General features: G+C 40.6%; 1 protein-coding gene across 2 annotated transcripts; it reads right to left on the bottom strand.

Moving 5' to 3' along the window:
• Positions 1–27300: 27300 nt before the first annotated feature.
• SLAMF1 (signaling lymphocytic activation molecule family member 1) lies at positions 27301–66257 on the bottom strand. 2 transcript variants are annotated; one of them, XM_024253423.2, is made up of 8 exons: positions 65902–66075; positions 56327–56665; positions 53736–54020; positions 43225–43314; positions 42632–42714; positions 38934–39007; positions 31685–31777; positions 29966–29999 (listed from the first exon to the last, which is right to left on the bottom strand). In XM_024253423.2, the coding sequence occupies exons 1-8, from the start codon at positions 65975–65977 to the stop codon at positions 29966–29968; spliced, it is 1074 nt and encodes a 357-aa protein (XP_024109191.2). In that variant the 5' UTR covers positions 65978–66075. The 2 variants fall into 2 exon arrangements, with proteins under 2 accessions (XP_002809959.3, XP_024109191.2); XM_002809913.6 differs by lacking the exon at positions 42632–42714 and having other exon boundaries at positions 27301–29999; positions 65902–66257.
• Positions 66258–72089: the final 5832 nt, after the last annotated feature.

Here is a 72089-nt window from a genome sequence, read left to right as displayed (position 1 = left end):
ATTCTCTTTGTAGCAATTGTGAATGGGAGTTCACTCATGATTTGGCTCTCTGTTTGTCTGTTATTGGTGTACAGGAATGCCTGTCATTTTTGCACATTGATTTTGTATCCTGAGACTTTGCTGAAGTTGCTTATCAGCTTAAGGAGATTTTGGGCTGAGACAATGGGGTTTTCTAAATATACAATCATGTCATCTGCAAACAGAGACAATTTGACTTCCTCTCTTCCTATTTGAATACCCTATATTTCTTTCTCTTGCCTGATTGCCCTGGCCAGAACTTCCAACACTATGTTTAATAGGAGTGGTGAGAGAGGGCATCCTTGCCTTATGCCGGTTTTCAAAGGGAATGCTTCCAGTTTTCTCCCCATTCAGTATGATATTGGCTGTGGGTTGGCATAAAGGGCTCTTATTATTTTGAGATATGTTCCATCAATAACTAGTTTATTGAGAGTTTTTAGCATGAAAGGCTGTTGAATTTTTTCGAAGGCCTTTTCTGCATCTATTGAGACAATCGTGTGGTTTTTGTCATTGGTTCTGTTTATGTGATGGATTACGTTTATTGATTTCCATATGTTGAACCAATTACACAATTCTGACTGAAAAATTAAAATTGGGCAAACTTACCACTCAATGAGTGCCAAAGTTGTTGCTCTCAGATCAGCTGAAGGCAAGAGCAAAGCTTTCAATGGAAATTTTAAAGAAGCAGGATGATCCCACTTTGAAAATGCTTTGTAGAAGCATTTCTTCAAAGAATTATAGCAGGAGATGTAACATGGCTTTATCAGTACAATCCTGAAGAAAATGCACAATCAAAGCAATGGCCACCAAGAGGCGGAAGCTGTCCAGTCAAACTGAAAGTGAACCAGTCGAGAGTAAAGGTCATTGGAACAGTTTTTTGGGATGCTCAAGGCATTTTGTTTGTTGACTTTCTAAAGGGCCAAAGAACAATAACATTTGCTTATAATGAAAGTATTTTGAGAAAGTTTGACAAAGCTTTAGCAGAAAAATGCCCAGAAAAGCTTCACTAGAGTCTTTCTCTACAACAAATCTCCTGCTCATTTTTCAATAGGAAATCTTTAGGATCCATTTTACTGTCCTGATTTGGCTCCTTCTGACTCCTTTTGTTTCCTAATCTTTAAAAAATCTTTAAAGGACACCCATTTTTGTTCAGTTAATAATGTAAAAATACTACATTAACATAGTTAAGTATCTAGGACACTGAGTTCTTCAGGGATGTTCTAAATGGTTGGTATTATCACTTTCAAAAGTGTTTTGAACTTGATGGAGCTTCTATTGAGAAATAAAGTTTACATTTTTAGTTTTTCTTTTTAAATTTCATTTTTCATAAATGTTTGAAGTCTGAGATTGAAGAGATTGGTATTTCTGGACAGAAATAAAAACCCAGAAAGGAACCAAATGGAAGTTCTAAATTGGTTCCAGTGTTTAGGTTTGCAACAAGAAAACATATACTAGTTTTATTCTCTTTCTTTATCTTTTCCATCTGGAAACACTTAAGATTTTCCCTTTATCACAGAAATTCAAGATTTTACCAGGATGTGTCCTGGTGTGTTTGCATGGCATATTTCTGGCTGGAATCGGTTGTATTTTCAGTCTGATGGTTCAAATCTTTCTTTATCAAAGGAAATTTTTCTTCTGTTTGTTTGATTATGCCTTCCTTTTTGGCCTTTCTACTTGCTCTTCCTAAAAGTCCTCCTCAATATTTAAAGCTATCCTTTATATTGCTGAATTAATATCTCCTAATTTTCTCTTTGTCTTCTTGCTTTACATTCTGGTAGACTTCCTTATAGACACCCTATGGAATGTCTTCCAAACATTGGTTCTCAGCTATGTTTACAGCTTTCAGCCATTTGCTTGAGTTTTAAACTTTGGTAATATGCTTTCATTTCCAAGTCTTATAGTCTTCAGTTGCACCTGATTCATAATTATCTTTAATTCCGTGCTGAAAAATTCTGTATACTAGAGAAAGGGTAAATTAAAAAACAAAACATAAGAATAAAACTCTGGAAAACAACTATAACTGAAAGAAAAGAGAAGAAAGAAAGAATTGTTAAAGCAATAGGAGGAAAACAGAAGAGGTGATGTCATGAAAGCAAAACAAGGAAGGGTTTGAATAAGAGAGAAATATGAAAACATTTTTAATTCTGCAAATAATTAAAAGGGAAATGAAAGAGTACATGCAATTTTTATAGTGTCAAGCAAAGTTTAGGCTCTGAGTTAGCAATACAAAAAAATCAAATAGCATAAAAAGACTCCAAAAACATTTGCCTCTGTGACCAAAGCTTTGAGCTTTACAATAAAACTATCAGGATGAATAAGCTAACCACTCTGATTTGATCACTATAAATTATATATATCAAGACATCACTATGTAACCCACGAATATGCACAATTATTATTTGTCAATTTAAAAAATTAATTAAATCTTTAAAAAAGAAGAGACTACACACTCTCAAGTGTTAGAGTCACAAAACTTGAGTTTCAAATTCAGTTTTGCTACTTACTGAGCGGAATACTTGTATTTATGTCAGGTGGTCAAGTTGAATACTTGTCTCAATATCAGGTGGTCAAGTTGAATAACCTCTGAATTCTTTTTTTTTTCTTTTTTTGACAGAGTTTTCGCTCTTGTTGCCCAGGCTGGAGTGCAATGGCACGATCTCGGCTTGCTGCAACCTCTGCCTCCCAGGTTCAAGTGATTCTCCTGCCTCATTCACTCGAGTAGCTGGGACTACAGGTGCCCACCACCATGTCCAGCTAATTTGTGTATTTTTAGTAGAGACGGGGTTTCACCATGTTAGCCAGGATGGTCTTGAACTCCTGACCTCAGGTGACCCACCTGCCTCAGCCTCCCAAAGTGCTGGGATTACAGGCATGAGCCACCGCGCCCGGCCTGATTTCTTATCTAAAGTTTATTTAGGATAACTGAATGGGAAAACAAATTTAAACTAACTAATACAGGAATCCTCAAAGTACAGCCTTCCTGCTGCCTGTTTATGAATGTAAAATTTTGTTTGTTTGTTTGTTTTTGAGACCGAGTCTCACTCTGTAGCTCAGGCTGGAGTGCAGTGGCGTGATCTCGACTCACTGCAACCTCTGCCTCCTGAGTTCAAGCAATTCTCCTGTTTCAGCCACCCGAGTAGCTGGAATTACAGGCATGCACCACCACACCCAGCTAATTTTTGTATTTTTAGTAGAGACAGGGTTTCACCATGTTGGCCAGGCTGGTCTGGAACTCCTGACCTCAGGTGATCCGCCCACCTCGGCATCCCAAAGTGCTGGAATCACAGGCGTGAGCCACCGTGCCCAGCCTATAAATGTAAAGTTTTATTGGAACATTAAAAAAAAACAAAAAACAAAACCGAAAAAACAAAAAAACTGTCATGAGAAAAGTTAAAGAAGGAAACCACAATTTAGATGAGAACCAAAATAAAGCTATAAGATGGCACTATGATGCAAGTAAATGAAGGCTTGGGAGAAAAGGGGAAGGATCACTGCCCCCACCCCTCAACTGTGCCACCCTGATCAGGTTTCTTAACTGTTCTAAGTCTTTTCCTCATCCATAAAATAAGAATTGCCATATTAGCGTCTTGTTTGTTTTGAGTATTAAATGAGAATGTCTGAAAACACTTAGCAAAGTGCTTGGCACATTATAAGCTTTTAATAAGTGTTCATTCTTAATAGTATTATCACTAATAGATTAATTATAATACACCATTTGGACATTAATGATCTGGAAAACTATCCACCAGAGGGCAACAGATTTTAAAAGACTGGGCACAGAACAATAAGACAGACAAAATTATCATTTATTGAGTACTAGTTTTGTTTCCAAGGGCTATGTTCAACACCTCCATATGACAAACAGTGAAAGAATTGGATTCATTGGCCCGGAAAAGAGAAAACCTAGTGAGCGGGCTGTGATTAAGGCATCATGTGGATCAGTGTGATAATTACAGCCAGGTATTTGAAATGCTGGTGTTTGGTGTCAAGGGGTCTCCATGGACAGAACTAGTAAACCACAAATGTTGCTCCAGGAAAGTAGAGCATTTCAACATACAGATTTTCCCCCTAACAATTGTAGTCATCCCAGAATCAACAGTTCAAGCCAAGACTGGATGGACCTTTGACATATATGTTATTGTGGGAATTTCTCATTGTGTGGTTGAATCTTGAATGTCCAAAAGCAAACACAGCCTCGCTCTGTTGTCCAGGCTGGAGTGCACTGGCATGATCTCGGCTCACTGGAATCTCTGCCTCCCGGTTCAGGTGATTCTCCTGCCTCAGCTTCCTGAGTAGCTGGGATTACAGGTGTGCACCACCATGTCCAGCTAATTTTTGCATTGTTAGTAGAGATGTGCTTTCACCATGTTGGCCAGGCTAGTCTTGAACTCCTGATCTCAGGTGATCTGCCTGCCTTGGCTTCCCAAAGTATTGGGATTACAGGCATGAGCCACTGCGCCCAGCCAAAATTTTTTTCATTCTTATGCAGTTTTCTCAACTACCTAGTGTATGGGGTCATGAACTTAGAGGTTGTTTATCTAATAGATTGTGCTTTTCTAGTTGACTCAAAAACACTATCAGCAGCAGCATGTGAGTAACCTAACATGATAAATATCAGGAAGGGAAGGGCTAAATTTTGTGACAATTTTGGTATTCTCAACATGCAAGCTGAATTGAAGGACCTAATCACTTTCTCTGTATCAGCATAAGGAAATCTATTTTGGGGTAATGTAAAACAAAGAAGCTTGGATTTAACTGTTGGTCAGAAAGACCATGAAATGTCAGCTAAGGCTTACTAGCATTTTCTCCAATTACTTAGGGAAAACAATGAAAAGAACAGCAAGTCCCCTACACACACACACACACACACACACAAACACATATGTGCACACACATTTCTTAGGTTATTTGCTGAGAGACAATTATTAGCATCTAATCGGTATCTTCAAAGCATAGAGAAAGGTTCTGCTTTTAAATAAAAACATTTTTCCCTTCCTTCTTCCTCCTCTCGCTTCCTCTTTTTCATTCCTATTTTTTCAAAACTGATTTGAAAAGAAGATAACCAAATTAATAAGACTCATGTTAGTTTTAAAAAACATTCTTAATAATTCCAGTAATCTTGTATAGAGAGATATAGCTGAAAAACTAATATAACTATGTACCAGAATTATTCTATTTTTGTTATTCTATTTATGTTACTATTTATGCTTACAAAAAAGACAAATAAAGATCAAATAATGTGGGAATTAAGCAGAATAAGGAAGAGAACAACTAATGTGTCTACCAGAAGAATACAACTGTGGCTTTGAATGAAAAGTCAATCTTCTGGTTATTTGGACTCTATCCCTTTACCTCCATCCTGCATCATCAATTGCTGCCTTATTACTGGGCAGCAACACAAACACACATAGATATATACTTTATAACCTAGTTGCAAAAATAGTGTCTCCTGACCTCGCTTCTTCCACTATACACTGTCTCATTTTCTTTGCTCTTATTAAAAGCAAAACATATTAAAAAGTAAATATATTGTCATCTCTCCACTTCCTTACTTCACTTTATTTTATTTTTAGCCTTCTCCGATACAGCTCTTGAGTCCACTAAGGCTCCTTCTGTCAAATTTATCAGTGATCTCTATAGAACTCTATTGGTCAGTTCTTTATTCTCCTCTTTCTAGAGTAAACATAATTTTTTTTTCTTTTTTTTGAGATGGAGTCATGCTCAGTCACCCAGGATGGAGTGCAATGGTGTGATCTTGGCTCACTGCAACCTCCACCTCCCATGTTCATGTGATTCTCCTGCCTCAGCCTCCTCAGTAGCTGGGACTAAAGGCACCCGCCACCACACCTAGCTAATTTTTGTATTTTTAGTAAAGACGGGGTTTCACCATGTTGGCCAGGCTGGTCTCAAACTCCTGACCTCAGGTATCCACCTGCCTTGGCCTCCCAAAGTGCTGGGATTACAGGAGTGAGCCACTGTGCCTGGCCTGGAGTAAACATATAATTTATTATCCAAACCAGGATATATTTGGGATACAGAAGCACTAAACTAATTGTTATTTGATTTTTTTGAAATATTAATATATTGGGTGAAAAATATATTTTTATTAAATTGGTAAACTGGTAAAATAGTTTTTTTAAAGACATTTTCATAAATAAAATTATTTCTAAAAAGAAACATAAAATATATTTATGTTTATTGAGGTAAAATGAAAATTTTATTTATTACTACTTATATATTAAACTATATTTATATTATTGGTCATCTGCACATCAACAACATAAATAGAATAATTATTCCTGGTACATAGGCACACAGTTGCAGTTTTTTAGCTGTATCTGTCTCTCATACAAAGTCACTGGATTATTTTTCTAAAAATGTACTTTTTAACTAATTTTGATCTTATTACTTTAATTATCTTATCAAATTACCTGTAAGCTTCTTCAAATTTGCATTTTGTGGTTATTTAATGGCAGCCACCATTCTGTGGTGAGCTAGATTTTTCCACTTGCCTTGCAGAGCCCTTCACCCTCCTGCAGACTAAGTAGCTGGTGCCTGGTGTGTGAGGAAGCATGGTAGCTGGACCCAAGGTCACAGTTGCAGAGGCAGTGGTGCAGCCTACAGCCAGGGCTTGGGGAGAGATAACTTTGCTGGACAAATGTATTGGTGCCTTAAATGGCTCTTCTTTATAGACTCAATATTTTAAATTGAGAAACTAATTTCTCTGTAAGTGCTGGGGTACTTGGTAAGCTCTGAGTAAATTCTGCTAAATGGAAGATATTCTGCATTTTAGTCTGTTTGGGCTGCTGTAACAAAATACTATAAACCGAGTGGCTTGTAAACAACAAACATTTACTTCTCACAGTTCTAGAGGTTGGGAAGTCCAAGATAGGGGTTGGCAGATTCAGTGCCTGGTGCGAGCCTGTTTTCTCATAGAAGACACCTTCTCTCTGTGTCCTCACATGGTAGAGGACAAGAGCTGGCTTTCTGGGGTCTCTTTCACCTATTTTTTAAAGTTTCATTTTGTTTTAAATTGACAGATAATAATTATATATATTATAAAGTACAATGTGGTGTTTTAATACATATATACAATATGGAGTTATGAATTTAGGCTAATTAGCATGTCCATCACCTCAAATATTTATCATTTCTTTGTGGTGAGAACATTTGAAATCCTGTCTTAGCTATTTTGAGATAAACAATATATTATTATTATTTTATTTTTTATTTTTTATTTTTTTGAGATGGAGTCTCTCTCTGTTGCCCAGGCTGGAGTACAGTGACATGATCTTGACTCACTGCAAGCTCTGCCTCCCGGGTTCACACCATTCTCCTGCCTCAGCCTCCTGAGTAGCTGGAACTACAGTCTCCCACCACCACGCCCGGCTAGTTTTTTGTATTTTTAGTAGAGACAGGGTTTCACCGTGTTAGCCAGGGACAATATATTATTATTATAGTCACTGCGCTGTGCAATAGAACACCAGAATTTATTACTGCTAACTAAAACTTTGTTCCCATTGACCAACATCTTCCTTTTCCCCATCAACGCCCACAATCTCCAGACTCTGATAACCACTATTCTATCTACTCTCTACTTCTATGAGTTCACCTTTTTTAGGTTCCACATATAAGCGAGATCATATGGTATTTATCCCTCTGCCCCTGGCTTATATCATTTAACATAATGTCCTCTAGGTTCATGACAGAATTTTCTGCTCTTTTGGTTTTGTTTTGTTTTGTTTGTTTTTTGGGGGGTGGAATAGTATTCCATTGTGTATATGTAGCACATTTAAAAAATCTATTTGTGCACTGATGGACATGTAAGTTGTTTCCATATCTTGGCTATTGTGATCAATGCTGCAATGGATATGGGAATGCAAACATCTCTTTGATATACTGATTTCAGTTCCTTTGAGTATGTGCTCAGTAGTGAGATTGCTGAATCATGTGTTAATTTTCTATTTAGTTTTTTTGAGGAAACTTCATACTGTCTTCTGAAATGGCTGGGGAACAAATTTACAATACCACCAACAGTGTATAAGTATTCCCTTTTTCTACATCCTTGCCAACACTTATCTTTCATCTCTTTGGTAATAGCCAATCTAACAGGTATGAGGTGATTGCTCATTGTGTTTTTAACTTGCATTTCTCTTATGATGACAGATGTTGTGTGGTTTTCCATGTATCTGTTGACCATTTGTATGTCTTTTTTAAAGAAAGGTCTACTCAAGTCATTTGCTCATTTTTAATAGGCTTATTTGTTTCTTGTTATTGAGTAGTTTGAGTTCCTTATATATTTGGATTTTTAACCCCTTATCCAATGTATGTTACCAATATATTCTCCCTATCTGTGGTTTGTCTCTTCATTCTGTTAATTGTTTCCTTTGCTGTGCAGAAGCTTTTTAGTTTGATGCAATCCCATTTATCCATTTTTGCTTGTGTTGCCTATTCTTTTGGTATCATTTCTAAGATATCACTGTCCAGGCCAATATTAAGGAGCATTTTCTGTATGTTTTCTTCTATTCGTTTTAGAGTTTCAGGTCTTACATTTAAGTCTTAATCTATTTTGAGTTGATTCTTACGTAAGGGGTGAGATAGGGTTCATTTTCATTCTTCCGTAAGTAGATATTCAGTTTCCCAACACCATTTCTTGAATAGACTATCCTTTTCTCATTGTGCATTATTGGCACATTTGTCAAAAATCAATTGACCATAGATGTGTGAGCCCAGTTTATTTCTGGGCTCTCTCTCCTATTCCATTGTTTTATGTGTCTGTTTTTATGCCACTATTAAGTTGTTTTCACTGCTATAACTTTGAAATATATTTTGAAATCCTGTAGTGTAATGCTTTCAGTTTGGTTGTTCTTGATTAAGATCTATTTGGCTATTCAGGGTCTTTTGTGTTTCCATATGAATTTAGGATTGTTTTTCTATTTTTGTGAAAAATGACATTGGAATTTTGATAGGGATAGCATTGCATCTGTAGATTTGGGTCGTATAGACATTGTAACAATATTAATTCTTCCAATCCATGAACATGGGATAGCTTTCAATTTTATTTGTGTCATCTTCAATTTTTTCATCAATGTTTTATAGTTTTCAGTATACACATCCTTCACTTCCTCATTTAAATTTACTCCTAGATATTTTTTAAAGGATATTGTAAACAAAATTGTGTCCTTGTTAATTGAGAGTTTTTAGCTTGAAGGGTATTGAAATTTATCAAAGGCCTTTTCTGCATCTATTGAGATAATCATGTGGTTTTTGTTATTGGTTCTGTTTATGTGATGGGTTACGTTTATTGATTTCCATATGTTGAACGAACCTTGCATCTCAGGGATGAAGCCAACTTGATCGTGGTGGATAAGTTTTTGATGTGTTGCTGGATTCAATTTGCCAGTATTTTATTGAGGATATTGACATCGATGTTCATCAGGGATATTGGCCTGAAATTTTCTTTTTTTGTTGTGTCTCTGCCAGGTTTTGGTATCAGGATGATGCTGGCTGCATAAAATGAGTTGGGGAGGAGTCCTCTTTTTCTATTGTTTGGAATAGTTTCAGAAAGAATGGTACCAGCTCCTCTTTGTACCTCTGGTAGAATTTGGCTGTGAATCCATCTGGTCCTGGGCTTTTTTTGGTTGGAAGGCTATTAATTAGTGCCTCAATTTCAGAACTTGTTATTGCCCTATTCAGGGATTCGACTTCTTCCAGGTTTAGTCTTGGGAGGGTGCATGTGTCCAGGAATTTATCCATTTCTTCTAGATTTTCTAGTTTATTTGTGTAGAGATGTTTAGAGTATTCTCTGATGGTAGTTTGTATTTCTGTGGGATCCGTGGTGATATCCCCTTTATCATTTTTTATTGTGTCTATTTGACTCTTCTCTCTTTTCTTTTTTATTAGTCTGGCTATTGGTCTATCTATTTTGTTAATCTTTTCAAAAAAAACCAGCTCCTGGACTCACTGATTTTTTGAAGGGTTTTTTATGTCTCTATCTCCTTCAGTTCTGCCCTGATCTTAGTTATTTCCTGTCATCTGCTAGCTTTTAAATTTGTTTGCTCTTGCTTCTCTAGTTCTTTTAATTGTGATGTTAGGGTGTCGATTTTAGATCTTTCCTGCTTTCTCCTGTGGGCATTTAGTGCTATGAATTTCCCTCTAAACTCTGCTTTAGTTGTGTCCCAGAGATTCTGGTACGTTGTGTCTTTGTTCTCATTGGTTTCAAAGAACTTCTTTATTTCTGCCTTAATTTTGTTATTTACCCAGTAGCCATTCAGGAGCAGGTTGTTCAGTTTCCATGTAGTTGTGAGGTTTTGAGTTTCTTAATCCTGAGTTCTAATTTGATTGAACTGTTGTCTGAAAAACTGTTTGTTATGATTTCCATTCTTTTGCATTTGCTGAGGAGTGTTTTACTTCCAATTATGTGGTCAATTTTAGAATAAGTGGAATGTGGTGCTCAGAAGAATGTATATTCTGTTGATTTGGGGTGGAGAGTTCTGTAGACATCTATTAGGTCCACTTGGTCCAGGGCTAAGTTCAAGTCCTGAATATCCTTATTAATTTTCTGTCTCATTGAAACTAGGTATTGATGGAACATATCTCAAAATAATAAGAGCTATTTACGACAAACCCAGATCCAATATCATACTGAATGGGCAAAAGCTGGAAGCATTCCCTTTGAAAACTGGCACAAGGAAAGGATGCCCTCTCTCTCCACTCCTAGTCAACATAGTATTGGAAGTTCAGGCCAGGGCAATCAGGCAAGTGAAAGAAATAAAGGTACTGAAATAGGAAAAGAGGAAGTCAAATTGTCTCTGTTTGCAGATGACATGATTGTATACTTAGAAAACCCCATTGTCTCAGCCCAAAATCTCTTTAAGCTGATAATCAACTTCAGCAAAGTCTCAGGATACAAAGTCAACATGCAAAAATCACAAGCATTCTTATACACCAATAATAGACAAACAGACAGCCAAATCATGAGTGAATTCCCATTCACAATTGCTACAAAGAGAATAAAATACCTAGGAATATAACTTACAAGGTATGTGAAGGATCTCTTCAAGGAGAACTACAAACCACTGCTCAAGGAAATAAGAGAGGACATAAACAAATGGAAAAACATTGCATGCTCATGGATAGGAAGAATCAATATCATGAAAATGGCCTTACTCCCCAAAGTAATTTATAGATTCAATGCTATCCCCATCAAGCTACCATTGACTTTCTTCACAGAATTAGAAAAAACTATTTTAAATTTCCTATGGAACCAAAAAAGAGCCTGTATAGTCAAGACAATCCTAAGCAAAAAGAACAAAGCTGGAGGCATCACACTACCTGACCTCAAACTACACTACAATGCTACAGTAACCAAAACAACATGGTACTGGTACCAAAACAGATATATAGACCAATGGAACACAACAGAAACCTCAGAAATAACACCACACATCTACAATCATCTGATCTTTGACAAACCTGACACACACAAGCAATGGGGAAAGGATTCCCTATTTAATAAATGATGTTGGGAGAACTGGCTGGCCATATGCAGAAAACTGAAACTGGACCCCTTCCTTACACATTATACAGAAATCAACTCAAGATGGATCAAAGACTTAAACATAAGACCTAGGACCATAAAAACCCTAGAAGAAAACCTAGGCAATACCATTCAGGACATAGGCATGAGCAAAGACTTCATCACTAAAACACCAAAAGCAATGGCAACAAAAGCCAAAATTTACAAATGGGATCTAGTTAAACTAAAGAGCTTCTGCATAGCAAAAGAAACTATCATCAGAGTGAACAGGCAACCTACAGAATGGGAGAAAAGTTTTGCAATCTATCCATCTGACAAAGGGCTAATATCCAGAATCTATAAAGAACTTAAACAAATTTACCAGAAAAAAATAAACAACCCCATCAAAAAGTGGGTGAAGGATATGAAGAGACATTTCTGTTCTTTTGCATTTGCTGAGGAGTGTTTTACTTCCAATTATGTGGTCAATTTTAGAATAAGTGGAATGTGGTGCTCAGAAGAATGTATATTCTGTTGATTTGGGGTAGAGAGTTCTGTAGACATCTATTAGGTCTTCAAAGAAGACATTTATGTGGCCAAGAAACATAGGAAAAAAAGTTCATCATCACTGGTCATCAGAGAAATGCAAGTCAAAACCACAAAGAGATACCATCTCACACCAGTTAGAATGGCGATCATTAAAAAGTTAGGAAACAACAGATGCTGGAGAGGATGTGGAGAAATAGGAGTGCTTTTACACTGTTGGTGGGAGTGTAAATTAGTTCAACCATTGTAAAAGACAGTGTGGCAATTCCTCAAGCATCTAGAACTAGAAGTACCATTTGACCTAGTAATCCCATTACTGGGCATATACCCAAAGGATTATAAATCATTCCACTATGAAGACACATACACATGTATGTTTATTGCAGCACTGTTCACAATAGCAAAAACTTAGAACCAACCCAAATGCCCATCAATGACAGACTGGATTAAGAAAATGTGGCACATATACACCATGGAATACTATGCAGACATAAAAAAGGATGAGTTCATGTCCTTTGCAGGGACATGGATTAAGCTGGAAACCATCGTTCTCAGTAAACTAACATGGGAACAGAAAACCAAACACCTCATGTTCTCACTGATAAGTGGGAGTTGAACAATGAGAACACATGGACACAGGGAAGAGAACATCACACACGGGGCCTGTCAGTGAGTGGGGGACTAGGGGAGGGATCGCATTAGGAAAAATACCTAATGTAGATGATGGGTTGAGGGGTGCAGCAAACAACCATGGCATGTCCATCCCTATGTAACAAACTTGCACGTTCTGCACATATGTCCCAAAACTTAAAGTATAATAATAATAATAATAATAAAGGCCAGAAGAATTACAAAGTCCTTATTTTTAAAGGCATCAAAGAGTCTTTAAAATGGAAGTAATGGAATATCATCAACCAAAATTCCAGAGAGGTAGAACCTTTCTCAGGTGACCTGACATCATCAACCATTTTTTACCTTGAGTGGAGAGTTGGGGGGAGATTTGCTGATTCTACACATGAGCTGAATATTGAGCTTAGTCTAGGCTAAGGAGGAAAGAACAATAAAAATTTTCTTGACTGTGTTAGTGTAGAGGAAAAATTTGGAAGCTGCTATAGTCTGAATGCGTCACCCAAAATTTGTATGTTGGAAACGTAATTCCCAATGCAACAGTATAGGGAGGTGGGGCCTAATGGGAAGTGTTTAGGTCATGAGGGCTCTACATTGAAGAATGGATAACTGACATTATAAAAAGGGCTTGTGGGAATAAGTTCATTCTCTTCTGCTCTTCTGCCATGTGAAAACACTTTATGGCCCTTCTGTCTTCTGCCATCTGGGGATGCAGCAAGTAGGCCCTCAAAAGATCCCAGCATCCTGAATTTTAATTTCCCAGGCTCCAGAACTGTGAGAAAATGAATTTCTATTCTTTGTAAATTATCCAGTCTCAGGTCTTCTGTTATAGTAGCACAAATGGACTAAGAAACCTGAGATGGTCCCCAACACATGGCTGATTTTCTCACAGGACATTTACTAGTTTCTAGGAGTGCATGGGAGTCTGGTGATCTAGACAGATGTCTTCTAAAAGTAGAGTGAAATCTTTCACAGTCCTGCATACCGTGAAAGAGACCTGTCCTCGTGGTTTCTCCCTTAGTTGATTTGCCAAATTTTGAAGCTATATAGTATGGGAGGCTGAGGAGCTGGGCCAAGAAACTCTGAAAAGAAGGGCTAGCTCTCCCATTGTCTTTCAGATTGGAGGAGATGGATGCCTGACAGTATCTTAATCAAAGGCCCAGGAGGCCACCTTATATAAATTGAAATCCAGGCCAATGAAGCTGGATCCCTGACTGCCATGAGGTGATCAGTCTCTTATATCTGCCTAACAGAAAGAAGGGAAAACACTAACTGGTGGAAGAAAGTATAACTTTAAGCATCTCTGGTTCTTTTATATATAATGCACAGCATTAAATTTAAAAAATACCAGGCAGACAAAAATATGATTGATAAACAAGGGGAAAAAAGACTTTAGAAACAGACCTATAGATATTAGATTAGGATGCAAGGATGTTTGAATAGCTATAATTAATGTTTTGAAGAGAATAGTGGAAAAGATATACACAATAGGTGAAAAGATATACACAATAGGTGAAAATTCTCTGTAGAGAATTTCAACAGAGATTTTGAATTTATTGAAAAATGAGGCCAGACACAGTGGCTCACTCCTGTAATTCCAGCACTTTGGGAAGCTAAGACAGGCAGATTGCTACAGCCCAGGAGCTCAAGACCAGCCTGGGAAACATGGCAAAACCCTGTCTCTACAAAAAATACAGAAATTAGCTGGGCATTGTTACATGTGTCTGTAGTTCCAGCTACCAGGGAGACTGAGGTGGGAAGATTGCTTGAGACTGCGAGGTCAGGGCTGCAGTGAGCCATGATCATGCCACTTCACTCCAGCCTGGGCAACAAAGAGAAACCCTGTCTTAAAAAAGAAAGAAAGAAAGAAAGAAAGAAAGAAAGAAAGAAAGAAAGAAAGGAAAAGAAAAAAATGGAAAGAAAAGTGAATTGGATATTATAAGAGACAGGAAAAAAAAAAAAACCATACCGACCCTTTTGTCACCTAATACCCAACCATCCTTCTTCTCTTTGAAGAGACACCAGCTTAGGCACATATTTGAGACTGTCTCTTCCGGGTTTGCAAACCAATATCACTACTAATGTTCTCCTTCCTACTATTTAGCCATGCTGATGATCTTTTGGACAACCTAGCTCTCAGAAAGAATGTTTCTGTCAGCCCCCATAAGGTGTCAGACTTTCAGTCTCTCTCCCAGGAGCCTATCCTTCCTAGATCTAGACAGGATGGGGCAGAGAAATCCTGGCTGTTTATTTCACCAATGCAGATTTTCTCTACAGAGGCAAATCTCCTCCACAAAAAGCAGCTTTGCAGGGCTATTCCCCTCTTCTGGTCATCTGAACAGCCATCTTGAAATATGTCAAAAAGTGTATTTGGGAGTGAAATTTTTTTTTGTTTCTTTTAGTGATCACAAGTTGCATAGAAATGACAGTTATTTTGAGATATTTGAAAAATTATTATGCAGAAGAGGAATTAGGTTATTCAGAGAAAACCACTAGGAGAAAGTAGGCAAGTTCCAAGAAGAAGTATTTTAATGTACAAAAACTTGACTCTCTAGCAATGGAACCTCTCTAACAATGAAACATGAGAAACCTCTCTAACAATGGAACACGTACCTTTGTTAGCTCTCTAACAATGGAACATGAGAAACTGTTGTGAGAGAGAAGTTCAAGGAAGACATGGAGGATGTTTGGCAAGGGAGTTTGGCCAGAGGAGGTGTTGGGGTTAGAGGGAGGGAGCAACAAATTATACTTCCTCTACTCCTGATTTGGAATCAATTTTAAGATAGACAGAAGATTCATACAGATGGAGAAAAAGTGTCAGCTCTGTTATTGATAAAGCTGGTTGGCAAATGTGGCTTTAGATAAGTTAATGCATGATTCACACTCAGGACCATACTTGGCACTTAGAAAGCACTTGATAAACGTTGACTATCACTATTATTATAATCAGGAGGAGGTGGGGGATGTAGGAGAAGAAGAAGAAGGAAGAGGCCACAAGTGGGCAAACCCTCCCAACATGAGTAGAGTCTGCCATTGTGAACAGGTAGGAATAGACAAGAATATCTGCCTCCTACAGAAAGGCTGGTTCCAAGAAAGACAGCTGAGAAGGGGTTGAGTGGAGGTTGCTCAGTTATCTTCCCAAACTCACAAAATAGTTTATGCACTTCTCTCTCCTGAGGTGGAGTGTTGCAGGAAGTCAGGGATCCCAAACAGAGGGACCGGCTGAAGATTTCATGGACATTTATTAGTTCCCCAAATTAATACTTTTATAATTTCTTATGCCTGTCTTTACTGCAATCTCTGAACATAAATTGTGAAGATTTCATGGACACTTATCACTTCCCCAATCAATACTCTTGTGATTTCCTATGCCTGTCTTTACTTTAATCTCTTAATCCCATCATCTTCATAAACTGAGGATGAATGTCGCCTCAGGACCCTGTGATGATTGCGTTAACTGCACAAATTGTTTAAACAATATGAAATCTGGGCACCTTGAAAAAAGAACAGGATAACAGCAATGTTCAGGGAACAAGGGAGATAACCTTAAAGTCTGGCTGCCTATGGGCCGGGCAGAACAGAGCCATATTTCTCTTCTTTCAAAAGAAAATAGGAGAAATATCACTGAATTCTTTTTCTCAGCAAGGAACAGCCCTGAGAAAGAGAATGCATTCCTAGGAGTAGGCCTCTGAAATGGCCACTCTGGGGACGTCTGTCTTTTACAGTTGAAGATAAGGGATGAAATAAGCCCCGGTGTCCCGTAGTGCTCCCAGGCTTATTAGGATGAGGAAATTCCCGACTAATAAATTTTGGTCAGACCGGTTGTCTGCTCTCAAACCCTGTCTCCTGATAAGATGTTATCAATGACAATGCATGCCTGAAACTTCATTAGCAATTTTAATTTCACCCTGGTCCTGTGATCTCGTCCTGCCTCCATTTGCCTTGTGATATTTTATTAACTTGTGAAGCATGTGATCTCTGTCACCCACATCCTATTTGTACACTCCCTCCCCTTTTGAAAATCACTAATAAAAACTTGCTAGTTTTGTGGCTTGGGGGGCATCATGGAACCTGCTGACATGCGATGTCTCCCCCGGACACCCAGCTTTAAAATTTCTCTCTTTTATACTCTTTCCCTTTATTTCTCAGACCAGCTGACCCTTAAGGAAAATAGAAAAGAACCTACGTGAAATATCGGGGTGAATTTCCCTGATAGTGGAGTGAATGAGTAGGGGAGAGGACAGGCCAGGAATGTCACTCAAGCTGAAGTGCCTCCACTTGAAAAGGATATCTACATTGAGGTAGGGGTTAAATTATCAAAAATTCTGATTCCTACCATTTATTTAAGTGTATGAGCCTATATTTTTCCCTTTCTTCCTTCCTTCCCTCCCTCCCTCTCTCTTTCTCTCTTCCTTCCTTCCTTCCTTTCTTTTTCTTTCTTTCTTTCTTTCTTTCTTCCTTTCTTTCTTTCTCTTCTTTCCTACATTGAGGTAGGGGTTAGATTATCAAAAATTCTGATTCCTACCATTTATTTAAGTGTATGAGCCTATATTTTTCCCTTCCTTCCTTCCTTCCCTCCCTCTCTCTCTCTCTTTCTCTCTTTTTCTTTCTTTTTTTCTCTTTCTTTCTTTCTTTCTTTCTTTCTCTTCTTTCCTCAGTGTCTTACTGTGTTGCCCAACCTAAAGTGCAATGGCTATTCACAGGTGTGATCATAGAGCACAACAGCACTGCAGCCTGGAACACCTGGGCTCAGACAATCCTTCCCCCTCAGCCTCCTGAGTCACTGGATCTACAGGCATGTACCACCACACCCAGTTTATAAGACTATATTTCTTAAAATACATTCTCAGTCTTAGTTCGCTGCTGTTTCTCCATCTCCCCTTTACCACTTGATGCAGACCTTCCTGATTACTCTTTTTTCCCAGTTGACTGAAATTCTGTTCAGGATAAGAGTACCGCTTTTTAAGACTAAATAATGCTTCCTTCCTGATTCCTCCTCTCCCAAGGTTGGCAGTAAAGTGTTGCTATACTACCATATTAACACATCTTAGGGATTCCAAAGAGCCCTCAAGGGAACATCAAAAGAATTCTCAGACAAGCCTTTAACAGAACCTATGGAGAGATGGAGGAGCATGCCAATGAAAACACTAGACCTTAAAAGTTCTACTAGACCCTTCCTTGTCCTTATTATGAAGCAGCTGCAGAATCCCCTTCACTGTCACTCACACACAAATATCTGGCAAAAAATGGTAAAGACAAGAGATAAATTTGTTTATTATAGAGAAAGTTGGATAATTAAGGAAGGTCAGGAGTAGGAATTAAGAGAAGAATCAATGACTCTAACCATTCAAGGAATTTTCAGAGAGAAGAAGGATTAGACTTCATTTTACTCAGCTCCTAAGAGAAGAAAGGGACTAGTGAAGGTGATGGGTGAATGGAGGGGGCCATGATAGGAAGATGGATATTTGCTTCACTTAAAGGACTTTTTTACAAGTGGGAATGTACTCTGCCTTATTGGGAGAGTGAGTGTCTCCTCATTAATGGAAGTGAAAGCTAGGTGTCAGGGGTGTGGAAGAGAAGATCCAGGAATTTGGCCAAGAAATGACTGCATTAAGTGCTTTTAAGATATCTTCCAACCCTGGCTATTCACAATCCTATCAGTAGGAATGTTTGACCTACAACCTCAAAGATGTTTTGGAGCAAGAAGTGGCAAAATAAATAAATAAATAAATAAATAAATAGCACCACCCTCCATTTGACATAAAAATCTTTATTTAATTTTACTTCTTTCATTTTACTTTTTAGCTTTCCAAATCATCTCACACTATCCTCCCATTTTACAATCCATCATCAAATCCAGTGGCTGTTTCTAAGCTCTCTGTCTCCTTTGACAGCTGATATGGGTCATTGTTTTGCCCTTCTTGGAATCTCTTCTCCTACCATCTGTGACAGCAAGTGATCTTATTTGCATCCTTGACTGTGTTTTAAATTCTTCTGCCTTTTAATGTGGTTATAACATTATCAATGGCCTACTTTTTTCTCTTTCTCTCCCTAGTCTCAGCTTCAAAGTGTGACTACAATGGAGGTAACTCTCATATCTTGGTTCTATTTTTTTTCTGAGATACACTGTCTCATCAATGGCCACTTCATGAGAATTTCCTACTTCATTTCCATTGTCACTTCAAACTTTTTAACCTAAAATAAACTTACCCCTCTTACTTAAGAAGAGAGTTGGGTGCATCTTCTATGTGCTTACTGAAGAACCCTCACTTCCTCTGTCATTAGGGTGACTACCCATCTTAGACATTGCCCCAGTGTAATTATTTTTTAATTTCTATTATTTCAATAGTTTTTGGGGTACAGGTGGTGGTTTGTTACATGCATAAGTTCTTTAGTGGTGACTTCTGAGATTTTGGTGCACTCATCACCCGAGCAGTACACATTGTACCCAATGTGTAGTCTTTTATCTCTCACCCCCCTCCCACCATTCCCACTGAGTCTTCAAAGTCCATTGTATCATTCTTATGCCTTTGTGTCCTCACAGCTTAGCAGCCACTTATAAGTGAGAACATACGATGTTTGATTTTTCATTCCTGAGCTACTTCACTTACAATAATGGTCTTCAACTCCATCTGGGTTACTGCAAATGCCATTATTTTGTTCCTTTTTATGCCTGAGTAGTATTCCATGGTATGTATATACCACATTTTCTTTATCCACTCATTGATTGATGGGCATTTGGGTGGGTTCCATATTTTTGCAATTGTGAATTGTGCTGCTATAAACATGCATGTACAAGTGTCTTTTAATGACTTCTTTTACTCTGGGTAGATACCTAGTAGTGGGATCGCTAAATCAAATGGTAGATCTATTTTTAGTTATTTAAGGAACATCCATGCTGTTTTACATAGTGGGTGTATTAGTTTACATTCCCACCAGCAGTGTCAAAGTGTTCCCTTTTCACCACATCCACACTAACATCTATTATTTTTTATTTTTGGCCATTCTTGAAGGTGTAAGCTGGCATTGCACTGTCATTTTGATTTGCATTTCCCTGATTATTAGTGATGTTGAGCATTTTTTTCATATTTGTTGGCTATTTGTATATCTTCTTTTGAGAATTGTCTATTCATGTCCTTAGGCCACTTTTGGATGGGGTTATCTTTTTTTTTTTTTTTTTTTTGCTGATTTATTTGAGTTCCTTATAGATTCCTTGGGATGTGACATTAGTCCTTTGTCAGATGCATAGTTTTTGAAGATTTTCTCCCACTCTGTGGGTTGCCTGTTTACTCTGCTAACTATTTATTTTGCTGTGCAGAAGATTTTTAGTTTAGTTAAGTCCTATCTATTTCTTTTTGTTGCACTTCATGGTCATGAAATCTTTGCTTAAGTCAATGTGTAGAAGGGTTTTTGTGATGTTATCTTCTAGACTTTTTATGGTTTCAGTTCTTAGATTTAAGTCTTTGGTCAATCTTGAGTTGATTTTTGTATAAGGTGAGAGATGAGGATCCAGTTTCATTCTTCTACATGTGGCTTGCCAATTATCCCAGCACCATTTGTTGAATAGGGTGTCCTTTCCCCAATTTATGTTTTTGTTTGCTTTGTCAAAGATTAGTTTGTTCTAAGTATTTGGCTTTATTTCTGGGTTCTCTATTCTACTTCATTGGTCTATGTGCCCATTTTTATACCAGTACCATGCTGTTTTGATGACTATAGCCTTGTAGTATAAAGTCAGGTAATGTGATGCCTCCAGATTTTTTCTTTTTGCTTAGTCTTGCTTTGGCTATGTAGGCTGTTTTTGGGTTCCATATTAATTTTAGGATTGTTTCTCTAGTTCCATGAAGAATGATGATGGTATTTTCATGGGAATTGCATTGAATTTGCAGATTGCTTTTGGCAGTATGGTCATTTTCACAATATTGAGTCTACCCATCCGTGAGCATGGGATATATTTCCATTTGTTTGTGTCATCTATAATTTCTTTCAGCAGTGTTTTGTAGTTTTCCTTACAGAGGTCTTTCACCTCCTTATTTAGGTACATTTCTAAGTATTTTAATTTTTTTGTAGCTATTGTAAAAGGGGTAGAATTCTTGATTTGATTCTCAGCTTGGTCACCGTTGGTGTATAGCAGTGTTATTGGTTTGTGTATATTGATTTTGTGTCCTGAAACTTTACTGAATTCATTTATCACATCTAGGAGTTTTTTGGATGAGTAGGGTTTGATACCTTGTACAATTATACCATTGGTGGACAGCAACAATTTGACTTCCTTTTTACCAATTTTGATGCCCTTTCTTTCTTTCTCCTGTCTGATTGCTTTGGCTAGGAGTTCTAGTACTATGTTGAATAAAAGTGGTGAAAGTGGGCATCCTTGCCTTCTTCCAGTTCTCAGGAAGGGGGAATGCTTCCAACTTTTCCCTGTTCAGTATAATGTTGACTGTGGGTTTTTCATAGATGGCTTTTATTACCTTAACTTATGTCCCATCTATGCCAATTTTGCTGAGAGTTTTAATCATGAAAGGATGCTGGATTTTGTCAAATGCTTTTTCTGTGTCTAATGAAATGTGCATATGATTTTTGTTTTTAACTCTGTTTATGTGGTGTGTCACATTTATTGACTTGTGTATATTAAATCATCCCTACATCCCTGATATGAAACCCACTTCATCATGGTGGACTATCTTTCTGATATGCTGTTGGATTCGGTTAGCTAGTATTTTGTTGAGGATTTTTGCAAATATGTTCATCAGGGATATTAGTCTGTAGTTTTCTTTTTTTGTTATGTCCTTTCCTGGTTTTGGTATTAGGGTGATTAGGTATTAGCTTCATAGAATGATTTAGGAAGGACTCCTTCTTTCTCTGTCTTTTGGAATAGTTTCAATAAGATTGGTACCAATTCTTCTTTCAATTCCTGATAGAATTCAGCTGTGAATCCATCTGGTCCTAAACTTTCTTTTTGTTGGCAATTTTTAAATTGCCATTATTTTTATCTTGCTGTTTGTTATTGGTCTGTTCAAAGTTTCTATTTCTTTCTTTCTTTCTTTTTTTTTTTTTTTTGAGACAGAGTCTCGCTCTTTTGCCCAGGCTGGAGTGCAGTGGCACTATCTCGGCTCACTGGAAGCTATGCCTCCCCAATTCACACCATTCTCCTGCCTCAGCCTCCCAAGTAGCTGGGACTACAGGCACCTGCCACCATGCCTGGCTAATTTTTTGTATTTTTAGTAGAGACAGGGTTTTACCATCTTAGCCAGGGTGGTCTCAATCTCCTGACTTAGTGATCCGCCCGCCTCGGCCTCCTGAAGTGCTGGGATTACAGGCGTGAGCCACCGCACCTGGCCCAAAGTTTCTATTTCTTCCTGGTTTAATCTAGGAGGGCTGTATGTTTTCAGAAATTTATCCATCTCCTCTCAGTTTTCTAGTTTGTGCACATAAAGGTGTTCATAATAGCCTTGAATGATCTTTTGTATTTCTGTTGCATTGGTTGTAATATCTCCCATTTTGTTTCTAACTGAGCTTATTTGGATTTTCTCTCTTCTTTTCTTGGTTAATTCCACTAATGGTCTATCCATTTTCTTTCCCATTTCAATGGACCAGGTTTTTGTTTCATTTATCTTGGTATTGTTTTTCGTTTGTTTTAATTTCGTTTAGTTTTGCTCTCATCTTGGTTGTTTCTTTTCTTTTGCTGGGTTTGGGTTTGGTTTTTTCATGCTTCTCTAGTTCCTTGAGATGTGACCTTAGGTTGTCTATTTGTACTCCTTCAGATTTTTTGATATAGGCATTTAATGCTATGAACTTTTCTCTTTGCACTGCTTTTGCTGTATCCCAGAAGTTTTGATAGGTTGTGGCACTATTATCGTTCATTTCAAATAACTTTTAAATTTCTATCTTGATTCCATTGCTGATGCAAAGATCATTCAGGAGCAGATTATTTAATTTCCATATATTTGCATAGTTTTGAAGGTTTCTTTTGGAGTTGATTTCCAATTTTATTCCACTGTGGTCTGACAGAGTACTTGATATAACTTTGATTTTCTTAAATTTATTGAGACTTGATTTTGGGCCTGTGTTCCATGTTCTGATGAGTAGAATACATATTTCACAGTTCTTGAGTAGAATGTGCTGTAAATATTTGTTAAGTCCATTTATTCTATTCTTTATTTTCTGTCTTGATGCTTTCTAGTTCTGTCAGTGGAGTATTGAAGCCCCCCACTATTATTGTGCTCCTGTCTATCTCATTTCTTACATCTAGTAGCGATTGTTTTATAAATTTGGGAACTCCAGTGTTAGTTGCATATATATTTAGGATTGTAATATTTTCCTGCTGGACTAGTCCTTTTATTGTTATGTAATATCCCTCTTTGTCTTTGAAAACTATTGTTGCTTTAAAGTCTGTTTTGTCTGATATAAGAATAGTTACTCCTGCTCAATTTCATGTCCATTTGTACACAATATATTTTTCCATCCCCTTACCTTAAGTTTATGTTAGTCCTTATGTGTTAGGCAAGTCGTTTAAAGACAGAAGATACTTGGTTAGTGAATTCTTATTCATTCTGACATTCTGGATTTTGTAAGTGGAGCATTTAGGCCATTTACATTTAATGTTAGTATTGAGATATGAGGTACTATTCTATTCATTGTGCTAGTTGTTGCCTGAATATCTTGGTTTTTTTCCATTGTGTTATTGTTTCATAGGTCCTGTGAGATTTATGTTTTAAGAAGGTTCTATTTTGGTGTATTTTGAGGTTTTGTTTCAAGATTTAGAATTCCTTTTAGCAGTTCTTATCGTGCTGACTTTGTAGTGGCAAATTCTCTTGGTAGTGATAAATTCAGCATTTGCCTGTCTGAAAAAGACTTTATCTTCCTTTCATATATGAAGCTTAGTTTTGCCAGATACAAAATTCTTGGCTGATAATTATTCTTTTAAGGAGGCTAAAGTAAGGGTAATTACTTCATTTAAGGAGATGAAAGATAGGACCCCAATCCCTTCTAGCTTGTAGGGTTTCTGCTGAGGAATCTGCTGTTAATCTTACAGGTTTTCCTTTATAGGGTACCTGATGCTTTTGCCTCACAGCTCTTAAGATTCATTCCTTTATATAACCTGATGACTGTGTGTTGAGGTAATTATCTTTTTGCAATGAATTTCCTGGGTGTTCTTTGAGTTTCTTGTATTTGGATGTCTAGATATCTAGCAAAGTCAGGGAAGTTTTCCTCAATTATTCCCTCAAATTAGTTTTCCAAACTTTAGATTTCTCTTCTTCCTCAGGAACACAAATTATTCTTAGGTTTGCTCATTTAACATAACCCCAAATTGGCTGGAGGTTTTGTTCATTAAAAAAAATTTTTTTTCTTTGTCTGTGTTGGATTGGGTTAATTCAATAACATTGTCTTTGAGATCTGAGGTTCTTTCTTCTACTTGTTCAATTCTATTGTTAAAACTTTTCAGTGTATTTTGCATTTCTCTAAGCATGTCTTTTATTTCCAGAAGTTCTTATTGTTTTTTATTTATAGTATCTATTTCTCTACAGTATTTTTGTCCATATCTTGTATTCTTTTAAAAATTTATTCAAGTTGGTTTTCACTTTTCTCTGGTACCTACTTGAGTAGCTTAATAATCAACCTTCTGAATTCTTTTTCTGGCAATTCAGAGATTTCTTCTTGGTTTGGATCCATTACTGGTGAGCTAGTGTGATCTTTTGGTGGTGTGATATAACTTTGTTTTATTATATTGCCAGAATTGTTTTTCTGGTTCTTTCTCATTTGGGTCGTTATGTCAGAGGAAAGGTCTGGGACTCAAGGGCTGCTGTACAGATTCTTTTGTCCCACAGGGTGATCCTTTGATGTGGTGCTCTCCCCTTTCCCCTACAGATGGGGCTTCCCGAGATCTGAACTGCAGTGATTGTTATTGCTCTTCTGGGTCTAGCCACCTAGTGGACCTACCAGGCTCCAGGCTGGTACTGGGGAGTGTCTGCAAAGAGTCCTGTGTTGTGATCTATTTTCAGGTCTCTCAATTATGGATACCAGCACCTACTCCAGTGAAGGTAGCAGGGGAGTGAAGTGGATTCTGTGACAGTCCTTGGTTATAGTTTTGTTTAGTGCATGGGTTTTCTCAAATGCTGGTTATGCTAACAGTGAAGTTGTCACATGGACAGACTCAGGACCTCTGGTTAGCCAGGATGTTACAAGTGGTGGAATTAGCTGTTGTTTTCTCCTTCCTTGGAGCAGGGCTGTTTTGTTATGAGTTGCTATAATGGCTTGACTTGATTGGCCTCCAGCCAGAAGGTGGCGATTTCAAGAAAGCATCAGCTGCAGCAGTATAGGGGGAATACAAGCTTGCCCTAAGGTCACCTGGATAAGTATTTGGGTTTCTCAGGTGATGGGAAGGGCCACAGGGCTCCCACAAGATTATGTCTTTTGTCTTCAACTACCAGGGTGGGCAGAGAAAGACCATCAGGCGGGGGCAGAGTTGAGCATGTCTGAGCTCAGACTATCCTTGGGCAGGGCTTGCTGTGGCAACTGTGGGGTATGGGGGTGTGGTTCTCAGGCCAATGGAGTTATGAACCCAGGGGGATTATGGCTGCCTCTGCTGCTTTGTACAGGTAGCCAGGGAAGTGGAGGAAAGCCAGTGGTGACAGGTCTCACCCCACTCCCACACAGCCAGCAAGGGCAGTCTCACTCCTGCCATGCTCCCCCAATAGCCAAAAGAGCCAAATTTATATCCAGGCCTCTGGTATGCAGGGCTGGGATGTTGCCCTGGGATACTAGCCTCTCTGCTGAGAAGGCAAGCAGAGCTTTCAGGCCTCACCCCTCCCTGCCTGCTGTGGCTTCTGTGCTTGTATCTGCACTTTCTATTCATCTCCACAGATCCTGGCCAGGACAATTCGTACTCAGTCAAAATTATTACAAAGTTCAGCTGGAAGTTTCCTTCTCCCTGTGGCCCTTCCCCAATTCCACTGGCAGCCCTCCCCAAGGAACCCTGTGAGATAAAGTCAGAAATGACTTCCCTGGACTTCCTGGGGGACCAGGAGTACCTGCAGGGCTCTTCCCACTGCTTCTTCTACTTTTATATTTTGCTTGGCTCTTTAAATTCATTTCAGATCTAGGTAAAGTTAAATCCTTCTCCTGTTATTTGGATTTTCAGGTTTCCTCAATGAAGATGTGTGTTCAGAGGTAGACTTTCCCCCTCTCACACTTTAGGCACTCACAGTTTTTCAGCTATTTCACAGAGTTTGCAGTGGCAAGCCACTTCTTTCAAAGGGCCGGTGAATTCTTTCAGTTTTCCTGGTATGTTCCTGCAGCGGTTCTTGGAGCAAAAGTTCATGATGTGAGTCTCCACACATGTTCGTCTGAGTGAGAGTTTCAAGTTAGTCCTGCCTCCTAGCTGCCATCCCCTGCCCCAGGGTAATTATTAATAGCATCTTCTTTTATTTTCCAATGAGTCTCAGTAGATCGCATAGTGATCTACCTGTTATAATACTTCAATTGCCTGTGTTCTTTGTATCTCCTGCTGGATGACAAGCCAAACATTTAGTAGGAACTTAATAACTTTGTTGAATGAGTGAAGCATTGAGTAGAACTAGAAGTCTTCTGTGAAATAAACTTAGTACAGTTAACCTTTTAGAGCCTGTCATCAATCCACGTTGGCCTCCTTATCTCCTTTCAGCCTGTAAGAGCTGAGAAACCAGACACAGTTTCATCCAGTCTGTGACTAAGTCCACATCCTTTAGATACAAGGAAGTGGTGGGGATACTAAGGTTGGGTGGATTGTGTTGCTATATCACCCTCTTGTGGCTGGTGTGTGAAACTCATCACGAAGTCCTTTCTGTGGTATAAGTAGTTCTATAAATCTCAACCCAGATCTCATTTTGGTTTCAGGTTAGATTTGGTCATCACTATTTTTTAAAAAGTTTCCTGGGTAATTCTAATATTTAGGTAACCTTGGGTGTTATTGGCAGGTTTGGGCCATGCTTAAGTGACCAGGTGGCCACCTTTGACAGATCTACTTCTTTGTATATAGAAGTGTATTTAGTTTTCTCAGAGCTCACCAGGGGGCCAGCATATCTCTAGATCAGTGGTTCTCAACTGGGGGAGATTTTGCCAAGCAGGGGACATTTGGTAGTGTTTGGAGACACTTGATTGTTACAATCAAGGACAGGGCATGTGCTATACACCCAGTGGGCAGAGGCCAGGGATGCTGTTAAACACCCTACAGTGCACAGGACAGCCCCATGACAAAAAAAAATTATCCAGTCCCAAATGTCAGTAGTGTAGCAGTTGAGAAACCCTGCTCTAGATTTTGTCCACAAGGGAAATTTGGTGGAGTTCAGGGAAGGGAATTACTCTGGCAGTGACAAAAATTAAACAATCCTTTCAACACAGTTCTCCATGTGGAGGGTGGTTCCTGACCTTTGGTGAAGGGGATGCCACGCTAACCCTTGTCCACCTCCAGGAAAGGGACAACCTCACATCCTATCTGATCAAATCTGCCTCCTTCAGCATTTCATAACTATGGCATGGAGACATAAGGCCAGGAAACACATCATGCCATACTACTGTGTTATAAATCCTTTAGGAAACACAAGACAAAAGTGCAATTTCTTGATGGACTGGCTGTAATTTATTTATTTCCAAAAAGTAGAAACATAAACTTCAGAAGAAGAATCAATTCACAGTGGCTTCTCAGCCAGCACACACCACCCCCTGTAACAATCACATCCCCACTGTGTGAATTGAGGAAGCGTCTTGAAGAGCCTGGGACTGTGCCCAGTTGTACTTCAGAACATCAGTCCCTTCAAACTGAGAATGGGTGTGTTCCTCCTGACTTCTCTAGAATTCAGACATGCTTGGTCAAAAGAAAACAGCATTAGAGGGGAAACACGGGGAAAACTTATTGTTTTAAGTCTGAGGAAAAGGCAAGTTCCCGCTCCCCATAGTGCCATTTGGGGGAAACTAGAGAGTGGTGAATGTATCACCAGAAGGGGTTGTTTTACCACTTGTAACCATGGTCTAGGGTGAGAGGCATAATGCCAGTGCTGTTTGGTGGGTGGCCCAAAAGAACCCCTCCCCAGTGAGGTCTTGAGCCCAGGGGTTCAGGATACTTGGAAGTGATAGCCCCTTCTTCACCCTTTGTTTCTGCCCTTCCATCAGGTAGAATTCAGCTACTGGAAAAACTCAAGTGCTGGGAACTGAGCTTCTAGAACAATCTGAATTATAGTAAAGGAATGGGTGCTCATAAGCCCAGGGTTTACAAATCTTCATTAGTAGCTCCACAGTTTTGAGAGTAGACAGTGAATGAGGGTAAGGTTATACAAGGGTGTCGTAGTGGATAATTGTGAGGCTTTTTTTGTCTGCCTACCACCTGAATCCCACTTCTATTATTTGTAGAATTCCTTAACTCATAAAAAGTGAAAGTGGAAAATGCCAGATATTCAATTCCCAGCCTCCCTTGGAGATAGGACATGGACATGTGACCTAGGATTGGCCACTCAATCCCAGACTTTGAATTATAAACTACAGATGAAAGGATGAAGAAGGGACCCTGGAGAATTCATTTTCATGGCAGACAGTGCAGCAGTAACAGTAATATCAAGTTTCCAAGTCCAGCAGAGACAGTGAGGCAGTGGTAGAGTCTGTGCCTAGTGCTGGGGACAGTGGCTGTGCATGAACAGGATCGTCATCCCTGGGCTGGTTTTGTAATTTTGGCTGTGCTCCCAGCCACAGCCTAGTCTCCTCTTTTCCTGCTCACTTTCAAAGCATGGTTTTGCAGAACTTTCTAGCAGTTATTGGAACCAATCAGTATCTTTTCAATAGGTTCCTTTTCTACACAAAAAAAGCCAAAGCCAGCTTCTGTTGATTGCAACTAAGAGCTCTATTAAAGAAGCTGGTACCAGGAAACGAGATGCACTAAGCAACAGGCTTACAATGTGAATTGACCTCATAGAGGAGGTAAGATACAAGGCAATAAGGACCTGAGTTTTGAGCTGGGAAGTTGGTGCCCCTTATTATGCAATGGTATGATAGTGGCTGTTTCTTACAATACTTGCCAAGTTTATATAAGAACCAATAAGAAAAAGAAGGGCTTAAATTGAAGACAGCCTGTCTGAAAGCAGAGAATAGGAAAAAACATAGGACTTTACTTAAAAAGTCTCTTTCTGCTTGCAACTCGCAAAATAAGTTATTGAGCATTCAATGATTTGAAGCTGTTAGACCAAAATAACTTAATTTTCTACTAGAAGATAAATTTAGTGTGAGGAGAGGTATGCAGGGAGTAGAAAGTGCCTAGGAAAGACCTTGACCTGCAATACCCCTTGAAGCCCTGGATACAAGATAGGTTCAGAATCTGGTCACAGAGAGTCTTAGCTGAGGTTCCAGGTTTGTTGTTCAAGGGAATCTACAGAGAACTGGGATTTAAACATCATTTTGAGAAGTGAAAAATCACCATGGGACAAGTTCCTCTGAGTATTCCAAGCTCCTTTGTAACAGCACCATCAAACATTTGCTACTTTTTTCTTTAAAACTGTATGCCATTTGCACAGAACTGTACTTTTAAGGCTCTTACTTGGTTTCCAGTCCACTGTTCAAAACTCAGAGATCTCAAAATCATTCTTTCTGTTTATTGACTTTTTAGCTTCTGGGTTTTGCAAATAAAATAATATTCTTAGCTTCCTTTATACAATAATATCAGAGTGTTTTATGTATAATAAGAAATTCACCCTTCAGCCTCTATTCACTCTTTATCCTGAGAGAGAAACTGAGGCACAGAGGCTTGATCAGGTCTGCAGGTTATCATGATCAGCTCCCAGAACAAAGTAAAGATGGCCAAAATGTAAACTTTTCCAGACTTTGTGACTGGTGGTCCAGTGTGTGAGATAGGTACTCAGATGTCCTGGCTTTCAGTCTGATTTTTATTATCCAGTTCCAGCCAAGAGCAAGATGCCCAAAGTCTGAACTCACATTACTGTCCATTTCATCTGCTACAACACAAAGATGGAACGCTGTTATCAAGTAACGCTCTGTTCTGCGCCTGCAGCCACTGCACAGCAAGCTAAATTCTTGGGAAGCCTCACTTCCTTGTTCATTTCACAGATGTATATGGAAGAAACATCAACTGGGAGTTGATCTGAGAAGGGTACAGACGTGTAGCATGTCTGTCAGAGGAAATTTGGGGCCTGGGGCCAAAGTTCAGTGTTCATTTTGCTTTTTCCATTTTCCTTCAGAAAGTCCCTTTGTTGGGTCTCTGGTGTCAGCTCTCTGGAAGTGTCACACTAGCATAGACTGTGATGGAATTTGTTTCCTGGGGACAAAGCAGAAGTCTGTGAGTAGAGGGACTGGATACTCACTTCACAGAATGCAAATGAAAACAGCGCTGCTGAGGAAAAGGAAAGGGTCTTAGAGATCGTGGCTTGTGCAGGGTCTGTCACAGACAGGGCCTTGCTGGGACAGCACTTGGGTTCCCACACTGCTTCTCCACCTGCAACAAGGGCTGCAGCTCCCTTCCAAGCATAAGCATGCCATTATGGGGAGCGTGATCTGAGGACCAGCACTCAGTGCCCTGTCTCCGTCTTTGCCCTCTCCCCTTCCATCCCCTTGTAAGGAAAACCATTTGTTTTGCTGTTACATATGGATCACAATCTGGGAAGCCAAGAGAGTTGTAAATTATTGAGTTTTTAAAAAGTCTAGTGGGACTCAAAGGGAGAAGAGAAAAGTGGTATTGTCAGGAGAGAGGAAGGGGAGAAGAGGGTTATGTGCAAAGATCTCTCATGTCAAAGAAACAAAGAAAAGAGAATTTAAGGGGTTTGGCCATAAAATGTTAACTATAGCATACTGTTTTTGTCCTTAAGTAAACTTCATTAAAAATCTATATATTTTTTGAAGCTTTGAAGTCAGGTTTATATTTTTACTTCCCTCTTAGATATGACAGTAAACTGAGAATGGACCTCAAGTTGAAGATTGATTTCATCTTGAAATAGGGCACCTGCCCAGGCATTTCTGGGTGAGTGTGTGTGCGGTAGGAGCTTTGAAAAATAAGGTGGATGCAGGCATTTGTGTGACATTTGTGCCTCTATAATCCTGGGTTCTCTTCTGAAAGAGCCCAAATGGAGCAAAGATTTCAGCCCAGAATTTATTTCTATTCATTCAGTAAAGGAAAGATTCCTGTCAAAAGTAAACTTAGTCCCTGCTGATGTTGCAATAGGGTAGAATACGCACGTCTCATTTTGAGCTGCACTCCGTATTCTCTTCTAGGCTTAACACCTATGCAGAGCTCCACCCCTAAATATTCTGATTAAATGGGGCTGCACAGAGTCTAGGCATGAGCATTTTTACAATGGTTCCCTGGTGATTCTGTTTTGTAGCTGGAGTTGAGAACTCCTGGACTCCAGCTGCTGTTCTTAGACTTGAGTGTGTATCAGAATTGCCTGGGGTGTGGGTTTTTTTAAATATGTAGGTCCATGGCTACTCTCCATAGACATTTTCATTTAACAGAATCCTAGGTGGAAGGCCCTAGGAATCTTTATTTTTAACAAGTACGCTGGCTGATTCTGATGTGGTCCTTGGACAACTCTCAGGGAAACACTGGCCAGCAGGGAGTGAGCAGCGGCCCCGTATGAGCAGGTATTGTGGACTTCATGGAAACTGGAAAACCAAAGCCACAGAGACTCCTTTTTGCCTGCATGCTGTGGCCTCCCTTCCCCAGTCCAGGACTCATCAATCTGTTTCATTTAATTTGTTTTTGTTTTAATTTTTTTTTTTTACTTTTATTTTAAGTTCAGGTGTACATGTGCCGGTTTGTTACATAGGTAAACTTGTGTCATGAGGATTTGTTATACACATTATTTTGTCACCAAGGTATGAAGCCTAGTGCCCAATAGCTATTTTCCCTGATCCTCTCCCTCCTCCCACCTTAAAAAAAAAACTTCCTCATTTTCCCCTCCTTCATGTATTCCCTCTCTACGGAGAGTAGGCAGAGAGATGCCTCACCTGGACAGACTCTGGGACAGGCTCTGTGGCAGCAACATATATGGTGGTGCAAGGGTCCTGAGCTGGGAAGGGGTCAAGTTTCTTCTGAAGAGGCTACAAGAGAAGCAAAGAAAGCAGATTAGCTGAACAGAGAGAGCTAGTTCTCACCCAACTCTCCAATAGAGAAGCACAGACTCAAGAAGCCTTGAGGCAGAAAGTTCCTTCGAGTCATTTGGTCCAACCTCCTTCTCAGGTGGGAATTCTCCCCCAAATTCTCTGGAACTCAATTCCCCAGGCTTTACTTGGACTCCCCAAGTGGAGTCTTGGGGTGCACAACCTCCCAAGGCAGCCTCATCCATTGTCAATGCTTCCCAGATGTTTTAAATGTCTTCCTCACAAGAAACTGAAATTGGTGTGGCTCTTACAGGGGCAGCTGGAGGGGACAGAATAGCAACAGAATTTAGTCCGTCTCACTCATATCACCGGCTACATGCAGAGTTCTTGCATCCCACACTGCCATTCCTACTCTTCCTCCTCCTCACATATGTCTTATTTGCCTCACAACCACTCTATGTGTTAAATACTGTTGTTACTCACACTTCACCAATGACAAAGCTACAGCTCAGAAAGATCAAATGTTTTCCTAATGTGTACATGCAAGAAGCGTCAAAGCCAGGAGTCCCCCGCCTTAAGCTCTTTTAACTTAAGGTGCATGTCCTTTCTGTCACTATTCTTTTTTGGTCACTCAACTTATAATGACCTATCCCTTACTTAAATTCCTCAGGTATTTAAAGTCTAATTTACACTTTATGGCACTCTATGCTATATTTAAAACATTCTGATATATTTATGTGTTGTTTCTCCAGTCTATACATTCCTTGAGAAATAAGCTATATATTTTTGTATTCCCCACAGAACAGTATTGGACACATAAAAATAAACCCTTCAGTTGATATTTGTTGATGTTACTTTGAACGAATTAAAATCCACAATACCTGGACAAAGACCTCAAAATAAATTGAGACCACATCCTTGTAAGATGCAGATGCCATCACTTACAATAGGGAAGTCATTAATTCAACACATTTCGGGGACACTGGTTATGGGATAATGCTGCTGTCCACTCTCCCTGGGTATAGAGCCAAACTTGAAGCCATACCACATGTGTTTTAATGCGAGAAAACTTGGAATTTTGTCATGTGATGGAAGGGTTAAGGAATTAGGAAAGTTTATTGGAGGAAAAAGGGATGGGACATAATTTTTGTCTTCATATATTTGATGAATTGCCATATAGAAAAGGAATTCAATTTGCCTGTAAAGTATCTCAGGTTTAAACCAAGATTAGGATTTGGGGAAAATATTTTGATTCAATATAATGAAGATCTTTCTAATAGTAAAAGATGCTCAAATGTGGGATGAATTGCCTTGGCAGGCAATGAGCTCCTATAGTTATAAGTGCTTGGGCATGGTCTAGACCAGTGCTGCTGACTTTTATTATGCATATGAATTACTTGGGGATCTTGTTAAAGGGTTGATTCTATTTCAGAAGATCTGGAGCAGAGCCTGATTGTGCATTTCTAATAAAGTCCCAGGTGATGCTGATGCTGCTTGTTCACAAACTATATTTCAGTAAAAAGGAGCTAGGCAACACTTTGGAAGTAATGTTGTAGCAGATAATTCAAGCAGTAATTGGGTGGTTCAGATAGATGACTTTCAAGATTCCATACAATTCTTAAATACATTTTGAAGAAATTTTGAGTTTAAGAAAGAATTTCTTGCAGTGATGAGACAGATTAAGAGGCTATCAAAACAGTTTATTAAGAGACCTTTGGCCGGGCGTGGTGGCTCACGCCTGTAATCCCAGTACTTTGAGAGGCTGAGGTGGGTGGATCACGAGGTCAGGAGATTGAGACCGTCCTGGCCAACATAGTGAAACCCCATATCTACTAAAAATACAAAAATTAGCCAGGAATGATGGTGCATGCCTGTAATCCCAGCTACTCGGGAGGCGGAGGCAGGAGAATCCGTTGAACCAGGGAGGTGGAGGTTGCAGTGAGCTGAGATCGCGCCACAGCACTCTAGCCTGGTGACAGAGTGAGACTCCGCCTCCAAAAAAATAAAAAAGAGACCTTTATCAACAGATGCAGCCTCTGCTGGTCTTCCTGTTTGGGAGAACTTTAGCATGACCTGACCTAGAGGCAGAAGGAGGCAAATAACTTACATTTTTAACATTAATTCAGAAGTTTTAGAAAGCAGAAAAATATGTAAAAGAAGTCACCCATAGTCCTATTAAGACTATGTGTGTGCTTAAATGTTCGCTTCAGGATTTTTGTCCAGGCATAGGGAATTATTTTAAACATAAATATAATAAGTCAGTATATTTTTGTATCTTGTCATCTTCTGTTAGGACCACTGATTTGTATATCTTTAGGGAGCATCATTTACAAGCAACTCCAGGGGCATTATTTTCACATAATTTTTGTGAATGGTGGCCGCTGGAATTAATTCTGCAAGATAGTAGCTCTGATAAGTCCTAGAAGAGTTCCTAGCATACAGCAAACATTTGTTAAGTGATTTCCATGTTATTATATTCTTTATAAGATTATTTTATAGCCATTACAAATAAGAATAAAGGCATTGTTAGTTTTTAAATAATTGTCTACATTGTTACAGTCTTTATAATGACATAATAAAGACATCGCAAATATGAACAAAGAAAATTGTGAAAATGTGGGTAAGTCTAAGTATATATTTTTATATATAAAACAATAATAATTATGTCTTGTGTGTTTAAAATATATATGAAATTCAAATAATGACAAAACGGTCACTTAAATCAAGAGGTGAAATTATTGTGGACTTAAAGTATTATGCAGGAGGGAAGTAAACCTTAGACTTTGGTAAGTCAAAGTTGTATTTTATAACTTCTAGGGTTGCCACTAAAAAGACAGAAAAAGTTGTTCACTAATATGTAGAGGAGAAAATTGAATAATAAAAATATAACTTACAAAAATTTCCACCAAAGAAACCCCAGTCTCAGATAGCTTTACTAGCAATTTCTACCAAATATTTAAGGGGAGAAATAAGACATCCTACCCAAATATCGCAGAGAATAACAAAAAGGAAATGCACCCTGTGGTGGGTTGAACTGTGATCCCAAAAGATATGTCCACGCAGAATCTCAAAATGGGACTTTATTTGAATAAAGGTCTTCACAGATGTCAAGATAAGGATTTCAAAATAAGGTCATCCTGGATTAGAATAAGTCCTAAGTCTGATGATGAGTGTCCTTACAAGAGATGGAAAAGAAGAAGACACAGAGAGGGAGGTCATGTGAAGATGAAGGCAAAAATTGTAGATTCACAACTACAAGCCAGCAAATGCCACAGAGAGCCTGGAGCCACCAGATGCTGGAAGAGGCAAAGAGGATTTTCTCCTAAAGCCTCCAGAGGGAGTGTGGCCCTGAGGATGTGGCTCCTTAATTTTGGACTTCTGACCTCCAGAACTGTTAGAGAATAAATTTCTGTTGTTTTAAGCCACCAAGATTCCAGTAATTTGTTAAGGCAGCCCTAGGAAACTAACACATACCCCAACTCCTTATGTGAATTAGCATAAATCTTTATATCAAAACCCCACTGGTTGGGCATGACTACCCAGGTCCCTTCCAGTTCTTAAAGTCTGAATTTTTAACAGCAGAGCGACCAACTTTACCGTGATGTGGTTAATAGGTAGAGTAGCTCTGTGTCATTTTGGGATCAATCTGAGGCTTGTGATTAAAGAAGAGTCCAGGAAGAACTCTGTTACTTGTTTTTTTAAGGACATTTGAAATATTTCTACCTCAACTTGTATCCCAGTTAGATATATTCACAAGAATGCTATATACCAGCCACTGCAGTGCCTTCTTAAAAAAAAAAAAAAAGGCATTACACAAGAGAATTACAGGCCAATTTCACTCAGAAACATAAGTAGAAAACAAAACTCTTAACAAAATATTAGCAAATAAAATCCAGTAATGCTTAAAAAGGACTAAACTAAATTGGTCTACAACAAAATTAAGACCTTCTCTTTATCAGTAGGTATCTCTGAGAAATTCCAAAGGCAAGCTACAGATGGGTGAAGGTATTTGCTAACATATCTGCCAAAGGGCACATATCCAAAATATATGAAAAGCATATAGTAGTCCATAAAAGAAAGACTAAACCTCAAAGGGAAACGGGCAAGAGATTAAATGGGCACTTTAAGAAAGAATTTTAATATGGCCAATAAACATATGAAAAGTTGTTCAACTTCCTTAATAATTACAGAGATGTGGAATAAAAGCATAATAAGACACATCCAACACTAGGACTAAAATTAGACTGTTAATACCAAGTCTTCATTAGAATGCATAACAATTGAGGCCAGGAGTGGTGGCTCATCCCTGTAATCCCAGCACTTTGGGATGCTGAGGCAGGCAGATCTCCTGAGATCAGGAGTTCGAGACCACCCTGGCCAACATGGTGAAACCCTGTCTCTACTAAAAATACAACAATAAGCCGGGCGTGGTGGCGCGCACCTGTAATCCCAGCTGCTTGGGAGGCCAAGACAGGAGAATGGCTTGAACCCAGGAGGCAGAGGTTGCAGTGAGACAAGGTCATGCCACTGCACCCCAGCCTAGGCAACAGAGTGAAACTCTGTCTCAAAAAAAAAGGCATAGCAATTGAGACTCTCATATGCAGCTGATAGAAAAGTAAATGGATACGCCCACTTTGAAAAACAGCTTGGCCTTATCTAGTCAATTTGGAGATATGCATACTCTATGATTCAGCAATTCTACTTCTAGGTATATCTAGGTATATACCCAACAAAAATATGTGCACATGTCCGCTTAACGGCATGCATATGAATGTTCACAGCTGCAACTTTCATAATAGCCTCAAACTGGAAATAACCCACATGTCCATCAATAGTCAACTGGATAAATAAACTCTAGTATATTCGTACGTTTATATTCTATGAAGCAATGAAAAAGAATGCATTATATCTAAATTCAAAGACGTGTATGAATCTCATAAAGATAATATTGAGCAAAATAAATCAGACATGAGAGAAAAAAGAATAAAGAATTCAATTTTTATAAAGTTCAAAAATAAAAAAGGAAAAAGCTAACCTATATTTCTAGAAGTCAGGATAGTGGTTATCTTTGGGGAGGAGAGAGGAAGTAATGATTGGGAAGTGGCACAGGAGGCCTTCAGGAAGTATGGGCAATGTTCTAGTCTTTGATCTGGGTGGTAGTTTTATGGTATTAGAAGACTCTATACTGAGGCCAGGCACAGTGGCTCACATCTGTAATCCCAGCACTTTGGGAGCTGAAGTGGGCAGATCACTTGAGGTCAGGAGTTTGAGACCAGCCTCACCAACATGGTGAAACCCCATCTCTACTAAAGATATAAAAATTAGCTAGGTGTGGTGGCAGGTTCCTGTAATCTCAGCTACTCGGGAGGCTGAGGCAGGAGAATCACTTGAACCCAGGAGGCGGAGGTTGTAGTGAGCCCAGATCACACCACTGCACTCCAGCCTGGGCGATAAAGCAAGACTCTGTCAAAAACAAAAAACAAAAAACACGCAATACTGAAAAATGTTTTCTTCTCATATAGATCTGTAGACTTGATACAATTCTAATAAATTTTTTTCTTTTTGTGGTACTTGATAAGTTGATTCTAAAATACATATGAAAGTACAAAGGAACAAAAATAGCCAAAAACTCTTGCAGAAAAACAAATTAGGAAGACTTGCTTTACCAAATGTCAAGATATGCACTTAAGGGTAATTCACTGAGCTGACATTAATGTGTTGTGTACTTTTTTGGTCAGAGATGATCCTGACTGAAGAGTGGGTATGCGTGAGTGTGTGTATGTGACTGTGTGTGTGTGTGTAAAATGGAGGAGAGGACTCAAAGTGTGATTAGAAGCAGTTGGAGGTAGGAGAGGAGGTGCAAGTTAGTCCCCTCGAGTGTTTGCAAAGTAAGACATGCCTGCCCAGCACTCTCCTAGGTGCTATAGTGGCTACAAATAGAGTAGAGAACAGACTCCAGTCCTCAAAGACTTTCAGTCTTGCAGGTGTGCTCAGACTCAAACGTTGAACTGGGAGGACAGTCCTGAACTGATGAATGCCACTGAATTTTAAATTTTATTTAATTCAATTTAATTTAAATTTAAAAAACTACATGCGGCTAGTGACTACCATATGTCATGCTTCACAGTAAAAAAGAGGAATGCTAGCAGCATAGGATAGAGTAGTGAGGGAAGACACTGTGGTAAAGACGAACCTGGTTACCTAAATATGCAGATGAGAGCATGGGGGGAAACGGTTACTCTTGGGATTCTCATCTATTTAAATGGAGTTTAGTTGGGGAGGATGGAGCTGGGTTGTGTAATAAGACCTCCAGGCCACTAGGGGAACAGTAGAAATAAGAACTTTGTTCAAAAGTCCATCTCCTGGTTCTCAGAAGTGCATCTGCTGTCTTTTGATGCAATTTTCTAAGGTACTATCAAAACCGTCTTTACCTTCACATCCTTTACTCAATAATTTGCCTTTTCCTACACCCCAAATGGCCAGATTCTGGCCTATACAATACCAAGAATTGCCTTCATGTTGAAAAACTACGGTGTCTCTGCATCTAACCACAATCCTTTTAGCATCTCTATCCCTTCCTTCAATCATATCTGCTTCTCAACTTCACCATGCATCCAGTTTTTCCATCCTTCACTTCTTAGTCGAGTGATCACTCTATCACAGTTTTGCTTTCTTCCATCTCATCTTTCATCTCTTTAACCACACTCTAGCTAGAATTTTGAAGATCCTCCCTTCCTTGTCACTTTTGCACTTAGTAAATCCTAAACTAGGATCAGTCCAACGTGTCACACAATATAGCTTTTCCAAACCTTCTCCTCTCTCCTCAAGCCTGCACTCTTTTCCCTAGAAAAGGAAATAATTGAGTAACATGGAACTGTAGACTCCTACAATGCCAGAGCTGGAAAGAGTCATACAGTATTTCCAGCTTCTTCATTTTTTCCTATGAAGAAACATGACCAGAAAACTATCCAGTGTTGCCCATTATTTCAAACACTGACGTTTAGTGACCTTTAGGAGAACTCTTGTTCTTGACTCCTGTTCCCTACTTTCCTCTGCTCTGGATGGAAAACTGTGAATGTCCAACAGGCAAGGTAGACTGGCCAGGAATCCTCTAGGAAACATGACAGGTTCATCTCAAACAAAATATAGAACTTACACCTGGTTTCTGGACTTGGGCATAGATCGTAAGGCTTTTTTTTCCCATTGTTGTCTGGTAACGGTCCGTTTTACCTGGTGAAAAGAAACCATAATGGTTATCTCCCTCTGGTCCCCAGCAGGAGCTCCTTATTCAGACCTGTCTGGTCTTTACTGTCCTTTGCATACCCACTTTCCCCAAGGGTACAATAGAAACAAAGCCCTGAGTCCCAACCCCCCTGCACATTTGTCATATTGTCTTAGGTTAGTTACTTGATCACTCTAGGCCTATCTGTGAAATGGGATTTGAAATACCTGCCTCACGGGGCTGTTGTGATAATTAAATGAGATACCACTTGTAAAGTGTTTAGAACATTGCCTGGTGCATAACAAATGCCCAATATGCATTAGGTGTTTTTCTCATTGGTGTACCATTCAATTACTTTAATCTCTGTTGCTCAATGTGCATATCTGGTCTCCTAATAAGATTCTAAGTTCTTTGAGGGCAGGGCTAGCTGTTTACACCTCTTTTGTATTTTCCAGCTGGTAGTATGTTGCTTCACTCGCAGCTTTCTCACCTCCCTATTTCTGGGGGAATTGATGTGTGGGAGGTAAGGGTGGGGAGACGTGTAAGAGGGATGTTCCACCTGGGACTATTTAGAAAATAAAGCAACAATGTCATTCTGTTGCCCACCATCTGGAAATTTTGCTCAGGGCCTAGGGTCTCTGGAAAGTAATAAGTTGCAGAACATTTTAATTTTTAGCCAATTTTAAAAAGCTTTCTTTTTAAATTATAGGAGTAATTTATTCTCATCATAAAATAAAAATTGTGAAGAAATATATAAAGTAAAAAGCATCAATCCCCTTTCCCCATTAACCAACCCAATTTCATTCCCAAAAGAAACCGTATTTTTCAATACCTGTGAAAAGAAGTGGGGAAAAAAAAGAAGATAACATTTTTCAAAGTTTGATGTATATCCCTATAGATCAGCTCTGTGCAACAGAACTTTCTGAGGTGATGGAAATGTTCCATATCTGCAGTGTCTAATACAGCTTACAGACACGGGGCTATGGAGCACCTGAACTGTGACTAATGTCACTGAATTTTAAATTTTATTTAATTCAAATTAATTTAAATTTAAAAAGCCACATGTGGCTAGTGACTACCATATTAGACAATGCAGTTCTGGATATTTGCTATACTTATATAGACTTTTTTTCACCCAAGAGGTGTCATTCTGCACACACTTCTCTGTAACTTGATCTTTTCACTTAAAATGTCTTGAGGACATTTTTCATGTTAGCACAGTAGACCTATCTCATTCTTTCTAAAGTTGCACAGTATCCTTTGTATACATCATACAGCAGTAAGGATGGTGGGAAAGTGGCAAACTGAAGGATGGAGGTTTATTATGGTTTGCAAAGTCTAGGCAGAGGCAATGGAGGGTAGACCCAGAAAATCACAGCCTTTAGGGTAGACTTATTTTAACACCAGTTAATTTATTCTCTTAAAAAACTGGGCTGGGCGCAGTGGCTCACGCCTGTAATCCCAGCACTATGGGAGGCCGAGGTGGGCAGATCACGAGGTCAGGAGTTCGAGACCAGCCTGGCCAACATGGGGAAACCCTGTCTCTACTAAAAATACAAAAATTAGCCAGGCGTGGTGGCACACGTCTATAATTCCAGCTACTCGGGAGGCTGAGACAGAAGAACTGCTTGAGCCCAGGAAACGGAGGTTGCAGTGAGCCGAGATCACACCATTGCACTCCAGCCTGAGTGACAGAGCAAGAATCTGTCTCAAAAAAAAAAAAAAAAAGGCATGTCTCTGAGGAAATAGCATTTTTAGGAGAGGCACATTTTTCTTTGGAAGGGAAAGGCCCAGTGTGTATGTGGTGAGCATGGTGGAATGCGCTGTGTGAGGGTGTGGTCTTGGGGAGGAAATGTGGGGCAGACACTGATGAAGTTCCAGGAATTCAAGGAAAGTCAACATGGGATTTTTTGTGTGTGGGTATGAGCACGGTGTGCCTAGTGGTTTCAACTTCGCTTTTTTGGTCAGAGTTGATCCTGACTGAGGAGTGTGTGTGAGTGTGTGTGTGTGTGTGTGTGTAAAATGGAGGGGAGGACTCAAGAAGCAGTTGGAGGTAGCAGAGGAGGTTCAAGTTAGTCCCCACAAGTGTTTGCAAAGTAAGACATGCCTGCCCAGCACTCTCCTAGGTGCTGTAGTGGCTACAAATAGAGTAGAGAACAGACTACAGTCCTCAAAGACTTTCAGTCTTGCAGGTCAGCTCAGACTCAAATGTAGAACTGGAAGGACAGTCCTAAATGGTCAGACAGATGGAAGAGGTGAGGTTGATTGTTGCTGCTTAAAAGGACCATTGGACCAAGATGATTTAGTCTCAGGTTATTTTCCCCAGTGCAAGAACAGGTTTTTAGGAGTAAGCTCAACTCGGCTCCAAGTCAGCAAGGTCTTAGGCTCTAATGAAAAAGTCTTGGCCTTAAAATTAGGACATCTACATCGTAGCCATCATTAGCTGTGTGGCATTGGACAAATCACGTCATCTCAATGGGTCTTTTCTCTTACCATAACTGTAAAATGAGGGCATAGAGTATCTAATATCTTTTTCAGCTTTTACCTGAAGCATAAAGTCTTATGTTACCATGACTTAAGATATTTTAAATCTGTTCTAGGTATTGTTTCCAGATGCTTCCAGTGCAGCTTCTCCTGGCCATAGCACTTAAACATTGCCGTTTTAATTCACCTACACTAAGAGATTTGTCTATCTGTCTATGTATCTATCTGTCTATGTATCTATCTATCTATCACCCATCGATGGGAACCACTGTGTTCAGTGTTTTCTGTGTATTGATACCAATCTCCACCACAATACCATGAAGTACATAGTATTACCCCTGTTTTGCAGATGAGAAGTTAAGTCATTTGATCACACAGCTTTTCAGTAGCAAAATCTACATCTGAATGTAAGTTTGTCTAATGCCTATACCCACATTCTTTATCAGTGTATTCTCCTGGACATGAAATTGCCAAAGAGTCCATTGAAAAGCCTTCAGCGTCAGGCTGCATTCCGACGATTATATCATTAGAAGCTGCCAATATAATTTCTTTAGCAAGGTTTTGTGAAAGGTGCAGCAACTAAATATAAATTTTACCACAAGTTTGAGGCAGAGTTTTGTGTGTTGCTAACTTACAAGGGACAAATGGTGAATGGGGATGAGGTGAGGATGGGTATGTGTGTTGGGGAAGGTAGTGGGGAATTGTGGGATGGGGAGCACTATTCCCTTAGAGCACAACCATGTGATAAGCCAAGTGTAGTTGAGGAAAGAGTATGGCGTAGGATCCCAGCAATTTTGCTAGGTAGGTTAATGTGGATAAGTTAAGTTCAGTTTTCTCATCCTGGGTGTCTCACTATTTCCTTATAGTACAAGCTAAATGTGATTGCCCTACCCCCAGCCCCATAGGCTGTCAACCTAATTTCTATCTGAATCACCCATCCCTCCTCCCTGGCTAACTCTTAGATGGAGGAAATGAGACACAAGTCGGTCGCTGTGCTATGATCTAGATTTTTTTTATATAAGCAAAACCAACATCAGAGTGCTGAGGTAAGGGCTTTTCTAAGAAGGTTGCATGTAGATGACATTGATCTACTTGAGAATGAAATCAGTCATCAGCTCAGTGTTATGAGGATCAAGTTCTATCCTTACCATGGGAAGGCAGCCAGGGCATCTCTCCTGGTCTTGGGTCAGGACATTTTGACTCCAGTATTGGTTGGTAGTAGTCAGGGTGGCTGAGGGGAGCACAATGCTCTGAGATATTGAATCATAGGGAAATTTGGAAGAAAGGTTAGGGGATGGTACCTCTAGGCACTTAAACTGCAGGGGAATAATTGTGCCTTATTGGTTTCATTCTAACCCTGGTGACTTTTTGGATGAGATCCAACAATTTTCTGAATTCTGTTCCCAGTGAATACTCTTAAACCTCTTGTACACTTCTTCAGCATCCTGTGTTTACCCTGACGGCAGTGCTAGTCACACTAAACTGAAATTATCTGAATAATGTCTCTCACATTAGAAACCTGTGGCTCTTCTATTTCTTTCCATAGCCTAGTAGAGGGGATGAAGACATGTTGAATTAGACTGAATTAAGCAACATCCCAGGATATGTTTACCTACTATTTTTGCAAAGGTGGCCCCATGCAGAAAGCCAAAGTGGTGAGAGCAAGTCCGAGCCTGTGGAGAGAGGTCCCCTGCTTACCCCAGAGAGTGTGATAAGAATCTCTTTATTGCCAGACACCTACCTCTTCTTCTCAACTGTAGTATTAGCACCATGATGAGAATCATGATGACACCCCCTAACAGCCCAGCATACACTGCCCATGGTTTTGTTTCTGGAAAAAAAAAAGAAGTCAAAGAGCAATCTCAAAAGTATTCTGAGCTTAAAAACATCCTACATGAATAATGGAGCCTCATGTTCTATTTCTGCATTCTCTCCCAAGGGAAACGTTTGTTTTCATGGTTTTAGAGGTCAGCTTTAGATCACTGAAAATTTTTGTATCTGTTTTCTTATTCTAATTTATCTCACTATACTTTCACATTCTTAATTTCATAAAGATTTTTCTATCCAAATGCTTTATTTTTAACTCAACTACCACATGTCTAACATTAAATTATCTTCATCTCTCCTAAGTCAATCTCTCTGCCCAGTTTCTCCATCTTAAGATTGCTAATGTGTCCTGTATCCATTTTGGGTAAAGAGAATATAATGGTTCCATGTGCCGTCCCTGTGAATTCACACTATTCTCATGAGACACTGGGAGGAAGAAAGATCTACTTATCTTTTTTAAAAATAAACATAATAGTGCTATTGTTGTCCTTTCATGCAAATAACTGGGTTGAACCCAGCAGACCTGAACTGAAAGGAAAGTATTTAGTCTTTCCTCTAAACCATCTTCATGTTTAAAATTAGCCCGAGAACTAATCATCAAGGCTCAAAACAGAGAGAAAACTTTTATTGCTTTCTCTTCTTTACCCACTTTATCAAATCCTTTTGAACTGGGAGCAACACTTTGACAAACAGTGAATGAGAACTATCGCCCCCAGTAAACAAGACATGTAGCTCAATAAGATAACAATGAGCAATTATTGAGCACTTGCAATGGACCACATATTTTTAGTGCATCATGTGTACTAACATATTTAATCCTCACAATAATCTTACAAGGTAGGTACACTCATTATTCTCATTTTATCGAGACGGAAAACAGCCTGGAGAACCTCAAGAACTAGAGCTTGGTTTAGGAGTAGAAATATGACTGAATACTAAAGACAGACTTCTTGGAGAGTCAGAGAGACTTATGGGCTTGGAAAAAGTTACACCGGGGTAATGAACAGTGGGGACCAAGCTGAAGCCCTAGGGTTCTAAGTAGAATATTCACACTAAGGTTCTAAATAGAGTAACACCAGATGTTAACATTAACGTGTAAGGGAAACTTATAAGGATGATTGTGGAATAAGCCTGCTTGTTGTTGTACCTGTGAGGAATTTGTGGGGCAGAAATTGAAAGAAAAATAGTTGGGTTCCAAAGGAAAGAATCATGGTGGACACAATCAGATGTTTACAGAGTTGACCAAAGATACAGACAGTCTCAATGAATTCATAAAATGCAGCCCACAAGATCCAAAGGGGCCTCCAGCCTGATAGCTGACAAGAAGCCTTCTGGGTTTGAAAAAATTCTTTTTCTCCTTAGGCCTTTCACACATCAAGTTAGACCAAGGAATCTCACTGAACTGACTTTGCAAACACCTTGGTTATAGGTTCTATCCCCTAAATTAAATGTTTTAATTTTGCCAGATACCAACTTCAACAGTCTTATGCTCTGATTAAAAAAAAAAAAAAGTTAGGGGGCAGGCAGAGAGTTCTAAATTTGTATAAAGAATGACATTTTGAATCATTGCTGATGCTGGAGGAAGGAGCAGCTCCACTCTGAGTGACTTATGGTTACTGAGAACCCTCTGTGCAGGACTGTGTGTGTGTGTGTGTATGTGTGTATGTGTGTGTGAGAGAGATTGATTCATTCAAGGTTTATGATATCGACACTAGGAACCACTGGAGAAATCACTGTAATACTAGGATAAGAAGCAAAGCCAGTAGCCTGAAATTTGTGTTTCGTCAGCCTATGGAACTGATCCAGCAAACCATTATAGTAGCACTTACTATTTTGACTAGTTCCTCTTTCTTCTTCTATCATAGATATTTTGGGAGCTTCCAATACAACAGTTGATTTAAGAAGAAACACCCCCACCATTTATATCATTTTAAAAGATAATATTTCTCTCCAATTTCACTTAAGATAAAAAAATAAAACCAACAGACAAAGTAGTACCTCTGAACTGGAAAATAATATGACAAAACTGCATCAGTAATGCCTGGTGAGTCAGCCTCCTCTCCCTCGCGCCCAGTGCCGGTTGCTCTGCTGCCCTCCAACTCACAGAAACTAACGATGGCTGGGTGCAGCACCAAGGCTTCAGGACATGACAACACCAGCCCTCTCTATCTTTTCTAGGGTCTCTAGAGGATGAAAGCAATCTGCTACCTTTGTCCTATGACAAGCTTCTGCCAGTCCATCTAGATCTGAGAGACAAGTTGGCCATGGTCCTGAAAGATATTTCCCAAACTCTAATTTTTTTCCTAATCTTTGGATACAAATATGAACCATAGACCTTTTTAACCTTAAGGGAACTATAGTATAGTGCTTATTTCACCCAACCCACTAATTTTATTTTGAGGACACTGAGACTCAGACAGGAGTATCCAGAGTCATAGAAAAAGTCAGTGGCAGAGCTGGATAAGATGGGAACTACAGATTTTGTGGTTTGTGCTTTAGCCTCTGGAGATGCGGTCCCCATAAAGAAGGCAGTAGTGATGTCAAAGCCCTTTTGACTCAAACCTTTTGAGTCAAAAGCCCTCTGAGCAGCCAACCCATCCTTCATCATCCGCCATCCAATACATGCTCATTCCTGGCCCCAGGCTCCACCCCATACTCTCCTTCCTGCTGCACCCTAAGCTGTCCACCATGCCTGCCCAGCCTTGATGCCCAGGCCAATCTTCCTTTCTTTGTGTCACCTTTCCTGACCATCCCAGCTCTTGTTCTTCCCTCTCCCTTGGACTCTTGCAGCACCTGTGGTTTATGTCATGTATCTTAGAACCTGAGTTTTGGCAACATCATCTTTACCATGCAGACCATTTTCAGTGATGGTATTTGGAGCCAGAGAGATAGGTTCAAATTCTGGCTACCACTTGATAGCTCTGTGACTACAGATAAGCTACTCATACCCTCTGTGGCTTCAACTTCCTCATCTGTAAAATGAGCATAACAATAAGTTCACAGTGTTGTTCTGAGAAACCCATACAGTAATGTATGGAAAGTGCCCAGAGCAATATCTGGAATCCATCATGTGGTCAGTAAGTGTCAATTACTTCTGCTAGCCTCAATTCTCCAAATAGTTGCTAGGTTCTAGGAGGCCAGAGACCATCTCTTACACTACTTTAACAGCTCTCTTAGTACTCAGTACATAATAGAGTCTCAGTAAATTCTTGTTGATTGATTAGAAAGACAAGAAAATGAGTTTGATCTTAAGTCCAAAGGAGTCTCTTCACCAGTGTCCAGAGATGCTTCAGTCCCATCTGTTCTTTACTTATGGCTTAGTTTCCCTATCTGTATAGTAGGCCCAAGTATTTTTACACTTGGTGCTCATACATTTGTTGCTATTCTTTAATTATATTTACATGGAAATCAAATGTCAGAGACCCCATGCTCTTAGAAATTTGGACAAATATGAAAAAAGTGCTACTATTACAGTTTGTTCAGGTCAAGCTGCACATGATTTCTGTAATTTCTGGGAGTAATTTCCTCGTGGTTCTCTAAATCTTTGCTCCCATAACTCTGCTTGCTCTACTCTGTGCTTCCTTGGGTGCAAGGTTTAGTTCCTTCATCAGTGATATGGTTTGGCCACGCCCCCACCCAAATTTCACCTTGAATTGTAATAATCCCCATGCGTCAAGGGTGGAGCCAGGTGGAGATAATTGAATCATGGGGTGGTTTCCCCCATGTTGTTCTCATGGGAGTGAATAAGTCTCACAAGATCTGATGGTTTCATAAATGGGAGCTCCCCTGAACAAACTCTCTTGCCTGCTGCCATGTAAGACATGATTTTGCTCCTCGTTCGCCTTCAACCATGATTGTGAGGCCTCTCCAGCCATGTGGAACTATGAGCCAATTAAACCTCTTTCCTTTATAAATCACCCAGTCTCAGGTATGTCTTTATTGGCAGGGTGAGAACAGACTAATACAATCAGTTTCCACAAACAAACCAAAAAAACTTTTTTTTAAAAACCTACACCAATAATTTTGTGGATTTAAGTTCTCTACTGAAGATTGAAGGGTCCCAGGGAACAAATTCCACTGTGAACTATGCAGCTTTCACCACCTAGCAGGCTCAGACTCTCTCTCTCTTCCCGTTTCTGCACAAGTAACATCTTTCTCCATTCTCATACAAAACCATCCAACCCACACCCAGATTCCTCGGGGGTCTCCACCTGCCTTCTAGCACTTATTAAGGTACTATCATAAACAAATACAATTCCTTTTCAAAGAGGAATTCTAGTAGCAGTTCCTTGATTATAATATGTTTCTTTAAATATTATATTTTTCTACCTAGTAAGATGTAGAAGTCCCACTTTGATTGCAAATTCCATGAAGGTAGGCCCTGTACCTTATTCTTTATTCGTATCCTCCATTCCACCGGAAACAATATAGGGCAGGAGGGCACTCAATATGCACTCGATGAACTAAGTTAAATTAAATGAGAGTCCACAAAAATGGATCTAGAAAAAGACTGTCATGTAGCTTTCTGTTTAAAAATTACCAGAAGGAATGTAGGGTCACCTGCTGAATGGCCCAAGGCAGGAATCAAAGGGAAGGAGCAGTGACCCACTTGGCTTATACTTTACAATAACAAGATGGAGCCAGGAGGCAAGTGTGTGTCTGTGCCATCGGCGCTTCACCTGTGCTCCCATTTTCAAACCACCATTTCCTGTGGCAGAAGCTCCAGCTCTTCTTCTGTTTGCTCAGTCATGTAGTGAGGCCTCTCTGGATGGTGATGCTGAGAAATCAAAGTTGTCTTGGGGTCTACAAGCTCCTGACTCCTTCATTCACAAAGAAATGCTACCTGAACATTTCTGAACCAGAGGTTTGGAACTCCCCCTACTCCCGAGGCTCTTAGAGGCGGCTGAGCAGGCTGGTCAAGAACTCACATGCCATTTGTGAAGAGTGCTTTGCTTGAGTCTCCACCCTGGGCCCTCCCCACCTATTGGCTGTGGTTTAAACATGATAACTTGGCAGACAGTCACACATCCAAGGAAAAAGCCAGAGGGCTTTTTTTTTCTTGTCTCTGAAAGTGTTGTCACAGAAACACAAAAGAGTGTCTCTCTCTCTCTCTCTCCTCAAGTTCCCAAATCTTATTATTAATATTTTGTTTTAGGGAAGATGAAGAAGAAAACTAAAAAGAATCTGAGAAATAAATGCAGTTCACCCAGGAGATACTGCGATGTTAGCGTAACGGTGGGAGCGTGCCGGATCTCCTTCCTGCCTTTCATGTGGTTGTGTCAGCAAAGGCTGCCATCTTCAAGAGATACATTCTTGTTTGTGGCAGTTTCCATTCAGAACTGGGGGTGGGGAAGGATGCTCATGAACCATATACTAATTTAAGTTCTGGGACCATCCAAGTAAACATTTTTACGGAGTTCACAGCTTCCAGAAAAATCCCTTACAACCTGCCTATCCCACCCAGCATTGCAGAGGCTACTAGCTCCCGTGCGATTTCGCTCATGCTTTCGTGGTAATACGAGTCTTTTCTGGGCATGTAGCTGCTCAGCTAGGAGCTATGTGTCTCAGCTTCCCTTGTAGCTGGTGTGGCCCCGTGACCAGGCTCTGGGCTGTGCAAAGTTTCCAGGTTTTTTCTTTCCACCATTGTTGTTACGCTCACTAAATTGGGAAGACCCTAGAGAGAGACCTGTCTTTGTGCTTGGAACATCTAAGTGACTCTGAAACAATGGGAACTCCCTATTTGAAGAAATGACCTTGTTAGAAAGGGGAAGCCTCCGGAGCTCACTGGCAGGCGTCAGCCTTTTCTTTCACTGAGCTAACTCAGAGGTGCTGAGCCAGCGTTTTGCTGATCTGCTGAAAAAGATCCTCTCTTCAAGATGAGCTTCCAGGGGCATTCCTTTTTAGATTCCTTCATTCTAGCACAGCCATATCTATTTCAGAATACAGATATCGAGGATGGCAGCAAGTCACACACTGTCCAGAGCTGACCCACATCCACTGGCTTCACATGACCTAGCCAGAGTACTTCATAGCACCCTAGGAATTGGACTTTACAATAAAGATGCTTCATTATGATAGACATTAACACACTGAAATGGCAATTGGAACAAGGATGAATACATGACCTGAACAAATGTCACTTAAAGAAAAAGATTTCAAGGAACATATAAGTTTTTGCACAGTTTCGCTTAAGTGAGTCCTGTCAAGAGACAGTGCTCACATCACATTGCATTCCGTCTCATCACATCATTAACCGCTGTGAGGTTTTCATTAATGAAAATGAAAAATGTCTTAAAATCACTGTCCTGATGACAGATGGCAAAGCAACCTCTAATAAACCCTCGGACCCCACAGTTTCATCCCAAGGCTGGGGTTTCAAGTCTTTGTTAACTGACAGTTGCTGCTTTGGCTCGGGTCCCATCATTTTGATGGATGACTGCAATAATGGCCCCCAGGAACTAGTTTCTCTTTCTTCGCCCTCTTCGCTGCCCCAGTCTGTTCTCTATACTACTGGAGTTCCTCTTTGAAAAAGCAAGACTGATGGTGTGACTCCTCTATCTAAAACTCTTTATTAGTTCCTATCACCTACAAGATAATACAGAGCAAGACCCAGCTGTATCTTCTCCTCCCTCTGCCTGGAATGTCTTTCATCAGCTTGGGTAATTTCTACTTATTTTTAAAACCCAGTTTATGTCACATCCTCTGGGATGCTCTCTCTAATCCCCCGAGACAGTATTAATAATTCCCTCCTGTTTGTTGCCTTGCATATATTTCCATTTTACATCCGTCACACTGTCTAATCTAGGATCATTGTTTACTTATACAGCTGTCTTCTGCCTTAAGGCAAGGATCATGTCTTTTTTATCTCTGTGTACTGGCCCCTAGCACAATGCTGGAATATAGTAGAGCCTCGGTAAATGTTTTGTCAAACTAAGTGCAGTGTTTTAAGAACTGGTAGTATTCATTATTCATTTGCAAACACAAATCAAGGTACTAATACAATTCTGTTTTCAGTATTCAGGCAATCTGGTATACTGCGAAGGGCAGGCCACAAACCAGCTGTGTGATCTGCTTCTGAGGCAGGGAAGGTCTGGTCCCCTATCCCTGCAGGCTGGCAGGGCGGGGAGGCAGCATCTCTACTTTTATTACATGTTGAATTGTGTTTTCCCAAATTCATATGTTGATTTCCTTAAACTATGGCCTTATTTGGACATAGCGTCTTCACAGAGTTAATTGGGTAAAACTGAGGTCATTAGGGTGATGTTATGGGCTGAATTGTGTCTCCCCTCCCCCAGATTTCTGTGTTGAAGCTCTAACCCCAAGGACCCCAGAATATGACCGTATTTGGAGGCAAGGTCTTTAAAAGTTATTAAGTTAAAATGAGGTCATTAGGGTGGTCCCTAATCTAACCTGACTGGTGTGCTTATAAGAAGAGGAAATCTGGACACACAAAGAGACACCAGGGAAAAGAGAGAGAGAGAGAGAGAGAGACCAGGGTGTGAGCACACAAAGGAAAGACCAGGTGAGAACACAGTGAGAAGGTTGCCATATGCAAGCTAAGGAGAGAGGCCTCAGAAGACTCCAAACATGCCAACACCTTGACCTCGAACTTCCAGCCTCCAGAACTAGAAGAAAAATAAATTTCTGTTATTTAAACCACCCAATCTGTTGTACTTTATTATGGCAGCCCTAGCAAACTGAGAGAGGTGCGCCCTAATCCAATATGACTGTTGTCCTTATGAGAAGAGGAAATTTGGACACAGAAATACACATAGAGAGAAGATGATATGAAGAGACAAGGAGAAGACAGCCATTTACAAGCCAGGGAGAGGCGCCTGGGAGAGATCCTTCTCTCACAGCCCTCAGAGAAAAACAATCCTGCTGACACCTTGACTTTAGACTTGTAGCCTCCAGAACTGAGAGCCAATACATTTTGATTGTTTAAGCCACTCAGTGTGTGGTCCTTTGTTACAGCAGCCTTAGCAAACTCATACACAGTGGCAAGCCTGTATTTGCAGTTCTTATTGACACACACACACACTGAATCAAGGACTGTCTACTCTGGGAGGGACTTCATTTGTTCACCCTTTTCATTTTACTTGAAACAGAGACCCAAGAGAGGGAAACGGCTGGACAGTTCTCTTACAAACCAAGCCGAGATCCTGACAGGGCCCTTCCTGTGGTGCCAGGTTTCTACCGCTTCCTGTCCCTCCACTCCTCACAAGAACCTGCTTCCTACTCAGTAAATCTGGCTCCCACTGGTGCGTTCTTGGTCCTCAGAGTGGCTTAGACGGGTAAGTCCATCTTCACATGTTTTCTTAGAACGTCCTGAGCCGAGTGCCCTTAGTGTAAGCTTTATGGCCCACCAACACTTTGGTATGCCCTAATTAAATTCTTTTTAAACTACATTGAGGAGCATGAAGAAAGTTCTGCCCCTTTTTTGGGATAGGCCAGGGTAAAATATTCAGTGCCCTGTCTTTGTACTCTAATAGGGCAGCTATACCCAGGGAGGGCTGTGCTGAGGTAAGGGTTACTGCTTCCTCATTTACAATTAAAAAATACATTATATTTTTGTAGTTTTTATAATAAAAATTACATTTTTATTATGATTTATAAGGCATTTTAAGTGCATTATCTCTTTCACTAATACCTATTAGGCTTCCAGAATCAGAAAGCCTAGCTCCATCACTTGCTCTGTGTGTGACCTTACTTAACCATGTTATAGCTTTGTTTCCTCAGCTGTGAAGTGGGGATACTAATACTATCAATATTATTTTGTTGCTGTTAGGATTAACTGAGATGCCACATAACTGGCACATAGTAAACCATGATGACCTGCCAGTTGCTGTTATTTAGAGATGAAGAATCTAAATCTCAGAGGGATTGAGGGACTTGCCCTTGTAAGTAGAAAGGGCAGCATTGGCTCTAGGACTTCCGGGGCCACATTCTGTAAGCTACCAACTATGCTGCACTGCTTGCTTGTCCTGCCAGCACCTTCTAAATGACTGTGGGTGGGGAGAGCGCTCTGAACTGGGGGGTAGCCTCTGAATGTGGTTTGTATGCAAGGTGGGCAAGCAGCCAGACACAGCCAGTAAGTGAGCAGACAGGGGACTCTGGCTATGAAATGTCTGGGGAGGAAACATGTAGGGGGTTAGACTCATTCAAGAACTCCCAGGGGCACACTGGAGGCCAGGTGGGATTTTCCCAGCAGTCCATCTGGGAATACTCCAGGGGAGTCTCTGTGACAGGCAGTGCTATGTGGAAGGACATTACTTGGCTGAATTCCCCTGTCCCTCAACCATGACCACCTGGGAAAGCCCTCCACATGGACACCATGGCTGCTGTAGGCAGAAGACCCATTGGAATGATTCCTATGTCCCCCCAGTAGATGCAGAGAGGAGAATGTCAGGGTGTAAGCAATGCCTTGCAGAGCAAACACCCTGGTCCTACAGTCCCTGAACCTGCTTGAGGCAGGGACACAAGATCTGTTAGTGAAAAGGGCCTGTGTTCTGTCCTGTATCCAAGTGGTTAAATGGGCTTACTTAATAAGTTCTGTCTTCCTTTTGCTGACAGAATAATGATGCTTTTCTTTCTAGAGGAAGAACAGTCAGAAGATGTAGGTTTAGGGGTTAACTCCACTATTTACATGCCAAAGAAACTTGAGGAGGGTACTTAATTGCTATGAACGTCAATTTCCTCATCCGTAAAATGAAAGTATAATAACACCTATCTGGCAAGGTTATTGCGAGGATCAAAAGAGATTACACAGTGGAGAGTGCTTTGCTAATGATGAAGCACTATGCAATGTATCATTATTCCTCAAACTTCACAGTCCAGGTCTTAGTCTCTCTTTCTGACTCCCCTGGTCCTGCCATGGGATTCACAGTCCATTCCATAAAACGAGGCTCTTCACTATATCCTGTGTTTCATTATTAAGCAATGTTTTACGTCTTATCTTTACAATGAATTGTTACAGAGGAGAGATCACATATCATATTTATTCACAATTTCTTACCAGGTAGGTGATCAGTAAATACTAATTGATGGTGTAGAACTGCCCCAGCATTAGTGGAGCATAGACTTGGGAGCCAGGCCCTCCCACCTGCACTCCCTCACCCAGCCAACCTTGCAGGTTGGAGTCAAGGCAAGAGACAGAGAAGGCTACATGCCTTGGAGACTTAGGCTCTGGGTCTGGCTCTATCACCTCCTGTTGGTTTCGTCAACTGTGAACTGAGCATAATAATGCCACCCTGGTCAATATGAGAGTGAGCTCACTAAATGCACATGGTAAACTTTTGCAAACCATAAACAAAATGTAAAGTATTGTTACTAAGGTGGATGCCATGGCTGGGGAGCAATTGAGCCAGGTGAAGACTGAGCCCATGCTCATTAAGGTGGCACACGGGCTGCCACCAGTGTACTCACCTGAGGGGTCTGTCCTGCATCTGGGCCATGGGCTGAAGGTCTGGGAATTGTTGCTGATGGGGTTGCTCACGGTGCAGATGTAGATATTGCCAGCATGCTGGGGGCCGAGGGTGAGGGACAGGAGGTGGGAGCTGTTGGCTGGGTTCAGTGGGTGGGTGTCCGCCTTTTCACTCCAGCTGTAAGCCACATGGTCCCCCTTCTCTACCGTGCAGCCCAGTATCAAGGTGCAGGTCCCGTTCTCCTGGGTCTTGTTTAAAACTTTAATTTCTGGAGTGGAGACCTGCTCTGTCAGGAGTGGGAGGAAGGGAGCCATCACTGAAGTGAACCCCTGGGAACTCTCACTTGATCTTTTTGTTAGAACAAAGTACAGCCTAATGGCATTTTCCCTCCCCTTCAATGTGATTTATTTCTAGTGGGGAATCTATTGCTTCACACTGTCCATCATGCCCCACTACATCCTTTCTAAGACCACCTTGGGATAAAATAGAAAATAAGAATTTGCTTTTTAGGCCTCTTCTACCAATATTGTTAGGGCTCCACTCGCCCTTCCTGATGTCCTTGACCTAGGTTGCTATTCTCCTGTCTCCTATCAGTGGAGTTTGCTGTCAACTAATCCACCGTGGTTTTCAGTTGGCTTACGTTGTTACTTCCTAGACCTAAAAGAATGACTTTTTGGTGGTGGGATTTCATCTATAGTGATGTGTGTGGGAGGGTGGGTGTGTGTGTGTGTGTGCACGTGCACATGTACACGGGTGCATGGGTGAGTGAGTGGGTGGGTGTGTAGCAAGTGCTTTTGTGTGTCTGAGATAGTGATAGGCCCTCAATTATAACCATAGGCCTCATCAATCTATCCCACTCTAAGGCCATGAAATAGGCCACATAAAAGGTAAAGTCGTGCTTATTTAGCAACTATTATAGGACAAGCACAGTGCTGGTGTTTCACATTCATCTTTTTTTTTTTTTTTTTTTTTTTTGAGACAGAGTCTCGCTCTGTCACCTAAGCTGGAGTGCAGTGGCGCAATCTCAGCTCACTGCAAGCTCTGCCTCCTGGGTTCACGCCATTCTCCTGCCTCAGCCTCCCAAGTAGCTGGGACTACAGGCACCCGCCACCATGCTGAGCTAATTTTTTTTTTTTTTTTTTTGTATTTTTAGTAGAGACGGGGTTTCACCACAACAGCCAGGATGGTCTTGATCTCCTGACCTTGTGATCCGCCCACCTTGGCCTCCCAAAGTGCTGGGATTACAGGCGTGAGCCACCGTGCCCGGCCTCATCATCTTTTTTAATCTTCTCAACAATTATAACTCTAGTTGTAATTATTCCCCATTTTATAGATGAGAAAGCCAAGTCCCAGGGAGGTGGAATGTCTTACATCTCACAGCTTCTAAGTGGCCAAGTTAAGATCTGAACCTAGGTCTGTCTGACTTCAAAATCCAAACTCTTCCTTTGGCTTGAGAAGAATGCCATGGTTGCAGAGATCACATTTTCCAAAGTAAGAATTTGATCACAAGATGTGACAAAAACAGGAAACATAGGAACCAAAGAACGGAATGTCTGGCATCCACACCATTTTGGAAAATGCATCATGTGCAGCCTCCATGCTCATGGCAATCTTGCCCTGGAGCCACTGCTGGAAATGACTCTCAGGTATCTGGGGGAGGGCCATGGGAATTCCGCAGGCACTGTTTGAAGGAAAGGGAATGCTGGGGTGAGAGAGGATTGGTGAGAGTATTTCTGCCTTCCCTCTAGATATTTGAGAATTTCAAAGAAATACTGGTTAGGTGGGAATTCCTGTCCCATCCCCAGAGATAAGGAAGTCATTTTGAAGAAGCAGGGAAGCCCCATGTGGCTATCAGGATCCCTGGGAATTCAGATCAGCCTCTGGGCCTAAGAGACACAATCCCTGGATGCACTCAAGAAGGACTGGTAGTTAAAGAGGCTCAAAAAAGCACTGGTCTTGGATTCAGGTGGACTTGGTTCCTAGTTTAAGTACAGCAACTAAAAGACTTTATAACCAAAGCCTTTGTTTAAATGCCAAAAGGCACTTCTTCCGCCAGGTAGGTATGGTCTGGTGCCAGAATGCAGGGCTTAACAAGTGGTGTGTGGGCTGAATTTTAGCCGTCTTTATCCAGAACCCCCAGTGCAGTGAAACACTTACACAAATGTGTGTAAATATGCTAACCGCTTCTGGTTAGATTTCACTGTCCTCATGTAGGAGAGACTGGGTTTGATCTGTGGTATTCAACATTTTTAACTAGAAAAAAATCCTATTTTCAAATAAAATATTACTTGTAAACCAAGATCCTTGGGGCTATCGGCCCTCCAGCCCACAGGGAGCTGGGCCCCTTTCCTTTGGGAAATGGGAGTAAGAGTAACTAATGCTTAATCAGCTACCATCAATATGCAATTTGGAAAAAAAACATGTCAACCTTTAAAACGTCTTCCATGCAGCAGGTTTAAATACCCCCAAACTAGAAGATCATTCTAGTTACTTCCAATTCTGAATACCCTTTGCTTTTAAGAGAGACCTAAATTCTTGGTCAAAGGAGCACCTTGGCCCTTTAGTGTGGACTGGGGAAGCTGCCATTATTACCATAAAGCCTCAACTGCAGGCAAAAGCGCTGAACTGAAACATTTTTCTCCAGGGTCATAAAGTACCATCCCTCATCCTCCTTCCTGCTTTCCTGGATCCCCAGGGTGAGATTCTCCAGATAAAACTTGTAGCGATCTCCTAGGTAACGTGGAGGGCCTGCTTCAGATGGATCAAGAGACACTATTTTGTTCTCGACACTGTTCTCCAGTGATTTTGCCATTGTGACGACAATGTGGATGCTTTTGTTCATGCTCTTATTTATCCTTTCATATGTCAGGGGCAGCAGCACTTTGCTTCCCAACTGCCGGAGAATCTTCGGGCAGTTCATCATGCGCCCACCTGTGGTAGGGAGGAGACGAGAGTCCCTCATTATTAAGGCCTTTAGACAACATCGTGTCAGCGGATCAGGAAGGACAGACTGGAGGCTCTCCCTCTTCCTCTTTGGCTATCCCTGGGGTTGCCAAGTCCTTCGTGGTCTATAAGAACTTCCATGAGGATCCCCACTATATTCTCAATATTTCAAAACTGTCTATAGAAATCTTCAAATTACTTAGGATAGAGTTGTATAGACTAACTGGAGTACTGGGTCTTTATCAACTCAGATTTATGGTTCAGGCATCCAAAAAGCACAGAGAAGTTAAATGGCTTCCCTAACTAGTAAGTGGCAGAGTCAGGACTAGAATTCAGGTCTGTTAATTCCTCTACCAGGGTTTTTTCCACCATTGAATATACAGGATGAAGGATGGAGAGCAAATGAAAGTGATTCTGAGCTCATGAGCCCAGGAACCATTTCAGATCATGAGGAAAACAGAAAAATCTGAGGAATGTGGAGTCAGGAAGGGATAAGCCCAGTGTTCAAACTGTGGAATCCTCTCTCTCCAAAACACCCTGAGATAGTTAATAATGTCAACAGTGAGATATTACTTTATTTCTCTTTTCCAAAAAAGCTGAGCCAACAACAAAGTTAAAAAAAAAAATACCAAGAGCCTTTCAAACCACTATAAGGGTTCCTGCTGCTGATTATTTCACACCTCCTCTCTCCTCAAACCCACAACCTGCCTTTCCCCCTCCTCTCTCATGTGACGACTTTGCTTTTTGTTTCACTGAAATATAAAATAGAAGAAACGAAAAGAGAACTTCCATTTATTACCACCGCTAAATCAACCTACCTACCTGGATGGATGGTCTACATTCCCACTTAAGTCGAGCCTCTTCCTCCACGGAGCACTCACCTACTTCAAGGCTTTGTTTCGGCAATTGCCTCTGTCCCTCACATTATCAGGTTTTTTTTACTAGATTATTTCCATCAATACACAACATATAAACTTGTAGTTTCCTTATATTAAAACTATCTCCCCAGATCCCAGGTCCATCCCCAGCTACCTCTCCATTTCTCTGTTTTCCTTTACAGCAAAGTGCTTTAATGTGTGTTTATAGTTTCTTTTCCCATTTCCAGACCCATTTTTCCTTGGACCCACTATAAACAGGTGTTCTTCCCTACTGCTCGCTGGAACCACCTTTGTCAAGGTCACTGTCTACTCCACTAAGCCAAGTCAAAGTTCTTATCTTACTTGCTTTCTCAAGAGTACTTGACATAGTTCATCCATCCCTCCGTCAAACGCTGTCATCATTTGGCTCAGGGAACAACATACTCTCCCGGTTTTTCTCCTATCCTATAGGTTGCCTCTGCTCAGTTTTCTTGGCAGAAGCCTTCTGCTCTTCTGGACCTCTAAATACTGGAGCATCTCAGTACTCAGAGTTCTCATTCTCATCCACACTCGTCCAGTTTCTCACCCAATTGCACAGTCTGACATATTTCTGGGATGCTACAGGGTTATATCTCCCAACCAAACCCTTCACTGCACTCCCAACTGCCTACACAAGACAGGACTTGGAGGTCTAAAGGGCATTTCAAACTTAGCAAACAAACTCTTGGTTCCAGAACACCTTCTGCAAACATTATAATTCAGCCAATTTGTCAGGCCAAAACATTGGAAACATCCTTGATTCCTTTCTTTCTCGCATACTCCAAACTCGACTTTTTTTTTTTTTTCTGTGAGACGGAGTCTTGTGCTGTCGCCCAGGCTGGAGTACAATATTGCGATCTCGGCTCACTGCAACCTCTGCCTCCCGGGCTCAAGCAAGTCTCCTGCCTCAGCCTCCTGGGTAGCTGGGATTACAGGTGCCTGCCACCATGCCCAGCTAATTTTTTGTATTCTTAGTAAAGACGGGGTTTCACCATGTTGGCCAGGCTGGTTTCGAACTCATGACCTCAAGTGATCTGCCCGCCTCGGCCTCCCAAAGTGCTGGGATTACAGGCATGAGCCACTGTGCCCAGCCATACTCCACACTCATTTTAACAGCAAATCCTCCTGGCTCTGACTTCAAAATATGTCTGGTATCTGAACCCTTTGCACCTCCTGCATTTCCACCACCATCATCCCAGGCCTGGGTACTGCTGTGTTCTTCCAGCTGATCTCCCTGGATTCATACAATGGATAGAATCATCTTTAAAAACCATGTCCTATTTTGTCTCTCTCCTGCTTTTAAATTTCTATGGCTTTCTAGCACCGATAGAATAAAACCATAGTCCATTATTGATATGGCTTCAAAGGCCCTGCATACCCAGTCCTTGGCACTGTCCCAACTCCATTTCCTGCTCTCCTCTTTGCTCACTGTGCTACGGCCACACTGGCTCCTGGCTGTTTCTTAAACCCACCAAGAACATTCCTGTCTCAGAACGTTTGCTTTTGCTGTTCCTGTCTCTGAAGAATTTCTTCCCTTCCATACCTGGATAGCTCATTCTTTCACTTTATTTTAGGTATCTGCTCAAAACAGTTTCTCCTCCAAGAAGCCTCCTCTGACCATCTAATCTAAAATAGCTTTGTGTTTCTTTCTGCACTTATCACTGCATTATATTATACTGTGTATTTGTTTGTTTTATTTTTGTCTCTCCCACTAGAATGCAAAAGTCTCAAGAGGAAGAACTTCATTTTGTTCACTATTTTGACCCCAAGACCTACCAACAGGTGCTATGTGCTTAGCACATGGGAGGCATTTAATAAATATCTGTTCAATTTATGAATGCTGAAAACCATAATACCTGACCAAAGCCTCTTATTTAGGTTTGTCATATATATATACATATATATATCTGAACTTAACCATAAGCTAGTGTTCATAAAAGAAGGAGCCCATGACTCAAAGAGAGCATAGATTGTTCTAGCTGATAAGAAAGTCAGAGAGTAAAATAGAACCATCAGCTTAAGTAATGCAGCTACCTAGAAGAGACTGTTTCACAACTGACTTGTGGCTAAGATGAGCTATTGGAAAATTGGACACACTGGCCCAAATATTCTTGTTACCAAAATACCCCGAAATCCCCATGTTGTTCAGTAAAGGGCTCAGCTAATAGTAGACTAGAGATTCAGTGATTGGGGAAGAAGAAAAAGAAGTCTATCTAGGCTAAAATCTGGATTGGAGTGATTGAAATTCATAATTGTTGAGGAAAAGTGAGAAAGGCAATTAGGCATTTGTCTTTTAAAATATTGCTAATATATTAAGCTTAAAACAGAGTGTTCTCCGCTGCTGCTTGATGACATGAGGAACATTATAGTTATTTTGGTGGTGGTGGTTGTTTTTACATTAATATACTGGGAATATGTTGGATTTTCTTCCACCACACTTATGGATGCCTGACTGTCTGGATAATGTGACCCCTTTGGTGGCCACATACCTGAATTGTAGGCACAGTACCTAAGAGAGTAACTTCTTGAATCCTGAACCTAAACTTCTGTGTATAAAGAAATGAGAAAAAATTTAAAGCCATATGTACAAGTATGAACTTCCAGACTTTTGTATAAAAAGTTGTGTAGATGAGCATATGCATATTTTTCTGGGAGCACATCCATAAATACCATCTCTTAAAGGGATCTGAGATTCAAAACAAGGTTAAAAATTGCTAGCATAGTGTTGATTTTTAAAGACCAACTTTGATAGGGAGAAAAAAAGAATAAAAAATCCCATTTTCAGGCCATAACCCATCACCACCACTCCCCAAAATGGCTCCCATGCACCCCTTCCCCACCTAACCTTGCACACTCTGCGCCATGGTTGCTTTCAGAACTTGGAGTTGGTTGGGGAAGGAGAAAGAGGGATATAAGAGAGTTACAGAATAACCAAAAAAAAAAAAAAAATCAAAGAAAAAATAAAAGAAAGAAAATAGAAGGAGAAAGAGGAAGAGGAAAAGGGAGGGGTAGATGAGAGAGGCTGAGTGGTTTATGCACACTCAGTCATGAGGATTGGAACCAAAACTTCATCAGGAAGAGACCCTTAAACCCCACAACCCACATAAAGAATGATGACGCAACACCTGAGTGTGTGAGTGTTGGGGTCTGGAGGGGGTACTTGAGATCAACCTCACATAAGCATAAGGTGGAAAAATAAGTGGGGGCTTTAAAGTGGTTCATAAAACCCCTCGAGTGGCGTCCCTGCTCCTGAAACATCCTGCTGCCTGATGAGTGTTTTCCAGTGTGTCTGTGATTCAGCCAGCCCTTATTTACTAAAAGAGTCTGGGAGGAAATATTTGTAGCTGTTAACACCAACTCACTTTCCTTCATGGGTAATTCTACTTCAAAAAATGAGTGATTCACATGGGCCTATGGAGTTTGGTCAAAAATTATTAATAGGATTTGGCCAACCCGCTCACAAGATGGGCTTCTACCTAATGATAACTCTTTTTGTTTTATTGTATTATATTTTTTTGCCTAGCCCTGATACTTTCATATGTGCTTTTAACACCTTGCTACAGCATTCTTTCAGGTACAGAAGGAACAGAACTTATGGACCCCACAGTTCTTTTGGTAAATTTAGGCTCAGAAAGAAAAGACAATTTGTCTGTGTTTGCTTTTTAAACTGTATCCCCATCAGTCAAAATCCTATTTTTATTATTTGGCACTGCTGGGTCTTTCTATCTTAGACTATTAGTATGTACCTTCCCTAGCCTTAGAGGCTATAACCACTTTTTATTTGCCTAGCTAACAACTTCCATCTTTCTGGTCTCCATTTTGACATCTCTTTCATAGGGAAGACTTTCCTGACTCCTGACTTGGGTTGGGTTTTCCTGCCACAGGCTTCCAACGGACAATGAACGCACTCCTTTATATCATTCATCACGTGTTCAACTCTGGTTCAATGCCTGTAATCCATTACTCTTATAAGCTTCCAAGAGTAGAGACTGTGTCTGTTTTATTCACTACAGTATCCCTGACACCCACCTGGGACATAGTAGGAGCTCAGTAAATCCTTGTTGCCCAAGTGAATTAATAAAACGGAATGGGATGAATGAAAAATGAGCAAATGACAACACAGAGTCCAAGTTCTCCCCCCTCCAAAATCAGAATGTACTCTGACTTGCCTTTATAATATCCCTAAGAGGTATATTATGGAGGAAAGTGGTGGGGACCCTTTTCCCCACTTGCCAGCTGAGGACATGGAAGTGCCTTAAATATAAACCCTAGGTTTCAGGTACAACAGACAACTTGCCAAGAACACTTGAAACCCTTTACCTCTGCATTTGTGCCTCCTTCTAGAATACTCCTTCTCAAGTTCCATAAAAATCAAGCCCATCAGACCTATTTATTTGGGGCTAAGTTTTTAATATTCATTTTTATTAACTTTATCCCAAATGTGCACATGAGATATACTGGATTAGAGTTAAATTTCTTATTAAATGACTCACAGTAAATAGTAAATGCTTTGGCCCCCCCTTCCCCCTAGTATGATGTGATAAGAGCAAGGTCAATTATTCTATGTGAGTAAACAGACACTCCATAGGTAAGAAACAAGGACAAATTATTTTCCCTACCTATAAAAGGGGAAGGAGGCAGCTATCCCCCCTCCCCTTCTTAAAGGTCTGCTCCTTATTCCAACACTTTGATGGGTAAATAAATCTCTCCAGGAGCCAGATAGTCCCTTACATGTCTTGGCTTTTATGGCAAGTCCTGGGACTTGACTCCAAGTTCTGGGGCTCATGCCTTCTTGCATGTTGCATAATGATGGCACAAGCTTATGCTGGCCTGCTTAGGAAGATAGTGACTCCAGGCTTCATGGCACCCTGGGCGCTCTACCTAGGGACCTTGTTCAGGCTGTAACCATTTGCTCCTCTCGGGAAAAGTTTTATTATTCGTTTGGATCAGAGCAATTACCTATACAAATGACTACATATTTAATTCTCATGGTATAAAAAAGTGTCAGGAAGCTAGTGTTCTTCACCAGGACACTGAAAAGTCCAGAGAAGTTTTATTTCCCCACCCTCTTTATCTCTGATTTCTTCTCTGTCATGTTAAAAAATTGATACATAATAGATGTACTTATTTTCAGGGCACATGTGCTATCTGATACACTCACATGTTGTATAAAGATCAAATCAGGGTAATTGGGATATGTATCACCTTGAGTATTTCTCTTTTCTTTATGCTAAGAACATTTGAATTATTCTCTTCCAGTTATTTTGATAGGTACAATAGATTATTGTTAACTATAGTCACCCTACTGATCTATCAAACACGAAGACCTATACATTTGGAAAGACACACAAGAAACTGGTCACAGTGGCTGCCTCCAGCATGAGGTATGGAAGGGAGATTAGTCTTCACTAAATACTCTTGTGTACTGTTGAAGTTTCATAGACATGACATGTTTTATAGATGTGATAATCAATAAACAAACTAGTTAACAAAAAAAGTTAAATGAACATTTGCATGATGAAAAAAAGTTTTCGTTTTCCAAATTCCAGGTCAAATACTTCTTATATGCCCTCTACGTTCTTCTGTGATTTTTGTCAGTCTCTCGCCTTTTGAACATTTCTATACTTCAATGTATTCCAATTCAATTCAACTCATATTTTTCAATTACAGATAGCACATTCTAATTTTTACCATGGGACCTGGATACAAATTTTGGCATTCTCTCCACCCCTACTTCCCAAACGTAGGCTTGTCCAATTTCGCTCATTGAGGCCTCTGGAGTCAGGCGGCTATGTGAGCGCAGAGAAATTGCTAAACTACTCTGTGCCCCTTTCCTCAGTTATAAAGTTGTAATGGCACCAATAATACATACATATCTTATAGGGTTGGTGTGAAAATGAAATGACTGACAAACATAAAGCATTTAGAACAGTGCCTGGTATATAGCAAGTATGCAGTATGTACTCATATTATTCACTCAACAAACATTTGTGGACAGGCTCTCAGTACAGACACAGTGTCAGGTGCTGGGCAGTGGCTGTTGTTTATTTTGTTTTCCCCACACTTCGCACCCTTGCACAGTGGCTGCCACATCATGTGTCCTTAATAGTTGCTGAATGGGATCATTTAAAGTCAAATCTATGGATAAAACCAATTAGCCCTGATACTCTGATTTCCAGTCCAGTGAGGGAGACAGTGAAAGTGACAGCATCACATCACAGTATTAACATTTTTGAGAAATAGAAGTGCCTAGATTGACATCTTGGGATAGAATGGGCCACTGAACACGCAAGGTTAGGCCAAGTCTAGAACCCATGCACTTGTCCCTCACCTTCCCCCAAAGTGTGTGAAGGGGGCGCGGAGGACCTGCATGGAGGAATAAAAAAACTCATTGACGTAAGGTCATCAATTATAACAAATGTACCATCCTGGTGGGGGATACTGATAACAGGGGAGGCTATGTATGTATGGGGCAGAGGGCATATGGGAAATCTCTGTTCTTTCTGCCCAACTTTGCTGTGAACCTAAAACTGCTGTAAAAAATAAAGTCTATTAAAACAAATCCATTGGAGGAAATGAAAAATTCACTTTACTTGGGGAAGAAACATGTGGACTTTTTGATTTTTACAATTCTGACTGGGAATTAGAAGTTGAGCTGAGTAGAAATGAGAATGGGAGTGGATGCCGGTTTTACAAGAATCAAGCTTCTTGCTTGGGCAAATCTGTCATGACTAACCTGCCCCATTTGCAAAGCATTTCTGTCTGGGTTTTATTGGGGCTTCACAAAAGGATGTGTATTTAAAAATAAAAACACTGAAAAACTTTTGTGAAGATTCAAAGAAGAAAACATGCAATGAAGTGAGCAGCCCTCCCATTGGATAGACTTGCCTTGTGGGGCTGGGTTGCTTCTCCCTGACTGGCAACTTCCAAAGCCTCCATAAGACCAGCTATTGGTCAGCAGTGCCTAAGATGCTATGGGCCAGGCTGGCCAAGAGGCTAGCAAGCACAGAAATGGAAAAGTCCAGTTCACGGTTCAGCACCATCACTCCTTACAGTCACCAAGAGGTGCTCCAAAAATGTTGCAGTCACAAATTGGTTGCAACAACGGAGGCTTGGCTTTCCCTGTGACCATTTAAAGTGGCTCGATTTGGTTTTGTGAGCCCTGAGCTCAGTTCTTCCTCTCCTAGACCTTGGGAAGTACGAGCCATGGATCTGCAGATTCCAATAGAAAGTGGGCTGAGCAAGCCCTGTTCATCTGGCTGTCTGGTAAAAGACACATCCATTGTGCAGCACCCCCACATTCCTGGCATATCACAGTGCTTTTCCTGGAAAAGTCCATATTGGATTCGCGGTCTTGAAAATCCCAAGCTTAAAACACCCTGGGCCTCAGGATTTCCCCCCGTGTCCATAATGCCACCTCTTCTACTCCAGGCTACCTCCCACAGTCTAAACAAATAAGCAGAAGGAGATTCTCACCCCACTCACACAGGCAGTCCAAAGTCCACTTCTTGCTTGGCTTTTTCTTTCTCAAATACCTTTTCTGATAGCCCTGATATTTCTAAACAGAAAGCAATAGCCTGCCTTGGGAAGAAGATAGCCAGAAAGATAGGAACAGAGTCCAGATCCAAAGGTAGCTCTTGTCTGGCCTTCCTGCTGGAGCTACTCTCTGAGGGTTCCCAATTTGCATTTCCCACATACTGTAACCAGCCCTAGGCTTCAGAAATCCCAACTTCTTCCCTCTTGCTTTCTTGGACCTTCTCTTCCAAGAAAATACACACCAGTATGACCGCACTGTGGCCACTGCTGGTTCTCAGCCAAAAGCCTGGAGTTTTCACTTCTACTCTCTCTTCCCACTCTAGCCAATGCTTTCTGTCGACCCATGCTCCTGGTTTGTCAGCCTGCATGTGCACGGATTCCCTCCCAGGGCAGGGATGTAGGGCAAATCATCTCCCAGAGCTCAGTCCATCCAGCTCAGTCTAGGCTAGGTCTTTGCCAGAAGATGCCCATGTAAAACCAACCACTCAACCAGGACTTCTACCAGGGCCTGTCACCCTAAGACTGGTCAGAAGAGTGACTGGAGCCTTTGGCTTAGAGCTCCTCATTTCCTTGGAAACTGGGGTTGCTGGGGCTGAGTCTTGGAAACCCAAGGGCCCAGGAACTTATAATGTTCCTTCCTCTTTGAAAGAGGCAGTTGAAACTGACAGCCAGTCCCTAAGGAAGAGTGACCAAACACAATCCCCAGCCCTGCACCTTCTCTCCATCCACGAAGATACGCTGATTCCTGCCAGCTAACATGGGACTCAAACCATCAGGCAGATGAACACTCACCTGTTCCGTAGCTTGCACCAAAAGCCAGGGAGAGAAATAGCATGAAGGTCAAGGAAAGGAGCCCCTTGGGATCCATCAGCCAGTGAGGAGAAGGAAGGGATCCTGGCCAGAGCCTGGCAGCTGCTCACAGACACCAGGCAGAAGCGAGCTTCGTGTCATGCAGCAGAGGCTGTCTGATTTATGTATCAGGAACCAGCAGGTTCCTGAACCCGCTTCCTGTATCACTGGGACTTTTTCTGCTTGTGTCTTGAGGATTGCTCATCTCCCATGAGGCTTTAAATCACTTTTTTGTTCTTAAGAAGCAGACTTCTCAAGAAGCCAGGCACTTGGCCTATGGGAGCCAGGAAAGGGGGTGTGTAGTCACCTCAGCCAAAACCCGGCTTTGGGCAGAAACATGAGCCCCTGCTTCTTTCCTTAGCTGTCTCCAGGAACCGGATGTTGCAGATTCTCTGAGCAGTTCTCTCCGGTAAGTCTTCTTGGATTGCAAAGAAAAGATGTTTCATCGGATCACTCCTCAAATTTGGCAGTTCACAGCTGAACTTAGATAACTGCATTTTGATGAGCTAATAGACCTCTTACTTCTGTTTTATTTCATAATTTCAGATGACACCTCAACATGCAGCCTGGTGTAGGTGCCACTGTCACAGAGAGATGGGAAGGGCAAGTGCGGGTCACTTGGAAGAAACCCTGTGACCCGATGAGTGCAATGTGGTATAATTTAGTAGCCCATGCTCCTAGTTTGCCTTCTTGCGTGTGTGTGGATTCCCTCCCAGGCAGGGATGTAAGGCAAAACTATCCCTGTGTGTGTGTGTGTGTGTGTGTGTGCGTGTGTGTGTATATGTATGGGGTATGTATATGTATGTATGGGGTATGTATATGTATGTATGGGGTATATGAGATATGTTGATAGAGGCATACAATATGTAATAATCACACAGGGTAAATGGGATATCTGTCACCTCAAATATTTATCCTTTGTGTTACAAACAGTGCAATTATACTTTTATTTTTAAATGTGCAATTAAATTATTATTGACTATAGTCACACTGTTGTGTTATCAAATACTAGTTCTTATTCATTCTTTCTATTTTTTTGTACCCATTAACCATCCCCACTTCTTCCCCAACCCCCACTACCCTTCAGCCTCTGGTAACCATCCTTCTACTCTCTATGTCCACAAGTTCAATTGTTTTAATTTTTACCTCTCACAAGCAAGTGAGAATGTGCAAAGTTTGTCTGTCTGTGCCTGGCTTATTTCACTTAACATAATGGTCTTCAGTTCCATCCATGTCATTGTGAATGACAGGATCTAATTCTTTTTTAGCTGAATAGTACTCCATTGTGTATATGTACCACATTTTCTTTATCCACTCGTCGGTGATAGACACTTAGGTCGCTTCCAACCTTGGCAATTGTGAATAGTGCTGTAATAAACGTGGGAGTACAGATATCTCTTCAATATACTGATTTCTTTTCTTTTAGGTGTATACCTAGCAGTGAGATTGTGAATCATATGGTAGCTCTAATTTTAGTTTTTTGAGGAACCTTCAAACCATTCTCCACAGTGGTTGTACTAGCTTATATTCCCAACAACGGCATACAAGGGCACCTTTTCTCCACAGCCTTGTCAGCATTTGTTATTGCCTGTCTTTTGGATAAAAGCCATTTTAATTTATCTGGGGCTGTGTTGTATTCTGGGAGTTGCCTTTATTTTGGAATTTGCGTCTAACTTTTCGTTGAGGAGAAGGAACTAGTATTGGCAGAAGGATGATTCCGCCCTCTTTCATGAGTTAAACTATAAGAATGGGATACTGGAAGTGTAACCAATGCTCCCAGGGAGACTTCAAAAAGTAGGGAATTGTTTTTAGAGTCCATTGTAACAGGTCATAGGCACTCTCTGATGGGCCTCCCCATGGGGATCAGGTAATAAAAGCTGGTGAGATATGTGAACTTTATCCTCACTGTTTTCTTCCTTCCTTTCCCCAGCACTCAACTGTCCTCCTCACAACTCTTCCCAGTGGTGTGTGCTCGAGTCAGCATGTACCAACTCATAAAATTGTTAAATTTTCAGGAATCTGGATGGGCACAGTGGCACGCCTGTAACCCCACCACTTGGGGAGGCCTAGGTGGGAGAATTTTTGGGGCCAAGAGTTTGAAAATAGTCTGGGCAATAGAGCGAGAACTCATGTCTACAAACAATTTTTTTTAATAAAAATAAAAGATAGATTTTCAGGAATCTTGTGGGGTGCTTGATGAACATGACCATTATTAAACATATAAAATTAAATTAAGTTATATAAACTTACAGTTAAGCTGGGCATGGTGGTACATGCCTGTAGTCCCAGCTACTTGAGAGGCTGAAGCATGAGGATCCCTTGAGCCCAAGAGTTTGAGGCTGTAGTATCTTTATAGCAGTGCGAAAATGGACTATCATGATCATGCCTGTTGGTGTGGTTTGCCGCTGTGTCCCCACCCAAATTTTATCTCGAATTGTAATCCCCATAATCCCAAAGTGTTGAGAAAGGGACAAGGTGGGAGGTGATTGGATCATGGGGGCAGTTTCCCCTCCGTGCTGGTCTTAAGACAGTGAGTGAGTTCTCACAAGATCGGATGGTTTTATAAGGCATTATTTTCTGCTCTTGGCTGCCCTTCTCTCTCCTACTGTGATGTGAAGAAGGTCCTTGCTTCTCCTTTGCCTTCCGCCATGATTGTAAGTCTCCTGGGGCCTCCTTAGCCATGTGGAACTGCAAGTCAATTAAACCTTTTTCCTTTATAAATTACCCAGTCTTGGGTAGTATCTTTATAGCAGTGTGAGAATGGACTAATACACCTGTGAATAGCCACTGCACTCCAGCCTGGGCAACAGAGCAAAACTCTGCCTTTAAAAAAAACTTCACAACTAAATAAATTATATTAAACAGAGGGACTAAAATCTCAAAGCTCATTGTTTCTTAATTATTTTATGACATTACTGATATCTATGTTCTTGAGGTAATTGACATCTCTTATGTGTCTACAGTGGAAATTAAATACTGGATCATTGGTGCTTCTGGACCTCTCTTCCCCACTCTGCATTCAATGGCATAGTGTTGGGAGCTTGAAACTGGCCATGGTGAGAGTTTATGCCATGGAAATCAGCAAGCAATATAAATCAGAACTTTATTGTTTTGTTGATTGTCTAAATGTAAGTAAGTAATAGAGAAAACATAATGATGCAGAGTAAACTTAAACGTGTGCCATGACTATGGCCCTTACATTGGGATTAGCATAAAAATTGAGGAAACATTTTTCCAGTATTCAAAAACTATCATCTGATTCAGCAAAAAGTCACTAGTGTCACTGATGAGCAAGTGATGCTCCAACATATGTTTTTGTTGTTTCACATTTCTTTAACTTCAAAAAAGACATGAACCAACATTCATGTTGGAACTACAGTACTTTGTCACTTGTAACCATGGCTATATGGAATTTACAATAAAGGGGATTGTACATTTTATTAAAATACAATAAATTTTAGTTTATAAATTGCGTGTTATGCATTCTTCATATAAGCAAAATTTATAACAAACTCATTTACATATATGCATATATTATTTTTCAGAGATCTGGCTGTTAACCATTTACCAACACACCACTGTTCAATAACTGAGAATCCAAATGGTGGAGTGAATGGCATACTGTCTACGTATTCATAAAATATCAGTTGAAATAATTAAATGATGTGAGAATATTGGGATCCTGTAAAAATGGGAAACAAATGATCCAGGTCTGATTTCAAGACTGGTGTTCTCTCCTCAAGCTGCACGGCTCCTGGAATGCATGCTGTCTATTCATGTCAAACCTTTCTTTCTTAAAGACAGACACTTATTCTCTTGTTTACTTTGCCCTTCCTTTCATTTCCAGAATTAGACCTTCTCTAGCCTCGCCATGAGGCCTCTCCACTCTGATCTCCTGGATCCCCTCTGCACAGATAACTGAGCTAATGCTAGGCACTATCTGAAGAGTTTTCCTGTTTGGTGCAATCTAGAACTAAATAAAAACATACATTGAATGAGGGTCAGAAATGGTTTAGATGAAGGTTCTGAGGTTCTAGAGTGGATTCTATATAGAGTCCTCCCTGCCCCCAAATTCTTCTTCACGTGGAACATCAGAATGTGGCCTTATTTGGAATCAGGATCTTTCAGATGTAATTAAGGTAAGAATTGAGATGAGATTATATTGGGTGAATCAGAGTGATCTCCAAATCCAATGAGAGTAGTGCATCTTTATAAGAAATAGAAAAAGGACACACAGAGACACAAAGAAGGCCATGTGAAAAGACAGAGCAGAGACTAGAGCTATGCAGCCACAATTCAAGGAACACCAGAGACCACCAGATGCTGGAAGAGGCAGAGAAAAATTCTCCCCTGGAGCTTTCAGAAGGAGCAGGCCCTGCCAATATGTTAATTTTAGAACTTGGGCCTACAGAACAGTGGGAGAATGAATTTCTGTTGTTTTAAGTCATCAGGTTTGTGATAATTTTTTACAGCAGCCACAGGAAACTAATACAGGACCTGAGGGGCAATGTGACTAACCAGAGATTTGCAGTTAGTACATTTAGTATACTGAGCGGCTTCCCTCAGCTATTAAGAGCAGATGTCAACAGACCAACAACAGAAGATACACAGATGATAGTGCCTTGCAGTTACAAAGCCATTTTCAAAAGCCTTCGCATTCGCAGCCTTATTTAATCCTCCTAACAGCCCTGCAAAGGAGCTGGTGGGGTTTGTAAGGCAGGATCTGGACCAAACTTGGGAATCCTGACACTGATCAGAGGTCTTTCCTTTTTCCTGGTGAGTATTTATCACCATGAATACTCAAGAGAATAAGGAGGAAGGAAATCTTGCTAATTGAACTCCTTGGATGCCTGGGGTTTCCGCAGTGTTATTTCATTAATCTTGGTAGCAGTAAGAAGCAGGAATAATTATCCCCATTTTACAAATTGAAGTATAGTGCAGCTAAATAACTTGCTCAATGGCTTAGAGCCAAAAAAAATGCAAGAGTTGGATTCAAACCCTGGATTATCTGACTCCAGAGTCTGTGCTCTATCCATTCACCATACCACTTGCATTATACCAAGTGTGGGGACAAGAAAGGGAGATCACACTGTTACTGTGTCTATGTAGAAAGAAGTAGACATAAGAGACTCCATTTTGTTCTGTACTAAGAAAAATGCTTCTGCCTTGAGATGCTGTTAATCTGTAACCCTACCCCCAGCCTGTGCTCGCTGAAACATGTGCTGTGTCGACTCAAGGTTAAATGGATTAAGGGCTGTGCAGGATGTGCTTTGTTAAACAAATTCTTGAAGGTGGCATGCTTGTTGAAAGTCATCACCACTCCCTACTCCCAAGTACCCAGAAACACAATACACTGAGGAAGCCCGCAGGGACCTCTGCCTAGGAAAGCCAGGTATTGTCCAGGGTTTCTCCGCATGTGATAGTCTGAAATATGGCCTCACGGGAAGGGAAAGACCTGACCATCCCCCAGCCTGATGCCCTTGAAGGGTCTGTGCTAAGGAGGATTAGTAAAAGAGGAAGGCCTCTTAGCAGTTGAGATAAGAGGAAGGCAGCTGTCTCCTGCTCGTCCCTGGGCAATGGAATGTCTCGGTGTAAAACCTGATTGTATATTCCATCTACTGAGATAGGAGAAAACTGCCTTAGGGCTGGAGGTGAGACATGCTGGAGGCAATACTGCTCTTTAAGGCATTGAGATGTTTATGTATATACACCTCAAAAGCACAGCACTTTTTTCTCTACCTTGTTTATGATGCAGAGACATTTGTTCACATGTTTTCCTGCTGGCCCTGCCTCCACTATTACCCTATTGTCCTGCCACATCCCCCTCTCCGAGAAACACCTGATAATGATCAATAAATACTAAGGGAACTCAGAGACTGGTGCTGGTGTGAGTCCTCCATATGCTGAGCATCGGTCCCCTGGGCCCACTCTTCTTTCTCTATACTTTTTCTCTGTGTCCCTTTCCAACGAGAAATGCCCACAGGTGTGGAGGGGCAGGCCACCCCTTCACCAAGCAAGAATCTTAGCCAGTCTTCAGGCTCGTGTTGGCCAATGGCTCATCATCTGTGAAACATTCCTTCTGGCACAGGCCACAGCATGGGCAGTAGGAAAATCCTAGGTGAGCACTAGTT

The sequence above is a fragment of the Pongo abelii genome, chromosome 1 (assembly GCF_028885655.2).
Source record: "Pongo abelii isolate AG06213 chromosome 1, NHGRI_mPonAbe1-v2.0_pri, whole genome shotgun sequence".
Lineage (NCBI taxonomy): Eukaryota > Metazoa > Chordata > Mammalia > Primates > Hominidae > Pongo > Pongo abelii.
Note: the sequence above shows the minus strand (reverse complement) of the source record. Positions and strands in the feature narration are given on the sequence as shown.

Coding starts and splice junctions, on each gene's coding strand:
- SLAMF1 (XM_024253423.2), bottom strand. CDS start 65,977: ATGGATCCCAAGGGGCTCCTTTCCTTGACCTTCATGCTATTTCTCTCC. Junction 31,778..38,933: donor CCCAAGTCCAGAAACCAGGT/GTAAGTTCTATA, acceptor CTTCTCTTGTAG/CCTCTTCAGAAGAAACTTGA. Junction 30,000..31,684: donor CTGTCCCAGAGTCTGTCCAG/GTGAGGCATCTC, acceptor CTTTGTCCCCAG/GAAACAAATTCCATCACAGT.